The following is a 72,089-nucleotide window of genomic DNA, read 5'->3' as shown; positions in this document are numbered from 1 at the left end:
ACCCCTTCCGAGGGCGTCACCACAAGACCCGCAGAAAACAGCTCTGCGGGCTTTGGCTCGTCTTCAGCCGTAACCCTCTTATCGCCGCCATCTCCGGAGAGACCCTGAGAAGCAGCCAGGGCCTTGTCTAGGCCGACCTCATCCTCGGCCTTCGCCTCCTCCAGGGCTACCGCAGCATCGGGTCCCAATTTCGCCCAGTCGTTCTCAAGGAAGAACCTGTAGGCCGATTTAACGCAGTCTTTGATGCCTGCGACGACTCCAGCCTCGAAGATGGTAGCCTCCCGGTCTTTTCTCCCCGCTTTGACAGCGGCTGCCGCATCTTGGAGACCCCTCACCTGCAACTCCAGCTCCTTAACCTGCCTACGCAGGCCATCAACCTCCTCCTCTAGCCCCCTCCTCACCATATCCTCCTTTTCCTTCAGCTGCTGGGCCTTGGTCTCCGCCTCCTTGAATTTGAGATTAGCCCTTTGAAAGGCATCCCTCTCTTTAGCAATAGTGGTCAGATCGGCCTTGGCCTGCTTCAGCTCTGCCCTCATGGTTTCGTTGACCCGGGCAGTGTCAGCAACATGTTCCCCCATCTTCAAGTCGAGGAACAGGCTCTTAGCGTTGGCCACCACCTTGTCGCGGGTGGCCTCAGCGATGGAGAGTCTATCCCACTCCTGGATGGTGACCTCGGGGATCTGATCGGAGAGCATCCGCTGGAAGAACTGAGTCTTCTGAGAGGAGGAGGATGCAGGAGAGCTACGCGCCAGGGCCACCCTGGGCTTCTTGGAGCGGCCTTCAGCCGAAGACCCAGCCTCCCCAACTTTAGAGGGCTCCCTCTTACGGCTCCCAGAAGAGGCCTTCTTCTGGTCAAGAGAAAGAGCAGGGAGCTGGGAGAGTGGCTTGACGGGAAGGGGAGTCTGTGAACCGGAGGCCTCTCCGAAGAGGTCCTCATACTTTGTGGAGCGCTTAACGAATCTGGGGATATTGGCAGCCATATCTGCAGAAGAAGACAAGGGAAAACAATCAGAAACTATGCAATTAATAATGGAGAAACGGCAGGATGCAAGCATACCAGATGGCATAAAAGTTATAAAGCATGCAGGAGGTATAACAGGAAATCTACAAAGCAAATATCATATAAGGAAAACAAGCTCAAGGGTGCAAGCTAAGAGGAAACCTGGGCTTCCCGTCGCCTCCACATCTGCACCCCCCTCGTCAACGGGGGATGCATCTACCACCGTAGCGGAAATACCGAGCCTCTCCAGGTTCTCTGGAGTAAGCAGGCTGGAGCCATCACCTAGCTTGGTGGACAGCCCCAACACGTGCTCGGCCCTCTCAAGGGACTCCCCCGCCAAAGGAGTCTACACTGGCATGTCTACAACAAATACAAGCATAAGGAAGCTAAAAGGGAACCCTAAAGGGCCAAACTAGACAATGAACAAGGGGAAAATTGGCTTACTGGGGGAGAGATTGAAGTCCTTTCTATAGACTGGGCAGTCGTAGCAGTAAAGGAAGAGCTTCTGCCAGTCTGACATCGACTGACGGTTGCCCTTGATGCCCTTCTTGTGATGGGTGTTCCAGGCAGTGAGATAGAAGAATCCGGGGGTCCTCCCAGTGAGTTTCAGCTGGAAGAACCAGCCTAACTCCAAGGCAGACATCCTCACCCCATGGTGGATGTCGTAGAGGATGTAAAGGCAAACTGCCATACAGTAGGAGTTGGGGGTAAGCTGCATGGGGGAGACCTCATACAGCCTCGCAGGAGTCATGATGGAGTCCATGTGCTCGCAAGCCAGGACTACAGCTGGAGGCTCGGTCACCTCCACGGAAGCCTCAGCCTCCCGTTCAGCCTCCTCGGGGCTCCCCTCGAGGGCTTCAACAGCAGGGTCCAGCGGGAAGCCCAGGGTCATATTTGCCTGGCTGGACTCAGAGGTGGTCCAGTTGAGCTCCTTCATCACTAAGCTGCGCCTGGAACGGGTCCTGGAGCTGACCCCCAAGCTCGGCTGAGCAGGCTGAAGGTCCAGGCTAGGAGAGGATCCCGCGTCAACTACGACAACGAGAGCCTTGCTTGTGGCAGACTGAGAAGAGTGTGAGGACATACAACCTTCTTTCAGTAGTTATCCAGCGGTATCCCATTCCAAGTAGGTCACTTGAAGCCTTCATCTTGCATAATTATCCGAATATTCTTGAATTATCTCCATCAATCATAATTATCTCCATAATGCACGCGTTTATCCCTTAATTCGTAGATAAATAGCAGCTGATATACTCCCAATATACTTCCAATTCGTCCTCCTAGAAACAAGGAAGAAGAGTCCTGCTTGGAGTCTGCCCAGGCGGCGGAAGCCCTGCCAGCGGCATCCCCTAACTCCAGCCCTGTAGTTGCAAGCCAGGATGTACCTAGCGGTAACTCCTAAAAGCGGTAACCCCTAAAGCGCCTTCAGGTGCAACCCCATTCTGATGGCAGTCTTCATTGTGCCTCAAATGCAAGTCCATATACCTCTTCGTATGCCTTCAATGATTCACCTAGCTATGATGAAGCCCATTATCCTTAACCAAGTAATTCCAATAAGCCCAAATGAAGCCCAAATAATATGATGGGTTATAAAATAAGCCCAGGGAGATTTTATGGCACAACAGTTAGGATTTTAAAGACTTGGTTATAAGCCTCTTCATATAATAGTATCATGGCCGGGTTTTGGAATAAGTTAATGTTTCAAACAACTTTCAGATCAAACAATTTCGTGCATTATTCATTCTTAGATTTTTCATGGTTTTGAGGCAGCTGCAACCAAGAAAGAACACACCAGGGATGTGCATAAATTAAGAGTCTTACAATTATAATAAGTGAATTACTTGAACATCAGCACAACAAAGATAAAATTATCAATCCTTATAAGCAACTAAATTACTTTACTTAAGATAAATAAACAATGGATAACAAAGAAAGCTAGTTATTTAGAACATAGAGAACTCATAGTATTTGGTTTTGTCTGCAAAGTCAATCTATGTTGGGAGAGAGAGTTCTAAAAGGAGACGGTTAGCATAGCATTGAGACGATGATTAAAAAATGACCATACCAAAAAACATGAACAAAAAATACGATTACAAATTATACCCATGTTGGCTTATTGTAGTAAAGTATAGATATAATGACTGTTACAATAGAATAATTCAACTACTCTTTGAGAGATGTTGTTTATCATTGAGAGCTCCTAGTTACAAAGAATAATATTCTTAATATGAAAAGTGAGAGCTATAGTTGAAACCTGTGTTGTGTTTATACAACACACAGTTAGAACGTATTTTCTGATTAATATAATATAAATTAGCTTTCTAAAAGATATAATAAGGAAAGGATGGGTTAACGAAAGGACACAGCAAGATGTGAAGAGGTCGAAAGAAAGAAAAAAAAAGAGAGGAGAAAGGGTTTGCGGAAGACTGGGCTGCAAAGGTGGAGCCCTACGGGTGCGAAGAAGGAATGAAAAGGCTTCAGTTGGAGCCCTAAAGTATAAGGGGACTACATCCCTCACAGGAAGCGGCACAGGCCACGGATGACGGTTCATCTTCTTCGGGAAGCCCAACAAGGGACCCAGAGCGGGAAGCCTAATCCTAACCCTAACCCCAACCGCAACAGTCAACATCCATTAGTTACCATAGGCTACAAGCTAAGCAAGTACAGCAAGCAAATCACGCAGACAATGCATTCAAAGCAAATAAAGGGCACGAAAAGAGGGATTCTCCCCTGGAGGCAATTGGGAACCTAGGGTTTACAATCTAGGGCTACGATCATGGCCTCAAAGCAATACAACAACACTAACGGCGATAACCCAATTGGGAAACAATCAGGGCCTAATTGGAGTCAATTAAAACCAGTGGTGTGTGTACATTCAAAAAATTAATGTGTGCATTCGATTATACAAACATGCAGAGCAAATTGGCAGTTTAATCGAGCATAATGACATCAAGCAAGGCGAAGGTGGGTGTGTGCGCGCATGCCGAGGTGAACAATTGAAAAGCAGAAAAGAGACCAACAGGCATGGATCATATAAACATTTAGTTGCAGACATGGCGAAAATGCGATAAGAAAAAAAAACGAAGACGAAAGTAAGGGGGCATACCTTTGGTTGGAAGTCGGTGAGTGTCGGAGAAGAAAACACCGGAGAGGGAGAGCAAGTTGCGCCTGGAAGTGCTTCGGTTGGAAGAGAGAGTGTGAAGTGAAGTGTTTAAGAGATAAAAGAAAAGTGAAGTGAAGTGTTGATTGTCAACTTGTTCAATTCTCTATAATCGATGCACAATCTCATGCTTCCGTCCTTTTTCTTCACAAAAAGAACTGGAGCTCCCCACGGGGATACATTTGGCCTTATAACTCCTTTATCTAACAACTCTTGTAATTGCTTGGCTAATTCCTTCATTTCTTCCGGTGCCATTCGATACGGTTGCTTCGAAACTGGTTCCGTGCCGGGTGCTAAGTCGATAGAAAACTCAATTTGACGGTCAGGAGGCAATCCAGGAAGATCGTCAGGAAAAACGTCAAGAAACTCATTGACTATCGGAATACTTTCTATATTCGGCGTCTCTTTAGATCTATCAATTACATGAGCCAAATAACCTCGACAACCTTGTCTTAACAACTTCTTAGCTTGAATCATCGTAAGGAATGTCTTAACTTGTTTCTGCCCTTTAAACTCTACTTTCTTGCCTTGAGGAGACTTAAGGATTATCTTCTTCTTCTTACAGGCATTTGAGCACCATTTTCTGCTAACCAATCCATACCTAATATAACATCTAATTCTCCTAATCGAAAAGGTATAAGGGAAGCAGGGAAACTAAAGCTAGAAATCTCTACAGTACACTGGGGGAAAATACTTCTAACAGATACTTGTTCTTGATTAGCAACGATGATAGATAAGGGTTCAACTAACAGTTCAATTTCACAATTCAACTTGCCAACAAAAGATTCAGATATGAAAGATCTAGTAGCTCCGGAATCAAATAGCACTTTAGCGTGGATGTTGTTGACAGAAAGCGTACCTGCCACAACCTCAGAACTCTGAACAGCATCCTTGATATTCATGTTGAATGTCCTTGCTTGAGCCGGAAAAGAGGGATGGAAAACAAGAGTTGTAGACTCAAAACTTGAGTGGAAGGTAGCTGCAGAATCGGAACAGAAGATGTCATTCCTTGATTATAAGGGGTAGCTGCCAACTGCATCAACTTGCTGGTTCCAAAAGCTTTACAAGATCTTGACATGTGACCGGTCTTCCCACACTTGAAACATGTAACAGAAGGCTTCGGGCTTTGACACTTGTTCGAATAATGACCGTCCAAGTTGCATTTGAAACAGACGATATCAGCTTTATTACAATTTCCCGCGTGTTTCTTGTTGCAGAACTTGCATTCTGAAGTTTCTTGTTGACTATTTTGATTACTCGGTCCTTGAATCTTCTTTGGGTTCCTATTATCACTCTTCTTAAAACCTCGGGGACCTCCTTGATTCTGAAATCCAAATTTCTTGAAATTCTTCCCACTTTGGCTCCCTTGAGCCGAACCTTCACCTTTACTCACAAACTTCCTTTTCTTGCTGTCCTTCTCCTTCTGATTCTGATCACTTTCTCCTTCAATCACCATTGCCTTCTGGACCACTTCAGCATATGTGGCCAATTCAAAAGCAGCCACTCTGCTTCGTAGCCAAGGCTTCAATCTTTGTTGAAATCTTTTTGCTCTTTTCTCGTCCGTGTCAACATAATCTCCCACGAACCTTGCCAATTCTGTAAATTTCTTCTCATATTCTCCAACAGTCATTCCTTCTTGCTTCAACTCAAAGAACTTCAACTCCATCTGAGTTTGCATATACCTTGTAAAATACTTGTCCAGGAAAATCTTCTTGAATCTATCCGAAGCAATAAACTCACCTTCTTCCAAAGCACGGGCTGACTCCCACAAATAGTTTGCTTCACCTTTCAGAAAATAAGAGGCATACTCAACTTTCTTCTCATCGGTTACAACAGCTAGTATGAAAGCCTTCTCCATCTCCTTAAGCCAGGATTGAGCTTCAACAGGGTCTTGAGTTCCTCGGAACTCGGGTGGTTTCATAGCTTGAAAGGTTTTAAAGGTAGTAGGTGTTGGTGGAGGTGCTTATTGTTGTTGCTGGAGTTGTTGTTGAAGAAGTTGTTGTTGTTGAGCAAGGATAACAGATTGTTGGTGAAGAAGTTGCATAAGTTGAGCCAAGTTTGGTGGTGGTTCTTCGATATTCTCATTGTTGGTGTTGCGGGTTCTTCGAGGAGGCATGATTGTAAAGCATAATATAACCTAAATGTAATTACGATAACTTAACACAACAAATATATTTATTTTGATTATTTATAATCAAATTTATCAGAGCAACATCTAACCCGGAATGATTGATCAAGTATATTATCAAGCAAAGTATTCAATGAATTATTTCAGTTCGAGTCGTTCGTGAACTAGACCAGTGCACAGTACATCAGGACGTACGAAAGTATTCAGTGGATTCGATCAACGAATTAATTGATCAACTCAATCAAGCTGTTCCAGAAAGAATTGAAGTTAAATGTTAATGCATATATATATATATATATATGTGATATTAATTAATTATTCCTTTGTTCGTTGGTTCGCATGCCAAGTCATCTGCTCAGCAGTTGACTGAGATTTAAACATCCGTTTAAATCTAGGTATCATTGGGAAATACCACATAACTTTGGCCGGAATATTAACCTACATTTACCATCTTTCCCCACCTTCCAACGAGATAGTTTACATTTTGGGCATCTAGAGGCATCTGCATTTATACCCCTGTATAGCACACAATCATTCGGGAAAAAGATGAATTTTGATGTACTCGGGCCCTAAATCAGATAAGGATTTTTTTGCTTCATATGTATTGACTGGCAATACATGATCTTGAGGAAGAAATGACCCTATTGAAGATAACAGATCAGTGAAGGCACTATCACTAATACCAAACCTAGATTTCCAATTTTGTAATTTCAAAATTGTTTCCAATTTGGTTGATACGCTGCCCTCGAATACTGGTTTCTCAGCATCAGCCACAAACATTTTGAAATCCTCAGAATCATTATCATAATTCCTTGACTTATATATACCGCTTCGCAAACACCTAAGGTTTCACATGTAGCTTTGAACTCGGGGTCAGAACTGGGGCATTTACTAGATGGCCTGCTAGTCCTAGAAGAATTCTCTCCATGCCATATCCATTCAACATAACCCTGACTAAAACCATTTTCATAGATATGACCCCTAACTATTTTCACAGAGAATTTTTTGAAATTCACGCAACGTGCACATGGGCAAGGTATACTCTTTGGGTTTTCACAATGTTCCTCTGCATACATTAAAAACTTTTCGACCCCGATTTCATAATCCAATGTATCCCTGTCTTTCAAAATCCAGTTTTTATCTATATGTTGTTCCATGGACCAAGTACAACCTACTTAATTGTCGTTTCAAACATCAGCATATACATAAGTAACATAACAGCATAAACATAAGTAGCATAACAGATCATTAGTATATATAGTAACATAGATTATTACACATATATTACTTAATTATAAGATTCACATATATTACATAATTAAAAGATAATTAAACATCAGTTCATTAATAAAACATAGCAATTATCAAATCTCAAAAACAATAGCAGAGCACACTAAACTTTATAAAATCCCCAAATCTCAAAAACAATAACAGAGCACAATAAACTTTATAAACTTTGTATAAGCTTGCAAATAACAAAGAATATTATCACACTTGTAACACCAATGAGACTATATTATACAACAAATTCGAATTCAAATAAAAAATAAACAAAAAATGCATGTAATACGAATCGAAAAAAATTATAATAACCTACAATCCCAATTTGTACCACAATAAAAGTGAGAAAAGAGGATATATACCTTAGAGCAACTGAGAAACGAGGTTTTAGATGAAATCCCCAAATTTGATTCAAAACCCTAAACTCCAAAATGCAAACTGAGTTACGAACCAAGCTGCAAACCCTAATTTCTTCAGCAAGAGTCTTCAAGATGTGCTCCTCTAAGTTGGGTAACAACCAGGTCTTCAATTGAAGCTCAAAATTTGAATCTACAAGTTCGACAGCGAAGTGAAAGGCGAGAGATGATGAGAGAGCTAGGTGAAATGTGAGTTGGTGAGATGTTGAGAGAGCTGAGGTCGTGAGGTTGTGAGAGTGAGAGACGGCGAGCGAGTTGGTGATGCTGCTGGGCGAGAGAATCGTGAGAGCGGGGAGAGAGGGAGAGGTTGTCTGAAGATAGGAGGAATAAAAGAAATAATTGTATTTGGGTGTTTTTTTTTGTTAAGTACAAAAAGCAGTGTTTTGTTGTCTAATAAAAGAGGGGAACAAAACCCGTGTGTTTTTTTCATTTTTAAACTGCATATAAGATATCGGTTATTTTAATTACCGATGTCTAAATTACTCTTTTACATTGGTTTTTTCATATTTGATGTTAGAAAAGCTTTTAACATCGGTGGTTTTTACAACCGATGTTAAAGCCGTAATGTTATATCCACTTTCTCTAGTAGTGAGTTCACAATTTGAGTTAGTTTTTGGGCTGGTTCAATTTAACTAACTACAGTTAAATTGAATTCGTCCACAATGAACTCAATTCGTCCAGGACGAACTCGTTAACCATGGTTAGATGTTGGATGTCTATAAATAGGGCTTTGTGTTTTCATTTGAAAATAACTACACACTTTGTAAGTGCACACACTATACACATTCTCGAGAGCAAAGTTAGAATATCGATTTAATCGAGAGTGTGTATTAGAGTGGTTGTAGTCTCTGTAGCCGACATACGTGTTGGAATTTGTAGCACCCGAGGATTATTTTTAATATAAGAATATTCCCCAACTTGCTGGAGTTGTTTAATTACGATTGATTTAACTGGACTTAAACAGAATTATTCCGCAATTGAATTAATCGAACAAATTGGTATCAGAGCCACGCTCATCGATATACAGATTTGAGATCCGTTACCAATCTGAGAAGCTAGTTGTCCGTACAATCGTAATTTTATCTGTTAACAATGTCGACACACAACTTAGGAATCAAGGTACCTCATTTGACAAGGATGACTACAGAAACTGGAAAATGAAAATGTTGCTGTATATTAGAGTAACTAATCATCTGTACATTGGGATTCTGGAGAATGGTCCGTTTGTGCCAATGAAGATTATTCCTGAATCTGTGAAAATGGTGTTCGCATTCCACAAAAGTCTGTTCCCAAAGAAAAAAGCGAATACACTGAGACTGACAAGGAATATATTGCACATGACCATAATCTGCAACTCATCATTGTTGAATCAATGACCAAGACTATGACACATCTTATTCTGAGTCTGAAAACATCAAAGCAGATGTGGGATACTGTCGAAGCATTGATGGAGGGATCTGAAGAAGTCAGGGAAAACAGATACGATATGTTGATTGCCAGATATGAAGCATTTTAGGCAATACCTGGAGAGAACATTTCTCAAATCTGCGAAAGGTTCATGTTGCTGTTAAATAAACTCACCCTGCATGGAAAGACTTATCCACAAAAAGAGATTACCAGAAAGTTCTCATTTGTGATGCCACCTCATTTGGTTGTGAAGACTGAGACCATCCGGGAAAGAAGCGACTTCAGGACCATGACGTTGGAAAAACTGTTTGGAAAACTGAAGACGTTTGAGATGGAACTCGAACAAAGAAAGATTATAAATGGTGGTGGATCATCTGAAGCCAAGAGTATGGCCTTACAAAAGACCACTGCACTTATTGCTGATGAACCGTACTTTGGTTATCAGCAATTACTTGAATATGGCATTAATGATCACACTGTCGCACAGAGTGATTGCTCTTCTGTCAAAACTGATTATCCTTCTACCAAGTCTGAAATTGTAGAAGCTGAAATTGATGAAGTTTCCGTGGAACCAGAGGATGAGTTTTATACTCCAAGACCTAAAATTCTAAAGAACACCAAGACCCCTATCTTTAGAAAGGCACAAACAGAACCTCTGATAGAAGAAGATCTTGTCATTAAGGAAGAATTGAAAAATGAGGAAGTTGTTAAGCCTCAAGTAAAACAAGAATCACAAGACGTACCTTCTAATCCCCAAGTTAGAGAATCTTCTGATAAAACTGGATTAGGAAGTACTAGTTCCAACAAAAAGAAGAACAACAGGAATGGTAAGCTAGATGCTAAGAAAACTAACTCTAGGACTCCTAGTGCTAGAAAGGTTTGTAACAATTGCAATTCTACTAATCATCTTACTCATGCATAGTAGATAGTCCTATTACTAGCATGCCTAATACTGTTAACATGAATGCTATTCATTTTCCATGTGGTAAAGTAGGTTGCATGCAATGTGCTATGAATATGATGTCTGCATGTTTTACCATGTTAAATGCATCTTCTTCTGCATCACCTGCTATGATTATGAATATGCCTGCACCCTCTGCTGCCTCTATGGCAAAGACTGCTAGTTCTTCTAAGAAGAAGGAGACTCCAAACTCCAAGTCTAAAAGAACTTCTGCTAAGACTAAAAAGGAGAAGAGTCCAGTCACCCCTGAACAAGCACATGTTAAATCAGATTTTGTTGATACTCCTGTTTCTACTAAACCACCTGGATCCAAGAACGTCTGGGTACCAAAGAAAGTTTAATCCATTTGAAAATGCAGGGCACAGGAAAGAAAAGCAAAGTTGTGTGGGTTCTGGATAGTGGTTGTTCAAGACACATGACTGGAGAAAAGTCCCTGCTCACAGATGTGGTTATGAGAACCGGCCCGATTGTAGTCTTTGGAGATGACAGCAAAGGATTCACAACGGGTAATGGTAAGCTAAAAGTTGGAAATGTCATCATTGAAGATATTTATCCGGTAGAAGGACTACTCAAGCACAATTTACTGAGTATCAGTCAGTTCTGTGACAAAAGATACGATGTAATCTTTCAGAAGGAAGCACTACGCCATATATGGCCTACCGCAATGGTATGAACGCGAGTGTTGCAAAATTATGTTGCATTAGAGGCATTAATACATACCTACCGCAACGATAACCTTTTTGTTGATGTTGTTGTAGGCCATATATGTAGGAACAATCGGATCTTGGCCCTGCGTTTTATGATACTAATTAAAAGTTCGAACAGAATATTAACCATAATCGCTACGGCGCAAGCGATTCAAATCCACGTCTTCTACTGTATTCCCTGATTCTCCTTGGACGAAGTGTGGCCTTCGATCTCCCAAGGTGTGCCTCTCCTTAAAGCTCCGAAAACCCAAAACCCTAGCTGTCTCTTTGAGAAAAACGTCTGCCTCTCTCAAACTCTAGGATGAATTTGTTTTGGTGTGTCTTTCAGCTTTAGGAGAACGAGAATATATATAGGCTACAGTAGGGATCATGGACCATTAGGTCAGGCCTTCCAATGACATTTCGGGCCAGGCCCAATGTCATTAAATATTAATTCAATCCACTAAACAATTAATATTTGCACTACCTTTCCTAATTCCGTAAATTAATTATTTAATTCGGCTCCCATATTAATTGCTTATAAATTCCCCATGTTTAAGATATCGCATGTCCATTAATTAAATTAATTTCTGACAATTAATTTAATCAATATCTTTTATCCTTGATCATCCACTCAACCTTATAATTATGCAAGAACAAATCTGCTTGCAGGACTAAAGCATAATTATCTTTATGAGCTTTCAAGAGGACATCATCACCCGAATATATTTTTCGGACATGGTGGTTATGAGTATTTCGTCACTTTCATTGATGATTTTTCTAGATATGGGTACGTTTATTTGTTGCGCCGTAAGTCTGAGTGCTTTGATAAATTCGAGAAGTACAAAGCTAAAACAGAGAAGCGACATAATAAAAGTATCAAGTCACTACGATCAGATCGTGGTGGCGAATACTTGCTTGGGGAATTCAGGGAATATTTATCAGAGAATGGAATAGAATCCCAGTTGACTGCACCAGGCACACCCCAGCAGAACGGTGTAGCAGAGAGAAGGAACCGGACTCTTTTAGAGAGTGTTAGATCGATGATGAGTTATTCGGATTTACCCAAGTCGTTTTGGGGACATGCCTTAGAGACAGCAGCTTATCTTCTGAACTTAGTACCTTCTAAGCCGGTTCCTAAAACCCCTTTAGAATTGTGGACCAGGGACAAACCGAGTCTGAGACACATTCCGATATGGGGTTGTCCAGCACATGTGCTGAACAAGAACGCGACTAAGCTAGAATCTCGTACTGAAGTAAACCTGTTTGTAGGCTACCCCATGGGAACAAAAGGTTATTTATTTTATAGTCCTAAGGATCGGGATGTCACTGTTAGCACCAATGCAAGATTCTTAGATGAAGACTATATAATGAATCACAAACCCATGAGTAGTATCGTTTTAGAGGAACTATTGGGAGGGACGAATAATGAACCTGTAGTACAAGTATAACAACCACAGCAGACTGTGCAACCGGTCACTAATACCGCACCAGGTCCTCGTCGTAGTGGGAGGGTTGTTCGACTGCCCGAGAGATTCATGTTTTTGGGAGAGTCTTCGGACTTGGTCTCTGGTGAACATTATGATGATCCCCAGACATACGAAGAGGCAATACAAGACAAAGATGCAAGTCTTTGGCAAAAGGCAATGGATTCTGAGATGGAATCAATGTATTCTAATCAGGTCTGGGAGCTTGTGGAACCACCCAAAGGTGTAAAACCTATTGGATGTAAGTGGGTCTACAAGAAAAAGAGGGGATCAGACAAAAAGGTGAAAGCCTGGAAAGCAAGACTTGTTGCGAAAGGGTATACTCAGAAAGAAGGTATCGATTATGAGGAAACCTTTTCGCCGGTAGTCATGCTTAAGTCAATCCGTATTCTTTTATCTATAGCATCTCATCTCGATTGTGAGATTTGGCAAATGGATGTCAAGACAGCTTTCTTTAATGGAAATCTTGAGGAAACCATCTATATGCAGCAACCAGAGGGATTCATTAAAGAAGGCCAAGAGCATCTTGTATGTAAGCTGAAGAGGTCTATTTATGGACTTAAACAAGCTTCTAGGTTTTGGAACATTCGCTTTGATCAGGCAATCCAGTCGTATGGATTTGATCAATGTCCAAGCGAAGCATGCGTGTATAAGAGATGTGAGGGAAATGCAGTGGTTTTTCTAATGCTTTATGTTGATGACATTTTACTCATTGGAAACAATGTTAAGATGTTGTCTTCAATAAAGGCATGGTTGTTCAAACAATTTGAAATGAAGGACTTAGGTGAAGCAGCATACATCCTTGGGATCAAACTTATAAGGGATCGCAAGAAAAGGATGTTGGCTTTATCTCAGGAACCCTACATAGATGACGTATTAGCTCGTTTTAACATGCAGGACTCCAAGAAAGGTAATTTACCCTTCAGACATGGAGTTCCTCTATCAAAGAGTCAGTGTCCTTCGACACCTAAGGAGATAGAGAACATGAAGGCAGTTCCTTATGCTTTGGCATGTGGAAGCCTAATGTATGCAATGTTATGTACGAGGCCTGATATCTGCTTTGTCGTGGGCATGGTTAGCAGATACCAGTCAAACCCAGGACAAGAACATTGTAGTGCTGTAAAAGCAATACTCAAGTACCTGCGAAGGACTATGGAGTATATGTTAGTTTACAAGTCCTCTGATTTATTGCCTCTGGGATATACTGATTCAGATTTCTAGACAGATAAGGATAAGAGAAAGTCCACCTCGAGATGTGTTTTTACTTTGGGAGATGGAGCCGTAATATGGAGGAGTGTGAAGCAGAAATGTATCGCAGACTCAACCATGGAAGCCGAATATGTGGCAGCCAAAGAGGCTATATGGTTCCAAAACTCCCTGCTGGATTTGGGTGTGGTTCCTAATTTGCCTCAGCAAATCACGATTTATTGTGATAACACTGGTGCTGTGGCAAATACCAAGGAACCACGGGCCCATAAGGCAGCGAAACACATAGATCGTAAGTATCACCTCATACGACAGTTCGTTAAGCGAGGAGATATCATTGTGGCTGACATAGCATCGAAGGATAATCGGGCAGATCCTTTCACGAAGAGCTTACCAGCTAAGGCTTTTCAGGAGCACGTGGAAGCGATAGGAGTCAGATACTTGGCCACATAGTTATTATAGTTGGTAGTGGATTGCTTGTAATAGACACTGATATACTCAAAGAATATCTAGAGTATAAGTGGGAGATTGTTAGGGTTATACTGAAATATTCGTTTGAAGTATATAACAATTATTTGAGAATCTTCAATGCATGTTTTCACATTGTCTGTATTTTATATATTGTAGACAATCTAGTATCAAATGGGATATCAGAAGATTAGATTGTCAGACTCCTTATATAATGTAGTAAAGGTTCAAAGTCGAGGTGGTGTTAGACAAACCACTGGAACGGCTGAAGTATTATTTAGAAGTAGTTTATCTTGACTATTGAATAATACTTATATACTTTGTGTATATTGAACGGGATCAAAATAGTAGAATAATTATTTCTTTAATTCTGACAATAAAGAACTAAGATTCTATGATGTTATTAATGCTTAAGTTCTTAATTCGGATATAGTGATTGACACTTGTATATAATGCACATGCCTTGACTCATAAATTTAGTAATTTATTTTAAATTACGAATTTATGTATTGGGCAATGACATTATATACAGAGTGGGATATTGACTATAGAAGGAAACCGTGTCCGAAAAATATATTCGGGTGATGATGTCCTCTTGAAAGCTCATAAAGATAATTATGCTTTAGTCCTGCATGCAGATTTATTCTTGCATAATTATAAGGTTGAGTGGATGATCAAGGATAAAAGATATTAATTAAATTAATTGTCAGAAATTAATTCAATTAATGGACATGCGATATCTTAAACATGGGGAATTTATAAGCAATTAATATGGGAACCGAATTAAATAATTAATTTACGGAATTAGGAAAGGTAGTGCAAATATTAATTCTTTAGTGGATTGAATTAATATTTAATGACATTGGGCCTGGCCCGGAATGTCATTGGAAAGCCTGGCCTAATGGTCTATGATCCCTACTGTAGCCTATATATATTCTCGTTCTCCTAAAGCTGAAAGATACATAAAAAACGAATTCATCCTAGAGTTTGAGAGAGGCAGACGTTTTTCTCAAGGAGACAGCTAGGGTTTTGGGTTTTCGGAGCTTTAAGGAGAGGCACACCTTGGGAGATCGAAGGCCACACTTTGTCCAAGGAGAATCAAGGAATACAGTAGAAGATGTGGATTTGAATCGCTTGCGCCGTAGCGATTAAGGTTAATATTTTGTTCGAACTTTTAATTAATATCATAAAACGCAGGGCCAAGGTCCGATTGTTTGTAAGTCTAAATGTAAAGACAACCCTATCTGTTACATAGGGATGATAACTCAACAATAGAACAGGACAAGTAAATAACACTACGCCTGCACCGGAATCGGAAGATACGAATACAAAGGTTGACGAAGCCATCTACAGTCTTGAAGGAATAAGTTCCCTGGAAAAAGTTCATTAATATGTTCATGCCTCAGTGAAGAATAAATATTGAAGTATTCAAGATTGTGGAAGCAATGAAGATGTTGTCCAAGTACTCGAAAGATTTCAGTGCAACCCCTGAAGCAAGATATGTCTATATCTTGGTTGGTTAATTATAATCAACAAACTGAAGCATAAACTAACCCGGAACCGACTGATCAATGTTTGCTGACAAAGACGGTACAATGTTTAACTTCAGTGTTAGTCGCTTGTGAACCAGACCAGTGCACTAAGCGTCAGCACGTACGGAGCTTTGCGAAGTATTTATCGATCGAAGAATTGATCCAGTCATATCAAGTCATTTGTTCCACAGCCAAGCCAAGCCAAATGCCAGCTATGCCAAAGCTTACTGCTCAAATGCCATATGTCAAAGCTTCCACAGAAGGCCATATCAGGAAGTGACATATTATATATGTGTGCACTTATATTTTTGTATATGTACAAATATAATTATATATGTATATATGTATATTTAATTAAATATAATATATATAATATATATGTATATATGTTTTTAAACATATGTATATGTATATTTATATGTATATATATTTAAATAAATATATATGTATATAGTATGTGTATTTATATTTTACATAAACATTTATATATTTAAGTGTATATATATATATATTATATTATGTGCATAAATATATGCATATTTAAATCTATAGGTAATTATATATATCTCTATATATATATTTATATTTATATTTACACATAATTATATGTATATATATATATTACTATATGTTTATATAAATATTATTTATATATATTTATATGTATATCTTTATTTATACATACATTTATATAATATTATGAATATAATATAATATATATAATATATGATTTGTGCCAACTCAAGATTTGAGCTAATTTGGCTAAGTAGGGAGATGAGCAAACTCAAGTCAATCTCAGTCAAAGGAGTGATAACAAGGGAAGCATTACAATGGTGGAGCAAGTTCATATTTGCCTTAGAATTTCTCTAAGTCACCAAGTACTTCTTGTACACTCTGTGGCGCAACATTTGACCCGGGCGCAAGGTTTGACCCGGGCGCAACATTTGACCCGGGCGCAACATTTGACCAAGGCGCAAGGTTTGACCCGGGCGCAACATTTGACCCAGGCGCAAGGTTTGACCATGGCGCAACATTTGATCGGTCAAATGTTGCTCCTCTAACCAACAACTCTTGGCACAAACTCCTTGTAACTTAGAATATTTTCTAAGTCACAAACTCTACAAGGGAAGCACTATATTGGAACAACATTTGACCTGGTCAAATGTTGCTCCTCTAATCAACAGTTGTGGCGCAACTTTGTTTTGGAGATAGATTTATTTTGGATATCTGAATCCGTCCAGGACGAACTCAATCTGTCTAGGACGAACTCGTTAACCATGGTTAGTTTATGAAAGCCTATAAAAATGTGATTGTGGTTCTCACAATTTATAACATCCTTCGGGATGGATGGCCAAGTGCTATGCACAAACTCTCTCAAATATACACACACCCTAGCCTAGTTTTGTACCATAAATATTTGTAGTGGATAGGGCTTGTAATATTTAGAGGAGTGGTCATTGTAGCCAACCTTCGGGTTTGGATTTATAGCACCCTTCGAGGTATTTATCAATATACAGATATACCTTGGAAAATATTGTGTGTTGGTTTAATATTTTCATATCCTCAGAAACCGACCTAATAAATATCCGGAACACGAAACGCATTACAGGACTGCAATTTATTTATCCGCAAAATTCGAAAGAATTTTAAATTGTAGTGAGTATCGTATTCAACCCCCCTTCTACGATACTTTGGACCTAACAATTGGTATCAGAGCGTGGCTGATTGATATACAAATCAGGATCCTAATCGTACGGAAAATCAAGAACCTAGCTTTTGATATTTGATTAGGGGAAATGTTCTTCCGGTTTGTGTTGCTGAATTTGTCCGTAGGCCTAAGCAAGGTTTATCTGTTGGATACTAAACTTTGGACCGGGACTTATAAATTTATACTTTAAATTTTAATAAGTTTATTTTATAAATTTGAATTAATTTATTTTAAACTTATTAATTGAGTTTATTATGAATTAATTAAATTTATCTTATAAACTTAATTAAATTTACTTTATAAACTTTACTAAATTCAATTATTAAATTTGTTTAAATTTATTTTAGACTTGTAAAGTTTACTCTTAGACTTTACCAAGCTTATCATAAATTGTTATATATTTATTATTTAAATTTGTATAGTTTATGATTTAAATTTAAGTTAAAATCCAGAATATAAATTTAAGAGGATTTAAGTGATTATGGACATAAGTTCAAGTTCAAGGGTTCAATTTAGTTTGTTCTGGAAGCTATGATTTAATTGGAGACGAGACACTTGAATATTTTCAAAAATTAAATTTATACAATAAATTTTAATATATTTACTAAATGAATTTGAAATAAATTTATTCTAAACTTTTCAGTTTATTATGAATTTATTTGAATTTATTTTTTAATATAATTAAATTTATTTTATAGATTTGACTAAGCTTATTTTATACTTTATTTTCTTTCATCTTTTAAAACTTATTTTAAATTTATTTTCTCTATAATTTAAACTTAGTTTAAATAATCAAGTGTCCCGTAACCTTTTTAATTATTCTACTCCAAGACAAATCAGATTGACATTTAGTTGAGACAGATCAGGCTGACAGATTACAAGACAAACACCGGGCTTTCAAATACCAGATTCTCAGAACCGGTAATGGAAGTACATTGATGACCCAATCCAATTGATTACTCAAAGGATTATTAGAAGCAGTTTTCTATGTTCGACAAAGCTGATTGTGATTCGAAGAAGATTCTATTGAAGGCTGATTGGACACTACTGACAGTGAATTTTGAAGAAGGTACTTCAGGCCTTGATCTAAGTAATTACTCCTACTTGATTATCAGATCACCAGATCAGGATGGGAATTTGCTACATCTGCAGTGAAGCATCTTTCCAGGGCTCGGAATGTCAACTTTGAATGGCACCACGGGTAGTAGGAAAAGAGAAGTTTTTACGGACGAATCTTCAAGGGATTTCAATCTAACTCAGTGATTCGGGGATATACAATTACACAGTGAATTGTAGCAATGCTAAATCCATCCAGAATCAACTGAATCAAAGACAGAGAACTGTGGAGGTTTAAGGATATAATTATCGAGTTACTACTGCACCAAATCAGTTTCGTGCATTTATGTCAAAACCTTAGGATTGAACAGAAGAGTTTGTAACTGCTGAATTTGAGGAAGCTCAAGTCGACGAAAGTTAACACTTTTAAAGAATGGGAGGACAGAACTTCAAGGATTAGCATAACACTGTCTGACAGGTTTAGTCATGTCAGATTCAGATGGAATCCATTGGTTTCAAGTGGAGACTCTTCGGGGTTTAGTTCGACAGGTTGTTTGAAAACTGAGTTGGTAAGTACACACAATATTGATTGGTATCTTTAGGAAAGAAGGGTTGCTATATATATTGAAGCCTCGACAAACAAGGACGATAGGGTTTGTCTGGAATTCAAGTGGATGTTTTGAAAGAAGCATCATAATAAGTTCTAATGCTACATAAGGAAAGGTGTGAGATGGATCAGTTGCTGAGGAGAAGGATGATTATGGTTATCTGGCTATCCTAGCATTCTCTGAAGATGACTCAACTCGCACATCTCAGGTACAAATTCTTTCTAACTATGCAATACATATTTCTTTATATTCAAAGCATGTTATAAATTTCTGAGTAGAATTGTTCAACACACAAGCACAAGCATGATAGCATCACAATAGATAATGTTGAACTAGTATGCTAGAGCACATTCTGGTAACTAGGATTGATGATAATCTTGTTCATGTGTCTTTAGCAGATTCTTAACATGTGTATGAATATTTAGGATTTGATTATTTGCAATGGTGAGATTAGAAGCTTTCCTTTGGAACACGACTCTTAGTTTTAAGGGTTATGATCCTAGCATGTATAACTTTGTTAAAACACTTACTTTCAGATTCCCTAGTACAATTAGATTTTCTTATTTATCTGAATTATTTGTTAAGGAATTTATTTGTTCTATGATGGAATGTCTACCTTATGTCAGTAGAACTTTTAGAACTTCATGTTAGATCTAAAACTGACACTACAAGGAATTTGACATTTACCTACCAATTATATTTGTAGGTAAAACTATAATATTAGTAGATATAAATCTTTAGCTACCAATATCTTATTGGTAGTGATTGGTAGGTAAAGGTTGGTAGAGAAAGAGTATTTAGCTACACATATTTGTATTAGTAGGTAATAATATCTGCGGAGCCCATTTATTTTTAACTCATAATGAGTCATTGACATGTCACTTGCTTAGTCATTGACATGTCACTTGCTTATGTGGCTATTAGTTGTCTATGTGTCATCTACATGGCATGCTGACGTGGCACCTCTCTCATTGCCACATGGTGCATCTAAATTGTGCCATGTGGCACCTCCATGTATTGCCATTTGTCAGCTCTAAATAGTGCCACGGGTCACTTCTTTGTGGTGTTTTTTAATCATGTCAACACTTGGCATCTTTTTGATATGATATTTAACATTTTTTATTAAAAGATATATATTTATGTATATATATTTTTTGCTGATAAAAGATAAAAAAACAAATAAAAACTAAAAATAATTTTATAATTCAATTCTTTCAAAATTAACCGTAAAAATACAATGAACTTGAACGGAAATAGTACATTAAAAGTAATTCTAAAGAGAAATTAAAATACATAATTTTTTTTTAAATCAACATGAATCTCCTAATATAGCCCCATCCAAGCATAGCATCTCCAAGCATAGCTTCTGAACTGATTTTTGCGACTTTGTAATCTATATATGTGACAGCCATTGCAATACTCTGCACTTGATGCCATGAAGTATAACCGTAAGAAATGCACTCTTCCTGTTATACCATTAATACAACTTTAGTGGTGTTATCATTTAAATAAATTAACACATTGATTAACAATAAATGAGACTAAAGAAAGAAAATAAAAGCAACAAATACACCATTCTTATTTGGTGTCCTATAGTGCTTCCATGAATAATTGTAATTCCTTGTGAAAAACTACAGCTAATAGATACAAAACAATCTATTACCTTTAAATTATGGGCTTCGAAAATTGCATATTCCTTACTTCTGGTTACTTTCCTTTCCAATTGTTACATGATTCGCTGCAAGAAAAAGGTATTAACAATAATTATACACTACTAACTATAAGATAAAACAAAAATATATATGTAAATCTTGTTTTGGCATCTCCAGAGACTACCATTGCTTTAGTTTCATGATCCTTCATACACTATAAGATTTAAGTATGACACAAATTGTATACCTCACGACGAGCCAAATTCATCTTTACTTCTCGATGTGCAAGGATGATTTCCATCGGGTTCAATAATCAACCCTTCATGACGAACTTCTCACCACCAAGTCTATTACTTTGAAGATTCTGCCAAAATTTAAAAAAGTCTAGTACATTAAGACTTTGTGATTGCAAAATGAAAGGCTAAATATGTATGGTTTCTAATTGAGTACTGTTATCAAACAGTTGGGGTACATACTTGATTTGATCAAAACAATCTACAATTCAAGCATGGAATCTAGATCAAAAAATACAAGATTGCCAAAACATATAACAAGCAAATACATATAAAAAATCTATAGAGAACCCAGAATAAAATAAGTGTTCGTCTATCTCAGACATAAAGACAAAAGTGAGAAGAAGAGTAAAATAAATAGATCACAGAGAAAATGGAGAAGGTACAAGTACAACTCTTGCAACTAGGGCTGAGCATTCGGTCGGTTCGGTCCAAAACCGGACCGAACCGAATGGACCGAGAACCGAACTTTGAATTTTTTTCGGACCGGACCGGACCGAAGTTTTATAGTGGACCGAAGCGGACCGAACCAAAATAATCCGGTTCGGTCCGGTCCGGACCAAAAGGACCGATATTATTTTAAAAATAGAAAATTATATTATAAATAAAATTAAAATTCATGATTTATTATAAAAAAATTCATATTAATTAATCACCCCCAATTCATTAAAGGTAGATATAATTAAATTTACAAATTAGATATTATAATTATAACATATAAGATATATATAATATAAATATAAATATAAATTATATATATTTTGGACTGTTCGGTCTATTCGGTCCGGACCGAAATATTTTTTTACGGACCGAACCGGACCGAACTTTATTTCGGTCTATTCGGTCCGGGCCGAATGGACCGAATTTTCAGAAAATTAGGACCGAACCGAACCGAATTTACACGGTTCGGTTCGGTTTTTCGGTTCCGGTTCGGTTTTGCTCACCCCTACTTGCAACTACATCTACTGCTTTACCGCTCAACCAAAATATTTACAATTTTAGCCGGGAAAATTAAACTTCTTGTAAACAGAGCATTTAACATGGATAAAATTTTGGAACTTTGACTTCTCCTGTATATTCGAAAAGACATAAGAAAATAATCATAAATCATTCGATATTTTAGGAAAATATTTAATTTTTTCAAAACTTTAACCCAATACAAAATGTCCAAAATATAACAGTATAAAATTTAATTAGAATACAAAAGAATATAATAAAAAATATCTAATATTAAATTAAATTATTAAAGTCTTAAAAAATTTTCAATAATTAATTCATAAATAATGATAATAATAATAATAATAATAATAATAATAATAATAATAATAATAATAATAATAATAATAATATAAATCATACAATAATAATAATAGCAATAATAATTTTATACTTTATTTTATTCAAAATGTATATTTAGAGTTTATTTTTATTTTTATATATTCTCTTTAGGATTCTATATAGTGGTTATTCAGTTTTTTAAAATCAATTAACTCGGTTAAGTTCTCATTTTTACTTCCTCGTATTCCGAATATTCTTTGAAACCGATTTTGTAAATTGGTCATAACTCTGTTTTACTCCGAGTTTTGGGGCTTGACTTTTTTCCCCGAAAACATGGGTGATGATTTGGGAATTTATATGTAGCTAACTATTAAAAATTATTTTTATAATATTCTCAAAAATCGTGAAGGGAAATTAAGAACGAAATCAAACTTTTCAATTTTACATTAATATTATTAAATATTTAATTTGCATTTAGGATAATATCATTTAATTAATATATTTATTTCAAAACTATTCAATCAAATGCATAAACTATACTATTCCCTATGTTCTTTTTTAGTTGTCACTTTGACTTCTTACACTTAATTTAAGGTGATTGAAAACATACCTACACTTATTATTTTTAAAAGTTTCATTTTATAAATAAAAATATAAACTATAAAGTTTAATTCAAAAAAAAGAAGATTTTAAAAACAATAAGTGGAAGTAAATTTTTTAAATCACTTTAAATTACGTGCAAAAAACAAAGTCTAGGATAAATTTTTAATCTTTTACTTTTTTTATCATAAATCTGGGATAATTTATAGTACTAAAATTTGATTAGGCCATCATTCCCAAATTACCCTTTTATCGATTTTTTTCCAAAAAATATAAACAATAAATTTTTTTAATTATAATGTGTTCCACTTAAAAAAAAAAATACGTGAACTCTAGCATATATCACTCTAATACAAACACCAACCACAATATATTATTTTTAACTCTATCACTATCTACTTCGAAACAAAGGCGTTATTTGTTAACGAGGGAATGACCCAAAGTGAAACGGACCATCTTTATCATGATTATTTTTATTCTTAAAAATTGATTTTATAAAAAATATAAATGACAATTTTAAAAGATAATTTATAATATTTTATTATTCAAATAAATAAAATAAAAATTAATTTTCACTTATAAATAACATCAATTAAATAATAAGCACTTTTTTTTGAATTGCGACAAGAGCTCCAAAATCTGGACGAGAAACAAAAATCTCGACATGTGCTCCTTAAATGCTTAGATTTAAGGCTAGTATAAATTTGTATCTTGTCCCGATTGTGTCTCTTTCAAGCTATTAATTAAATCCGCTCTAAATTTGGCAAAAAAATAAATAACAATACAAGTCAAATAACAAATCAAATTAATTTAATCCGCTTTGGCAAAAAAAATAAATAACAATACAAGTCAAATAACAAATCAAATTACACTGAAACGTACTTATTAATAATATTAGTCTATAAAGTTTACAAATAAATCAGAATTAAGTTAATTTTAAAATATATTATTCGAATATAATTACCTAAAAGTGCATAGAACTACAAATAATGTCCGCTCTCTAATCTTTGGCACACATACTGTATAGTATACAAGAAGAAGATCGAGATTGCTCTGACAAATGGAAAAGAATTCGGGATTGAAATTTTAAAATCAAGTGGAAAATAATTCGGGATTGAAATTTTAAAATGAAGTAGTTAGAAGGAATTAGTTTCAAAAAAAAAGTAGTCAGAAATAATAATCAAATAAATTAATGCCCGGGAAAATAAAGTCCTGTAAGATAGCTATGCCGTGGACAGTTCACAGTTACAACATCCATAAATGGCGGGCACCATAAGTGACGTGCACCAGCACTAGGGGTGAGCGTGGTTCGGTTCGGGGCGGTTTTAAGGTAAAACCGGAACCGGAACCGCGAATCTTCGGTTTTTAAAATTAAAAACCGAAACCGCAACCGAACCGTCGGATCGGTTTCGGTTTCAAAAACCTCGGTTCGGTTTTAGTCGGTTCGGTTTCGGTTATAAAACCGCAAGAAATGAGAAAAAGAAAAAAAATTACGTATTGAATCTTTAAAAATTATTTACAACATTAAAAGTTATCTCTTTGTATATTTATGGTATTAGATCAATGAAAGAGTCCAAGGCTGCGAGTCTATGATTTTGATAGTATGTTTCGTACTGCTCTTTTGGATAAAATCTAAGGTATGTAAAAAAAAATCGAACCTAATTCAAGTATTCTCCAACCTATACCAAACTATAGTCTAAATTCTATATATTACTTAGTTACGGTTCATGATATATTAATATAAATATATGTATATATTATCTTAATGCACACGTGTATATATGTACATATATAAATATATAAATATATTTATAATTATATATGTATTATAATTTATAAATAATATTTATTTATTTATTTTAAATAATCGGTTCGGTTCGGTTTATTTCGGTTCGGTTTTAATCTAAAACCGGAACCGCAACCATTAGAATCGGTTCGGTTTTTTAATTTGCGGTTTCGGTTCGGTGCGGTTTTATACGGTTCGGTTTTCATCGGTTTTTAACGGTTTCGGTTCGGTTTCGGTTTCAATTCGGTTTTTTGCTCACCCCTAACCAGCACCACCAAGTCATGCTCCTCACAAGTCAAACCACACCCATTTACCTGTTTGAACCAATTACGTCACAATATTAGGTACGGTTACAGAAACCGAAATTCCACAATTATGCTTTTAAGTTATCATGTCAACAATAATTTTTTAATTAATATTTATAAATATTGTAAAACCAAAATTTTATAAGGTAAAATATAGTGGGTTGTCTAATATAATTTAATAAAAACTTAATAATTAATTTAAAAATTTTAATAATATGATTAAAAAATTAAATTATAAAAAATGAATTTAGAGATATATAGTCACCCGTACTTTGCACGAGTTTAACATGAAAAATATTATAATACCTTATTGAAGTTTAAGTTCCGGTATCTTATTATTTTCATCTATAATAACTCAAATAATTTTTTAATTAATATTTATAAATATTGTAAAACTTAAATTTTCTAAGGTAAAATATAGTTGGTTGTTTAATATAATTTAATAAATCTTAATAATTAATTTGAAAATTTAAATAATATGATTAAAAATTAAATTATAAGAAACGAATTTAGAGAGATATATATAGTCACCCGTGCTTTGCACGAGTTTAACATGAAAAATATTATCATACCTTATTGAAGACGAAGTTCCGGTATCTTATTATTTTCATCTATAATAATTCAAAGATAAATTAATGATAATTTAAAAGTCATTTTAAGGAATATGTTGTAATATATCTTAAAACAATCATATATATTCAAATATTTAAGAATCGAAATTAGTTATCATACAATACAATGATTCAAAAAGATAAACACTGAAATATAAGTAATAATGCCAGAATTATTAGGAAGAGTTATTACTCTAGTTATATTTTTATATAAAATAGCAAATGGAAAAATGAATTGGAATGAGTAATTTTTTAGTACAACGTGGACACTAAATTGGTGGGACTAATCCCCATATTCAAAGTTAGCTACCAATAATATACAATTATAGATATTAGTAACTAAACGTGACTTTTACCCACGTATACACAATGGTAGGAAAAAAATTAGTAGGTAAATGCATAATTTCTTGTAGTGTGACTTAGGAAATAGAGATAGTATAATGCCATATAACAACAGACTGGGATTAGTATGAATTGATAATGTGATTATTTATTTGTCCATGATCCTTATGCTCTTAGAAGATTATTGAATATATGTAATTCTACTTTATACCTGTTGCACTTGTGTTAATTGGTTTAAGTAGAGAGTACTGAATCTTCTGAATTGCATAACTGCCTGTCTTGCTCTTGTCTTATCTTTGATTGTTTGCCATGTGTATTCAACATCATGTCTGCTTATTTTCATGTCATGAATGCATGTCTTTGTACTTGCATTGATTTTAGAAAAGCATGTTTGAGAATCACATTAGGGCAATGTCTAAATAAGAATTAGCATGTTAAGGTTGCTTCTGTTGTTACCATTGTTAAAGAAAAATCTCTAATCCATCCGGACCCAGTTATGATTGGGGACCATAGAACTCTTTCCATTTGTGATTGCAGGTTACATATGTTCCATATGATTTTTGGTGCACTCTGTTTGCTGAGTAGCTGAAATCATATGATTCACAAAAAGTACCCTGTTAGCATATGTGATCGTGTGAGCAGTTCCGTCAATAATCTTTGGAAGATGACAACGAAGATTCTCTTACGGGACATGCTTGTTTTGATGGAATGTCATCATGGAAGCACATATTTCTTGGAAGAGTCAAAGCACACAATTTCTTAGTATCAGACTGTTCTCTGACAAAGGACATCATGTCATTTCACGGAATAGTGCTTTATCTCAAATCAAGAAGAATGTGGAATTTCCTCGTAGCTAATATGTGACGACCCGGAATTTCAGAAATTATTTTATTATTTTTATTCCTGATTTTTCGAGGGAAATGAGGAATGAAATTTCAATATTTTATTCCAGTTTGATAATTTTCAAAAATATTTGTTTAAACTATTTTTTTAGTCATTGGGTTAGCGAAATTTTATTGTCTATTTTAAATTAAATTTCATGTTATCTATGAATTACGTGTTACGTGGCTAAATGCTAGTTATGTGTTGGCTATTTTGTGAATTAATAATTGTTGTATTGAATTGAATACCATGTTAAATATATGACTTACTTGTTCTATGATTTAACTTTAGTATCTGGATGTGATTTATGCTTGTGTGTATATCTGTTACAAACTGTTGTGTTGTTTTATAAATATTTATGATTTTCTTTAAAATGGATTATAGGAAAATGAATTTCTTAAAATACAAAAATGACTTGTAAAATTCTTTTAATTACTTGAAAATGGTAATGAATATTTTTAGGAGTTTTGAAAATATTAAAAATATTATTTTTATAGAAGTTTCATGTTTAAATATTTCTTGAACACAATTAACTTCTAAATTACGTATAAATTTCAGTAATGCTTCATAAATCGGGTGAAGGCCCTATCTACCTAAATATAAAGAAGGAATGCCCAAAATACTGACTGACTGAATTTGTGCCCTATATATCCAATTGAAGACGCATTTTGTATATGCGCATACAGTAATCACGCATTTCTCACATGCGAGTGTTACAATTTAATTGCATCTACACAAGTATCATAACAGTTTTACATATATTTTCCCACCAGATTCTGTACACGCATTTGGTGGATGCGTGAGCACATCTTATACGCCTACACCATATGCGTATGTGACTACTCCCTTTCTTCTATATTCACATGCGTTTGAAGCTGTATACTGATCAAATAACAGAGCTGCCCTGCAAAGCCACCTCCACCAGCTCCCTATCTCAACCCCCGCACATACCTTCACAACGCCGCCGACAACAACTACACAAACACCATTGCCACCCTATTCATCACCATACACTCCCACGAATATATAGAAGCCATTTCGAATCATAACCCAATCGATACAAACATTCAATTTGATTGATGAAATATAAAACCCTAACCCCTTTTTCTTTTATAACCCAATCCCTATATGTGTTCAATTGGGCGTTTGTTTTTGTTGATACATCAGGTTAAAGATGAGACATATAAGGAAGGAGATGGATGAGTTTTCATTAAATAAAAAAGACGAACAGCTGGAATCTACTAAGCTTTGTATTTGTATACGCATTCAGAAAATGCGTATGGCAGTGGGTAAAAAAGACGGTGTTACTGAGTCTCGGTATTTTGGACACACAGTCCTAAATTTTTAGTTATTTAGGGCATTTTCTCTCATAAATCCCGAAACTTTTATTTTATTAGTTTTATAATATTCCGGGATTTATAAAAATATTTTGGTGATGTTTCCAAGATATTATAATAGCGAGATATTCCGATAATTTAGTTAAAAGCAGGTCCGAGTCTTCAGATTATTATGGGCACGTGGAAGTAAAAGACTTAACCACGTACCCCTTTTTTTAGCACCGCCACCGTTTATTCCACCACCGCCTTTGTATATACACAATACTTCTTCCTTTTTATCTCAAACATCAGTCTCCTTCTAATCTCTCCCCCTTTCGAAATCTTTTCTCTGTCGACAGCCTCCCTTCTATTCTGTTAAACTTCCCCGCTGACCGATATGCTCCAGACAAGTCGCCGCCGCTGGTTCCGATTCCGGCCAAACCTGTTGTGGTCACCCGCGAATTTCTTCTTGTCCATGCCTCCTGCTTCTTCCCGGTCGGAAGTTATCGATTCTTTTCTCTCCAGGTTTCTCTATTATTGAGTCTCCAAAACCTGCATCAGCTGTGGCATGTTTGTCCGACGACACAAGCTTTATTCCACCCCTCGAGTTCAACACAGTTCGGTATAAAGCTCTGTTAAAATTCTTATAATCGATTTACATGTATTTTGTGGGTATAATCTGATTATGTGAATTTCACTTGTATTGTTATGTGTTAATCGGGGCTCACACTTAATTGGGTGATTAAGGACAAACTAAAGTTAGTAATTGTGTATATATGTGTATATGGATTGTGCTATGTGCATAATAGAGGACTAAATTGCTGGGGATTAGTATTGATTAATTAAATAATTAAGGCAAATTGCTTGCTTATACACCTGTTATGCATATGTGTTATAGGTAATTGGCCATGGGTTGTTTGTGTGCTTAATTGATATTTGAATTGGTTGTTGAAGGTCGATTATAATTAGTACGCCAACTAGTTGTATAATCGGATGACTTAGGTACTTGAATTACGGGAATATATAACTGGGTATTCAAGCTTTCAGGTTTGATATTTTGTACAAATGTTTTCAGAATGGTGTTTTAAGAGTTTAAGTGTAAGTTCAGGTCTAGAATATTTGGATTGAGCTAACTTGAGTATTTGAAGCATAACTTTCGAACTATGCTTAATTTCGCAGCAACACTGTCCTGTTTTGTAGCTCTGTTCTGGACTGTTAAATTCGAGTGATATGCTCAATTTCTTTGTGATTATATGCTCTTCAGAGTCTAGTTTATGTGCGCGAAAGAATCGAATCGATTCGATTAGCGAGCTAGGAGATATGACCGTTTTAGTATGGTACGCGCTGAAAATTCTGGGCAGGTTTATGTGTCCTGTTCCATGCCCTGTTTTGCTACCTTAAACTCGAGCTTTGCTTCTGAAATTTTTACCAGAGTTGGATGTTAGTATCTGGAATATTTCATTAAAATTTTATACAATCAGACCAAGTTTTCTATTTATTAAAAATTCTAGCGTCGGGCTGGTTTTGCAAAACAGTTTCTGGTGCCTGATTGACAGGCCTGTTTTACTGCTTTAAGCTTGGATTTTCTTTCCGAAAATTTTACAGTAGGTTGGAATAATGTGTAAGAGTGTCTCATAAAAATCTCGTATTGAAACGATAAATTTTCAATTTATTAAAAATCATAGAGTGAGGGTTATTTGAATTATTTGCTCTAGTTTTCTTTCTTTGTTAGTGCATAATACGAGGTTATACTTGATTAATTGCATACGGTTGATTATTAAATAGATTGGCTCAGTTGACCTTGTATATTTAATTAAACGTGTTTTGCATATAACAAATTAGCAATCTTGCTAAAAGATTTTATAATATGTTCCCTAAAAGTTAAGGCAGATTTTTTTATGTGTTTACTGCAAGTCAAGCCATCTTTTTATAATAGTAATTCATGTGATAGCAATAGTATTGGATGGTGGTTGGTATTGCAAACAGGTGGATTGTCCGATAAACAGAGGAAATGCTGCCGAATTTTTGTTAGAAATTAAGGGTGTTTAGTTATTAATAAATATTTGATATTTGATGGCTAATAGCATTATATTCTATGTGGACCGGAATATGTATTGATTGTTTATTGACTATGTGGTTATGTGCCGACTGATCCAATGTGTATATATTGTTATGTGGATATCTGTCTATACTCATGTTTACTATATATACGGATATGCGAAGGGTAGATGTTCGCGGTACTTATACTACTTGGAATTAGCTAGTTCTTCTAATCCAACGACTGAGATATTATCCTACTATCGTGTAGAATAGATCAAGACGTGTATATCGAGAATGTTCAAAATTAATCCGATGGTGTTGCAAGTTGAAGCAAGAATAATCTGAGAAGACATATATAGAAAGAGTATTGTCAGAAGCTGCTTAGAAAGATATGATTGTGCGGTATAGTGCTATTAGAATCGTGGCTAGACATTGGAGTTAAGGCAAGTATTTCTATACTTCTCTTGTGGTTAAAAGTAAGCGATTCTTATCTTCCTCTTGACCCCGAACTCTCTTTTATAAATGGTTCATTTTTATCTTAACATCATTCTTGTGAAGCATATCTGGTAAGTTGAATACCTTCAGTTGAATTGATAATACCTTTGACCTGCTACCGAAACTTCGATTTTCATAAAAGATTTACAAACTACTGAAGGTAGTAACTATTTCGATTTGCTACAAAATGAATTTTGTTTAACAAGACAAGACACTTGCATTCTTGAATTTCCCAAATCATATTGTTAAAGCTGTAGCTTTTAAATTTAATATATTGGGTAGTTTTGCGTAAGAGGCTCAGACATCGGCCCAGCGTGAAAGGTGGCTCCTTCAGCCCGGATTACCGGAATTCGTAATATTTGTCGACCTTGCTGAATAAGCTTGGTTTATGGACTATAGCATGACTGATCATCTGTTATAGCCAGGTGTCTTATTTAAACCCAATTATATATTGATTAGTTTCAAAGGTAATTATCTTATGGTCAAAAGATAATGGAATTTACTTTTATCTCTACAGCTTTAAATTCATATATTGATGCAGAATTGCTTTATCATTGTATACCATTTTACTCTTTTATACTGAACTGTTGATTTACAACATCATGTTTAAACCAGAGTTTACTTTTACTTCAAACATTCTGATTCACTTAAGTATATATATATTTTGTGGCTTTCACCTATCATATTCTTGCTGAGCATTATTGCTCATTCTTGCTATTCCTTTTAACCTTTTTCAGCTAGGGATAAAGATGATTCACTAAAGACTGTGCGTAAGAGTAATGATAGGCATGATTGCAAGTGGTTGAGTTCAGGCAGACGGTCAGGTAGAGTATCGAGGACGATGTCATTAAACTAGTTGCAGTTGGAGTTGTGCAATTCAATTCAGTTGAAAATGAGATTTGTTTATTTGGTTATCAGCTACTCTTCTTATCTGATAGTGTAGATTAATTTGTAACTAAATTTTATAGTTTTAGTTTCTGATTTCAATGCAGTAACCTGTATGCGATCCTGTTTTCAGGGGGTGAAATTGATTTTGAATTTAAATCATTTTAAAAAAAAAATATCCAGGTTTTGAAATACTTGTTTTTACTTTCTTTCAAAGACACAGGTTTTAAATTGTTTTTCTTTTAGTGGCTCAAAAATACAGGTTTTAAATTATTTTTATTTACACGTGGCACCAAATCCAGACCCCCGGATTTGAAGGATGTCACAGTTGGTATCAGAGCTACAGGTTATAAGTTATTGAAATCAGAATGTAGGTTATAATACTAGGTCTAGTGAGAAGGATCGCGTAGTGTAACCTCACGTAGAGGTATCGTATGACTATTTGGGGATAGTCTTTCTGAGCAGAAAAAAAAAATGAAGCTAGATGATTAAGTTTAAGTGTTTAGAGTTATTGACATTAGAATTCGTAATTCCAGTTCTTCCAGCCCTAGTATATTGACCAATTTAGTGTTATATCATATAAAGAGGGTCAGAATTAGACTATCAGAAGAACCTTAATATTGGAACCAGTTGAGGTTAGACTAGTAGACATTCTCACACAGTCTAATGTATCATTATAGTACCTGCTAAGTGTTGAGTGCTATTTGGGATTCACCTTTTGATTTTTGTCAGAGATATATAGAATTGGTGAAAGGACATGTCCACGTTTAAAGCTCTGTATATATTTAAGGAGTGAGTGTTAGAGCTACGTAAATTTCGTGTTAGATTACTCGATCTAGTACTTATGAGTGAGTTAAGACGTCAACACTCTATGTTGATAATTTTATAAAGTTGGATAAGACTTCTGACTGAAATTGATATCAATAATGGGATCTTCAGAGACTATTACGAGTCAACGATAATATATACAAGTGATCACTAGAACGTCGAGAAGAATCATTAGAATCAAACGAGTTATCAAAGGAATCGATCAACAAGACATCTGTGAGAATCCTGGCAATACCTTCCTCACTGTTGATTATATTGATTTCTTTCCTCATCATTGATTTGTTCTGACATCACTTTCATAAAGACATTCGGTGAAGAATATATCTTTCCCTCTCACTTGAGTTCTCAAATGATAATTGTGTTTACCGTAACACCTTTGGCATCTATTCAATTTTTGATAATTTTGGACCCTTTCATATTCTCTACTCTAACTGAGGTGAACAACCCTACTTACAGGGGACACAAGGACTATCTGTCTGTGTGATAGAAGTTGGATGGGACGCCATCACTTGTGTGTGTTGTATACACAAGAAGGTTAACTACCTTTAGTAGTGTCTTAATCCAGACACGCAACACTGAGTTCTTTAGATCATATTGGTCTCTCAGTTATTCCCCCATTCAAATGAGCTTTATTCAACAAACTCATAATTCTATGACCACAATCATGTGACATTTGCTTCGATATATGAAATCTGTCATACTTTTAAATCTTCAAAATTCTTGTTATCTCAAATAGTTTGAAGGTATGCCAATCAAGTTTCCAATATGAATTAAGACTTTGTAGTAAGGTGTACCATGGATAAAAGCAGATGACAACGCGGGTATCCGGCAGCGATCAAGAAAAATATTATATCATAAACAACGAGTATTACGGATTATAGAGATCGTGCGCTCCAGTTTGCTTTCCGTTGATTCCGAGGACGGAATCTTTTTAAGGGGGGTAGATTGTGACGACCCGGAATTTCAGAAATTATTTTATTATTTTTATTCCTGATTTTTCGAGGGAAATGAGGAATGAAATTTCAATATTTTATTCCAGTTTGATAATTTTCAAAAATATTTGTTTAAACTATTTTTTTAGTCATTGGGTTAGCGAAATTTTATTGTCTATTTTAAATTAAATTTCATGTTATCTATGAATTACGTGTTACGTGGCTAAATGCTAGTTATGTGTTGGCTATTTTGTGAATTAATAATTGTTGTATTGAATTGAATACCATGTTAAATATATGACTTACTTGTTCTATGATTTAACTTTAGTATCTGGATGTGATTTATGCTTGTGTGTATATCTGTTACAAACTGTTGTGTTGTTTTATAAATATTTATGATTTTCTTTAAAATGGATTATAGGAAAATGAATTTCTTAAAATACAAAAATGACTTGTAAAATTCTTTTAATTACTTGAAAATGGTAATGAATATTTTTAGGAGTTTTGAAAATATTAAAAATATTATTTTTATAGAAGTTTCATGTTTAAATATTTCTTGAACACAATTAACTTCTAAATTACGTATAAATTTCAGTAATGCTTCATAAATCCCGAAACTTTTATTTTATTAGTTTTATAATATTCCGGGATTTATAAAAATATTTTGGTGATGTTTCCAAGATATTATAATAGCGAGATATTCCGATAATTTAGTTAAAAGCAGGTCCGAGTCTTCAGATTATTATGGGCACGTGGAAGTAAAAGACTTAACCACGTACCCCTTTTTTTAGCACCGCCACCGTTTATTCCACCACCGCCTTTGTATATACACAATACTTCTTCCTTTTTATCTCAAACATCAGTCTCCTTCTAATCTCTCCCCCTTTCGAAATCTTTTCTCTGTCGACAGCCTCCCTTCTATTCTGTTAAACTTCCCCGCTGACCGATATGCTCCAGACAAGTCGCCGCCGCTGGTTCCGATTCCGGCCAAACCTGTTGTGGTCACCCGCGAATTTCTTCTTGTCCATGCCTCCTGCTTCTTCCCGGTCGGAAGTTATCGATTCTTTTCTCTCCAGGTTTCTCTATTATTGAGTCTCCAAAACCTGCATCAGCTGTGGCATGTTTGTCCGACGACACAAGCTTTATTCCACCCCTCGAGTTCAACACAGTTCGGTATAAAGCTCTGTTAAAATTCTTATAATCGATTTACATGTATTTTGTGGGTATAATCTGATTATGTGAATTTCACTTGTATTGTTATGTGTTAATCGGGGCTCACACTTAATTGGGTGATTAAGGACAAACTAAAGTTAGTAATTGTGTATATATGTGTATATGGATTGTGCTATGTGCATAATAGAGGACTAAATTGCTGGGGATTAGTATTGATTAATTAAATAATTAAGGCAAATTGCTTGCTTATACACCTGTTATGCATATGTGTTATAGGTAATTGGCCATGGGTTGTTTGTGTGCTTAATTGATATTTGAATTGGTTGTTGAAGGTCGATTATAATTAGTACGCCAACTAGTTGTATAATCGGATGACTTAGGTACTTGAATTACGGGAATATATAACTGGGTATTCAAGCTTTCAGGTTTGATATTTTGTACAAATGTTTTCAGAATGGTGTTTTAAGAGTTTAAGTGTAAGTTCAGGTCTAGAATATTTGGATTGAGCTAACTTGAGTATTTGAAGCATAACTTTCGAACTATGCTTAATTTCGCAGCAACACTGTCCTGTTTTGTAGCTCTGTTCTGGACTGTTAAATTCGAGTGATATGCTCAATTTCTTTGTGATTATATGCTCTTCAGAGTCTAGTTTATGTGCGCGAAAGAATCGAATCGATTCGATTAGCGAGCTAGGAGATATGACCGTTTTAGTATGGTACGCGCTGAAAATTCTGGGCAGGTTTATGTGTCCTGTTCCATGCCCTGTTTTGCTACCTTAAACTCGAGCTTTGCTTCTGAAATTTTTACCAGAGTTGGATGTTAGTATCTGGAATATTTCATTAAAATTTTATACAATCAGACCAAGTTTTCTATTTATTAAAAATTCTAGCGTCGGGCTGGTTTTGCAAAACAGTTTCTGGTGCCTGATTGACAGGCCTGTTTTACTGCTTTAAGCTTGGATTTTCTTTCCGAAAATTTTACAGTAGGTTGGAATAATGTGTAAGAGTGTCTCATAAAAATCTCGTATTGAAACGATAAATTTTCAATTTATTAAAAATCATAGAGTGAGGGTTATTTGAATTATTTGCTCTAGTTTTCTTTCTTTGTTAGTGCATAATACGAGGTTATACTTGATTAATTGCATACGGTTGATTATTAAATAGATTGGCTCAGTTGACCTTGTATATTTAATTAAACGTGTTTTGCATATAACAAATTAGCAATCTTGCTAAAAGATTTTATAATATGTTCCCTAAAAGTTAAGGCAGATTTTTTTATGTGTTTACTGCAAGTCAAGCCATCTTTTTATAATAGTAATTCATGTGATAGCAATAGTATTGGATGGTGGTTGGTATTGCAAACAGGTGGATTGTCCGATAAACAGAGGAAATGCTGCCGAATTTTTGTTAGAAATTAAGGGTGTTTAGTTATTAATAAATATTTGATATTTGATGGCTAATAGCATTATATTCTATGTGGACCGGAATATGTATTGATTGTTTATTGACTATGTGGTTATGTGCCGACTGATCCAATGTGTATATATTGTTATGTGGATATCTGTCTATACTCATGTTTACTATATATACGGATATGCGAAGGGTAGATGTTCGCGGTACTTATACTACTTGGAATTAGCTAGTTCTTCTAATCCAACGACTGAGATATTATCCTACTATCGTGTAGAATAGATCAAGACGTGTATATCGAGAATGTTCAAAATTAATCCGATGGTGTTGCAAGTTGAAGCAAGAATAATCTGAGAAGACATATATAGAAAGAGTATTGTCAGAAGCTGCTTAGAAAGATATGATTGTGCGGTATAGTGCTATTAGAATCGTGGCTAGACATTGGAGTTAAGGCAAGTATTTCTATACTTCTCTTGTGGTTAAAAGTAAGCGATTCTTATCTTCCTCTTGACCCCGAACTCTCTTTTATAAATGGTTCATTTTTATCTTAACATCATTCTTGTGAAGCATATCTGGTAAGTTGAATACCTTCAGTTGAATTGATAATACCTTTGACCTGCTACCGAAACTTCGATTTTCATAAAAGATTTACAAACTACTGAAGGTAGTAACTATTTCGATTTGCTACAAAATGAATTTTGTTTAACAAGACAAGACACTTGCATTCTTGAATTTCCCAAATCATATTGTTAAAGCTGTAGCTTTTAAATTTAATATATTGGGTAGTTTTGCGTAAGAGGCTCAGACATCGGCCCAGCGTGAAAGGTGGCTCCTTCAGCCCGGATTACCGGAATTCGTAATATTTGTCGACCTTGCTGAATAAGCTTGGTTTATGGACTATAGCATGACTGATCATCTGTTATAGCCAGGTGTCTTATTTAAACCCAATTATATATTGATTAGTTTCAAAGGTAATTATCTTATGGTCAAAAGATAATGGAATTTACTTTTATCTCTACAGCTTTAAATTCATATATTGATGCAGAATTGCTTTATCATTGTATACCATTTTACTCTTTTATACTGAACTGTTGATTTACAACATCATGTTTAAACCAGAGTTTACTTTTACTTCAAACATTCTGATTCACTTAAGTATATATATATTTTGTGGCTTTCACCTATCATATTCTTGCTGAGCATTATTGCTCATTCTTGCTATTCCTTTTAACCTTTTTCAGCTAGGGATAAAGATGATTCACTAAAGACTGTGCGTAAGAGTAATGATAGGCATGATTGCAAGTGGTTGAGTTCAGGCAGACGGTCAGGTAGAGTATCGAGGACGATGTCATTAAACTAGTTGCAGTTGGAGTTGTGCAATTCAATTCAGTTGAAAATGAGATTTGTTTATTTGGTTATCAGCTACTCTTCTTATCTGATAGTGTAGATTAATTTGTAACTAAATTTTATAGTTTTAGTTTCTGATTTCAATGCAGTAACCTGTATGCGATCCTGTTTTCAGGGGGTGAAATTGATTTTGAATTTAAATCATTTTAAAAAAAAAATATCCAGGTTTTGAAATACTTGTTTTTACTTTCTTTCAAAGACACAGGTTTTAAATTGTTTTTCTTTTAGTGGCTCAAAAATACAGGTTTTAAATTATTTTTATTTACACGTGGCACCAAATCCAGACCCCCGGATTTGAAGGATGTCACATAATATGGAACTTCAACTAAATATGGAGTGAGCTGTTTCGATAGTAAAACTACATCAGATAAGTGTTAGCTAAGGCATCTAAAGCTCTCGCACTTGTATGTCAAAACAAGGAGCTCTTTCTATTCGTAAGAAGAGAATTGGTGAGAGGACTACCTCATCTGGAATTCAATATGGATGAAGATTATGAGGTATGTCAATAGGGAAGTCGAAGGAGCATCGCACAGAAGCAAAGATATGATTAACATTACTGAGCCGCTTCAGATGATACGTATGGATTTCTACGGATCAGTTAATGTCATGTCTGCAAACAAAGCAAGATATCTTTTTGCGATGATCGTTGACTACTCTAGATTCTTTCGTGTTGTTCGTATGTGTTCAAAGGACAAGACGTCACAAATGTAGGTTGATCAAGATGAACCCTGATCATTGAAAAATCCAGAAAGACACCATTCTTGTCAGTGGCCAATCAGAAGCAAACACTAACTCTTGGTATGTGTTTGGAGGAAAATGCCTCTTTTCAAGTCTTGCATTTGAAGCTCAAAGAATATTTTCCTCGGCTACTCAATGGAGTCTACAGTCTACAGGGTGATTGTGATTAATCAACAAAAGGTGATTGTAAGTCTGGAGAGAACATTGAACGACACTTTGCTCCAAGCTGTTAAAGGTGATATTAGTGGTATAATAATAATTCAGATCCAAGCAGAATCTCTTTGCAAGGATAAGGATTATTAATGAAATCCCAGCAACAGCTTAGGGGGAGCATTTGGTGGATCCACTAGTCAAACTCAACACCACATTGAAGATGAACAGGACATATCAAGAACGTATCTGCTTAGACAAAGGGTTTGGAGTCAATATAATTCCCGGGTTTTAGTTCTTAAATGTTCCTAATGGTGAAGTGAAGACTGGGAGAGCTATTGTGAAAGGATGTTATTTCTTTGAGTTTCAATCTGAAGTGAAACTTGAGGAAGATTCAGAAGCTCTTAAAGGGATCCAGATTGAGTGATTGCACAGCAAGATGATCTCAATCAATTTGAAAAGCAGATTGTGCGGATTCTGATACCCTGACCTAAAGACAATTCGGTACCTAGTACTTGTCGGGTATTCAGATACCAACTGGATAATTTTGGCTCTGTTACGAGGGACAAGCCAATTTGGTTGCTTAGAGTAACTTCAAAGAGAAGGTTATGAAGATGATGGAAACAGAATCTTCAAGTTCAGGACTCCACATCTTAGGGGACTCAACGACCTTCATGATTGAACTAAAGCACCATTGACGAGACTCGGGTTCAGGATATTACAGTGAGCTAGAAGATGAAGCTTCATGCAACATTTCAAGGACTTTGCAGTTGCAGATCCAATGGAATTTGTATTCTCATTCTTCACCAGCTCTCTATGAGTTGTTATCCAACACCTGATGATCGTCACAGACATGGTACGACTTCTGACTAGCATATTATTTTAATATCTGTTTGCTAGAATCATATTTGGTATCCAAATTGTTACCTCTCATGATACAAGGCACACACAATACAACTATCTGTGCTGTGATACCATGATTATATTATATGTGGACTAACATCACTTGTGCAAGATAAATGCTAAGTGAATGCAGATTAGTGATATGATGAGTTTGTTGGAAAGTTGCAATTCCTTATGGCCTACTAGTTAGCCTAAAGAATGATGGCAATTAAAGGAAGTCAAGGATCTTTTGAATATGCGCATTTTGGAAGATTCTAGACCTGCCAAGACTTATACCAACAACCACTGGACTTGATCAGTACAAGAAAGATACATCAACTGAAATGTCAAATCTCAGAGGTATTCAACTTATCACTTTACTTAACTGCAAGTAGATCACATACTATATTTTATATAAGGTATTACTTCATTCATGAGCATGTCTATCGTATTTCTTGAATGAATTCATGAGTATTAAATTGTCTATACATAGGACTTGTGAATTTATTTAAAATCCAATACCTCGTGCTTTTTGCTATTCTATGTGATTGCCATGTTTATTGCTTTGCATGCTTAGATGGTGATTATATGTTTTAGCATGAGTGTTTGTTATCTCAATTATTTAAATTGTGTTGCATGACAATTAAGTGACTTATTTGTTCATGATTTAAATGATTAGGGATGACATGAAGCATGACTTAATTATGTTATTTTTTCTTGATCTATACCTCTTCAACAATTGGTATCTAGTAGAGAAATTCATCATAATCTAGTTGCGATATATCTGTATCTGTGAACATACTTAGGATTATCTTCTAGGTTGAATTCACTTATATTTGTATATGATCTGTAGCATGACTTATTTGTTTCTAGGCTTGTGACTTGTATCAGTAATTGGTATGTGGTTAGAATCTAGTTAGAATTTAGTCATGATATACCAGTATTTGTGGAGTTACTTAGATTCTCTCTAGGCTGAATCCATTTATATTAGTGTATATACTTGAAGCATAACTATTTGTGTTGGATATTTGATGATTTATTAATTGATATTTTATTTCATGTCTAACTACATATAGTTGTGATACTTTTAGTGTTAGTGATATTTTTGCATGCTTATATGTAGATCACCAATATTAAGTGTTAATATTTTCTACGAAGAGTTGTGTGAGTTCACTTGTGTTTAATGATTATCTGTATAAGACTCGTGAACTTTTCTTCAACTTTCCCTCGGGCTTGCGAATATTTTTGTATGATTGTCATGATTTTAGTTGTTATATGCTGATCTGATAATTATATGATATTGCGTAAGTAATTTTTATTTTATCTTAGTTAAATTGTGATCCATGACAATTATATGCTTATTTGTTTCATGATTGACTTTGATAGAATAAAAGAAGCATGATTAGTTCATTTTTGAAATAGTTAATTGGTATCTTTCTTTGATGCTTTACTGATGTTTTATTTGTGAATTGATTGTGATGTATTGGCACTGGTGAAATATTGTTGCATATTTCTTAAAACCACTGGTGCTAATATATTTTAGGTGTTTAATATTCAGAGGACAAGGGAGACAACATAATCTTTATTCTGTCTCATATTTATGTTCTGGAGTGGTAAGTTTCTTCAAAGAAATTTTCTTATCAATTGATTTCAACAATTGGTATCCACTACTCTATTTCATAAATATTTCTTAGAATATTTTGCATCTATACATGTAGCGTCATAGGACGAGACATTGATTATCTTGTATTTGTGTACTTGGTGATCTTTGTCACTTGCAGCGTCTGTTTTGACGATGTGCTAGTATGAGGCCTTTTCACTAATTAGTATGGCGAGTGCTTTATACACTGTAGCGCATAAATTTTCTTGTTTCCTTTTTAAATTGTAGTGAGAAACAGGAGTCTGTGTCTTTTTCAAAGACATGTTCATTTAAAACTTTTATGCATAGATTCAGACTCTCGTACTCAAACCAGTTTTTAATGGAATACTTTGATTCTTTCATCGGTTATGATTGTCATTCTTTATGAAAATCATTTTTACAATCACAACTCATTCATTTTTCCTCAAAAGATTAAATGCAATTGCTTTCATTCAAAATCATAGATTTTCTAAAGTGCATTTATATCTCATTCTGTTCTTCGGAACTTAATCAGCCTCTTGGCTTTCCTAGATAGTCATAAGGTTGAAAACCAACAATCTTTATCCCAGACTATAAAACCAAATTCAGAACACATCCCAACTTTTCCCTGGAGTGATAAGGAACTTATTAGACTAAAAGTCAATGAGGGAGAAACTGTACTCGTTGCAGCAAATAAGGATGTGAGGGATAGTGTACCCACAGCTCTACCTCTCAAGAAGAAAAGGTGTTTTCAAACTTGAGGTAACTGTTGTTCATCTGTATTCTCCCAAAAGAATATAGAGCTGAAAAGGCAATAAAACAGTTTCTGGAATCATTCTCTCAACAGGATGAGTCCATTGAAATTTGCTCGTCAGCCAGAGCATCTTGTATTGAGTCAAGCACATCATCAGTATTCACTCTGATGAAGAGCCTACACAAAAAATCTTATGGACACAATACAACAGAGTGCACAGTGAGGTCAAAGGTTTTGTTCCAGAAGCAACTTCTTCATTTACCATTTTACGGTAGATAAGATGGTTGATGCCTTTACAGGTGTAAGGAGGAAACGAGGATCTCAATTGCCAAAATCTTCAGGATTCTCGTCTCCCTCCCCAGATAAGAACAGATCTGGATCCAATCGGAATGGATTTCCTATTTATAGGAGATCGGCAACTCTCTGACTATGAGTTAATTTATTGATGAGTCGGTTGAGGATCGGGGATTTACGAAACCCCATTGCACCGCCAGTGACCTCTCTTGAAGGGGCTATGGTGATTTTCTCCTGCAGGTACAGAAGATCATACTTTGAGTGCTGAGAGAAACACTGTGAGCCAAACACTGAGAGTTAAACACTTGGTGAGATTCTGAGAAGAACCAGTGAGATATCAGAATGAGAAATATGTGAGCATAAGTGAGTGCAAACACATAGGATTTTAAGAAGAGTGAAACACTTGTGAGGTACATATAATAATAATTGGTATTGAAAGCTCACAAGTTGTTGAAAGAATTGACGGAAGCAACTACGGTTCATTCCATTTCACGGTGTGAACTTATGGTTGATGATTCTCTTGAATCAAGTGTCTTCACAGACATTGAGGAGGACTTAGGCCTTTGCCATAATTAAGCCTTTGTCTAACCTCCCAGAGCAAACAACTCTGGATCCTTATTTGGATAAGCCACTTAGTGGTTGGCAACTTGTGGACCATGATTCAGATTTATCTGATGAGTCTGCAGGGACTGGGAATTACGAACTCCCATTGCACCACCGGTGACCCCCTTTAAGGGTGGCTAAGGTGATTTTCTTGCAGGTACTCAGCATTTTAGAAGCTTAGTATTTGTGTGGAGGGATACACTTACAGAACTTGTGAGTGACACCCTTACCCAAAAACCGAGAGAAAATTGAGTGTTGAGTGATACACCTGCAGAACATTTTAGTGAGACACCTACTAATTACCAAATTTATACCTAAAGACAAAGTGGATGTTGTTACTGGAATGTCAGTTCTTATTCATTACTTTTCCATTTGGAACCTATTCTTTCAGTATAGGGACCAACCCAATTAAAGTAAACCCTTCTTCTGAACTCTTTCTTCGACCCCAGCTTTAGCGTTGTTTAGTTCTCTATGGGGAGTATTGTACACGTTCCTTGACCTATTTGATACCACATATCCTTGGAGGATTCCACAACTAAGGGGGAGAATATATTTAGGGGGAGAATATATGAAAGGGGGAAGAAAAAGTAAGTTAGCTTTCTTTAGCTGTCTTCAACTAAGGGGGATTATACTACTCTTTAGCTGTGTAATACTGAGGGGGAAATTCTTCTTTCAACTAAGGAGGAGGATTGATCTTTCATCTAAGGGGAGATAGCTACTTATCACCAATGGGTACTTGATCAAGGTAATGGGAGGAGAAGTAATAACAACTCATGTACACCTCACCACTGTGTTGTATTCTTATTTAGGTGGTACGTGGTATGATTCCTAGGAAGTGAAGACTTGTTCTTTACTTATGAGGAATCATGGTGATACATTTATTCTTCAGTAAGTGGTAGACATGAACTCATTCATTACCACTGAAGAATTCAATGTAGCTGCTGATTGTTCTTTGCATAATGGAATGTTTTGAATTCTCTTCAAGACAAACTATGAGGATTATCTGGCAGGAAAGCAAGAACCAGAGAAATAAAGGTGATATGCACATTTGTTATTTCTATTCATGAAATCTGGAAATGTATTATATGATCCAGAAACTTTGTAGCATTATTTACTAGTCCAGGACTTTACTTTTTCTAGTGTTAGTTGAGTTATCCTCTAGAGGATTTGCTTGTTATGATTAACAAACAAATAGGGGGAGATTGTAAGTCTAAATGTAAAGACAACCCTATCTGTTACATAGGGATGATAACTCAACAATAGAACAGGACAAGTAAATAACACTACGCCTGCACCGGAATCGGGAGATACGAAGACAAAGGTGGAAGAAGTCATCTACAGTCTTGAAGGAATAAGTTCACTGGAAGAAGTTCATTAATATGTTCATGCCTCAGTGAAGAATAAAGATTGAAGTATTCAAGATTGTGGAAGCAATGAAGATGTTGTCCAAGTACTCGAAAGATTTCAGTGCAACCCCTGAAGCAAGATATGTCTATATCTTGGTTGGTTAATTATAATCAACAAACTGAAGCATAAACTAACCCGGAACCGACTGATCAATGTTTGCGGACAAAGACGGTACAATGTTTAACTTCAATGTTAGTCGCTTGTGAACCAGACCAGTGCACTAACCGTCAGCACGTACGGAGCTTTGCAAAGTATTTATCGATCGAAGAATTGATCCAGTCATATCAAGTCATTTGTTCCACAGCCAAGCCAAGCCAAATGCCAGCTATGCCAAAGCTTACTGCTCAAATGCCATATGTCAAAGCTTCCACAGAAAGCCATATCAGGAAGTGACATTTTATATATGTGTGCACTTATATATTTGTATATGTACAAATATAATTATATATGTATATATGTATATTTAATTAAATATAATATATATAATATATATGTATATATGTTTTTAAACATATGTATATGTATATTTATATGTATATATATTTAAATAAATATATATGTATATAGTATATGTATTTATATTTTACATAAACATTTATATATTTAAGTGTATATATATATATTATATTATGTGCATAAATATATGTATATTTATATCTATAGGTAATTATATATATATCTATATATATATATTTATATTTATATTTACATATAATTATATGTATATTATATATATTTAAATATATGAGAATATATTTAAATATATGTATATATATATTACTATGTTTATATAAATATTATTTATATATATTTATATGTATATCTTTATTTATACATACATTTATATAATATTATGAATATAATATAATATATATATTATATATGATTTGTGCTAACTCAAGATTTGAGCTAATTTGGCTAAGTAGGGAGATGAGCAAACTCAAGTCAATCTCAGTCAAAGGAGTGATAACAAGGGAAGCATTACAATGGTGGAGCAAGTTCATATTTGCCTTAGAATTTCTCCAAGTCACCAAGTACCTCTTGTACACTCTGTGGCGCAACACTTGACCAAGGCGCAAGGTTTGACCCGGGCGCAACATTTGACCCGGGCGCAACATTTGACCAAGGCGCAAGGTTTGACCCGGGCGCAACATTTGACCCAGGCGCAAGGTTTGACCTTGGCACAACATTTGACCGGTCAAATGTTGCTCCTCTAACCAACAACTCTTGGCACAAACTCCTTGTAACTTAGAATATTTTCTAAGTCACAAACTCTACAAGGGAAGCACTATATTGGAACAACATTTGACCAGGTCAAATGTTGTTCCTCTAATCAACAGTTGTGGCGCAACTTTGTTTTGGAGTTAGATTTATTTTGGATATCTGAATCCGTCCAGGACGAACTCAATCCGTCCAGGACGAACTCGTTAACCATGGTTAGTTTATGAAAGCCTATAAATATGTGATTGTGGTTCTCACAATATATAACATCCTTCGGGATGGATGGCCAAGTGCTATGCACAAACTCTCTCAAATATACACACACCCTAGCCTAGTTTTGTACCATAAATATTTGTAGTGGATGGGGCTTGTAATATTTAGAGGAATGGTCATTGTAGCCAACCTTCGGGTTTGGATTTATAGCACCATTCGAGGTATTTATCAATATACAGATATACCTTGGAAAATATTGTGTGTTGGTTTAATATTTTCATATCCTCAGAAACCGACCTAATAAATATCCGGAACACGAAACGCATTACAGGACTGCAATTTATTTATCCGCAAGATTCGAAAGAATTTTAAATTGTAGTGAGTATCGTATTCAACCCCCCCTTCTACGATACTTTGGACCTAACATTGTTCCTACAGCAACATCCTGAAATTCTTCAGACATCTAATTTCAATAAATCCCTTGACGTTCTTCGTACGGATTCCTTCAACAGTACTTGCTATTTACCTTACTTTCTTATTAGAGTTGAGTTGGTACCTCTTTAATTACAAATAGGCTAAACATATGTCTTTCAATCTCCCCCTATTTGTTTGTTAAAATAACATGCAAATTATCGAGAGGATAACTCAACAAACTGATAAGACAAATGATTAAACATAAATTGTAAATAGCAAAAAGTTTCTGGTATTTAATTAAACATTCACCAGAATTCAAAAGATTACATTAGATTACAAAACGATGTTCTTACTAAACATATATTACAATTCCCTAATGAATCTAAAGATCAACTTCTCCTTCTTCAATATCAGAAGTGTGAAGTATAGGAGTTGACGGTTCTTCCCTGGTTAGCACTTCAGATGTAGTGGATTCACCATGCTTCTTTTGTTCTCTTTCCAGAGCCAGTTGATGCAGTACTTCCAATTCCACAGGGTCTTCACGGAAGTCTGATGGCTGAGATTTAGTAACATTTTTCATCCTCCAGAAGTATTGAGAAATATTCCTTCGGGTGCAGTATTCTAAGATCACATCATCAGCATCAGACTTGGCTTTAGAAGCGAAGCCCTTGGTATGAAGTAAAGTGGATGCTAGAGCCAGACGCTTGGCAGGATACTTTGCCAAGGCTTCTTCATTTAGATATACAGTGCAGAAGATCTCCTTGTGAACGAACTTCACACAGTATGGATTCTTGACAACCTGAGGACTGTTGAAGATAGCACATTCCAACAGTTTGTCGCGAAGGAGTTCATTCAGATTGGAGCAACGCTTAATCTTGTTGCGAAGTACCCAGAGCTCAGATACAGAGAATGATTTGAAAAATTCAACAGATAGTCTAAATGAACTATTCCTCTGTGTATAGACAATTAGCTCCCATTCTTCTAGCAATCCCTTGACTGCAACAGTTAAGTATTCTGATTCTAAAGCAAGGGCATGCATAAGGACATCCTCGTCAGGGTTTACCTCTCGGAGATCGTAGATCAGAGATAAGAACTTTCTATCATCGAAATATTCCCTTTGAGGTCCATTAAAGATCCTCCTTGCAATGTCCCAGCTTTTTCATTCCTTTCTCTTAAAATCAAGATTCTTCTACTTGCACGCAACATCATAGATTTTCTGTTTCTCGATCTTGATTTGCTCTTCTGTGATCAACTTGTCCTTTAGAAGTTTCTGATAATCACGAAGCTTACGCTTCCTAGCTTCATTTTCAGCTTTGAACTTCTGGACATTCTCCTCATGTTCCAGATCAACAGGTTCTTCATCCTGAAACAAATAACTCTCATCAAATTTACCTTCTTCTTCTTCTTCTGCTTGACGGTAAGTAGCATCAAAGACGTCATCATCATCCATATCATTTGGATAGTCATCATAACTATCAGAGTTGAAGACATTGTCGGACTGATGTAACGGTTCTTTGACTTTAGACTTTTGATATTCCTTGCCAGGGGCAGATCCAGAAGTGGTATTTCCCTTGTTCCTTTTATTGGAGCTATTGCCTTTGTCATCCCTGTTTCCTTTGTCTCCTTTATTCTCCCCTTAGTTGAGAGATCCTCTCTGGAGGTTTGATCATTTGACTTTGAATTCCTGAGGAGTTGATCCAGTTTGCTGTCCATATCATTGAATTTGGCCATATAGAATTGATGGCTTGATCTCATCTCGACAGCTAACTCATGTACTTCTTCTCTAAGCTCATCCCTGGAAGAACTGGATGGCCTATCATCTGCTTTCTCTGCTAGGGTCACCAACTGTGCACCCTTCAGTTTTTTATTCTCAGTTATGTTGGGTTCCGAGGCACAAAACGCAGCGGATATACGTAAATAAAACAAAAATTTCAAAACTCAAGAACAGGATCCATGTATAATTATGGGCAGATTATGGAGATACCGAATCATACCTTTCAAAAGCTTGACTTTCACGAACTCAACGGAGATCCTAGCTATCACGGTTTGTGTCTACCTCTCGGAAAACACCTCTATGGTATCCACACGAGCACCGACAGATGGACGTACTAGCCTCCTTCTCGACGATCGGAACTGCCTTGCCTCTCTTTGCTGCTAGGGTTTTTCTCACAAAAACGTAATAACCTCCTTCACCATCATTATGTATTTATAATGACTGAATGAAAGGCCCGTAACAGCAAAGCCCAACCCTAGTAGGTATAGGATTAAATAATAAAACGAATTTCTATTATTTAATTAATAACTAAGTCATACTTAATTATTATGGGCAAAAGCATTCCCTTTAATTCGAATTTATATTAACTTAATTAAGTCTCACTTAATTATAATAAAATTCAAATAATCATCAGTTAATTTAAATTAATAATTTAAATTAACTATTCCATTAAATGCTCTATTTGTGTGACCCTATAGGCTATCATTTAAACGGCAATAATTTTATTCTCTGATAAAATTATAAACAATGAGCGGTATCTAGTAATACATCATTGTTACCCAATTAAACAATAATTAAATCGTGATTAGATAAAACCTTTCGTGACTAATGTTTTTCGTGTAATATAATCCCTTTAACCTTTCATATCATAGATTAAACTCGAGGCATGTATTTAGTCATCCTCTTCAACATTTAATCCGGGTTTACTTGATCAATGAGTAGACTATCAAGACAAATCATTATTTGAGCATGGCCATGCTTTTATAGTCCTACTCAATCACGAGGCCAATAATATCTCTCCTCTTTAGAGGAGGGTTAAATTCTTTATCTATCATTCATATTTCTCATACGACTCATGATATACCGGATGTCCACTTTTATCATCACCCGGTCAAAGGTTACCTTTAATGTAGTAAAAGTATATTAATCCTCGCATAGAAATATTATGATTTCAAGTCAAAGGATCTTTACACCATTATCACTGTGAGTCTTTCTTATGACTTTATTAAACATGAAGAATCTCATTGTGGGTTGTCCAGTACCATGTACTCTTACATGTACCTATGTATTGACTTTAGTATCCCCATACTTATAACCAATGAGATGTGGTTATCTTGTCAAACAACATACTAGTCTATCTATGTATTATTATCGTCCAATATAATAATACTCGACTAGGGACCTTTAAGAATATGATATATTATATAATCTCAAGTTCAAGTCATGTACTTAAACTATATAATGTGTATCATGATTCTAAGGACATTTATTATGCTAACAAAATATCGCAATAATTTAGATCATAATAAATACATTTATTGAATGAACAACTAACATAAATGTTTAAAAGAATAATGTATTGCCTCTAGGGCACCTACACTAACAATCTCCCACTTGCACTAGAGCCAATCATCCATATATCTAATACCCATGGAACTAATGTGACCATGGTGCTTCTGTTGCGACAAGCCTTTGGTCAGTGGGTCTGCAATGTTATCATTTGTGTGCACTTTACATATGTGTATATCACCCCTTTCATTAATATCTCGAATAAGGTGAAATCTCCTGAGTATATGTTTGGCCCGGGAGTGAGATCTAGGTTCTTTAGCCTGTGCAATGGCTCCATTATTATCGCAGTATAGATCAATGGGATCTGCGATCGATGGTACCACTCCCAAATCAGAAATGAACTTTCGAATCCAAACTGCCTCCTAGCTGCTTCACAAGCTGCAATGTACTCAGCCTCCATTGTAGAATCAGCTACTGTTTCTTGCTTTGAACTCTTCCAGCTTACAGCACCTCCGTTTAGACAAAACACAAAACCAGACTATGATACAGTATCATCTTTGTCTGTTTGGAAACTTGCATCGGTGTAACCTTTTACAACGAGTTTCTCCTCTCCTCCATACACCAAGAATGAATCTTTAGTTCTTTTCAGGTACTTAAGAATATTCTTGACTGCTGTCCAGTGACCTTCACCTGGATTAGACTGGTATCTGCTCGTCATGCTCAAAGCATACGAGACATCTGGGAGAGTACATACCATTGCATACATGATACATCCTATTGCTGAATCATATGGAACTTTATTCATGCGGTCCTTCTCATCCAATGATTTCGGACATATCCCCTTTTTGCATTTTGCATTCCAAAACGATGCAAAACCTTATCAATGTATGTGCTCAGACTTAGACCGATCATTTCTGCTAGATCTTTCACTATAGATCCTCATTCCTAGAATGTAGGAAGCATCTCCTAAGTCTTTCATAGAGAAATTGCTTCCTAACCAAGTCTTAACAGCCTTTAGAGAAGGTATGTCATTCCCCATTAGTAGTATGTCATCAACATACAGTACTATGAATGCCACATGGCTCCCACTAACCTTCTTGTAAACACATGGTTCATCTTCGTTTTGAACAAAGCCATATTCTGTGACTATTTCATCAAAACGGATATTCCATCTCCTAGAGGATTGCTTCAATTCATATATGGATCGACGCAATTTACATACCTTGCCAACATTCCTTGGATCGACAAAACCCTCAGGTTGTGTCATGTACACATCCTCTTCAAGGCTTCCATTAAGGAAGGCTGTCTTGACATCCATTTGCCAGATTTCATAATCATGAAATGCTGCAATGGCAAGCAAAATCCTTATAGACTTGACCATAGCCACTGGTGAGAAAGTTTCATCATAGTCAATACCATGAATTTGTTTGAAACCTTTTGCAACCAGCCTAGCTTTGTAGGTCTGAACATTTCCATCCATGTCTCTTTTCTTCTTAAAAACCCATCTGCACCCTATGGGTTTTACCCCTTCAGGTGGATCAACCAAAGTCCGTACTTGGTTTTCGTACATAGAATCTATCTCAGATTTCATGGCTTCAAGCCATCTCTTAGAGTCTGGACTGTTCATAGCATCTTGGTATGCGAGAGGCTCATCTTCATCTATGAGCATCAAATCACCACACTGAGTCAAGATAAATCCATATCTCTCTGGCTCATGGCGAATTCTACCACATCTACGAACAACCTGTGTTTGTTGAGCATTATCATTACTCTGCTCTTGTTCCACTTCAGGTTCAATGCTATTTTGTGGTTCTCGATCTTTATCAAGATCTATAGTTCTCCCACTATTTCTTTTGGAAACAAAATCTCTTTCCATGAAGACAGCATCTCGAGCAATAAACACTTTCTGCTCAGAAGGACTATAAAAATAATACGCCTTTGTTTAATTAGGGTATCCCACAAAAAAGCACTCTTCGGATTTAGGTCCAAGCTTGTTAGATGCTTGACGTTTCACAAACGCCTTACATCCCCAAACTTTCATAAAGTTCATGCCTGACCGTTTCTCCTTCCATATCTCATATGGAGTCTTTTGAACCTTCTTAGAAGGAACACGGTTTAGTGTGAAAGCCGCTGTTTCTAGAGCGTAACCCCAGAAACTTATTGGAAGATCTGCATGACTCATCATCGACCGCACCATGTCCAACAAGGTGCGATTTCTCCTCTCTGAAACTCCATTCCATTGAGGTGTTCCTGGCTGAGTGAGTTGTGATACAATACCACACTCTTTCAAATACTCTATAAATTCGGTGCTTAAGTATTCACCCCCACGATCGGATCGTAAGATCTTAATATTTGCACCCCCGCCAATTTGCTTTTCTACTTCAACCTTGTATTCCTTAAATTTTTCAAAAGAATCGGATTTGTTCTTCATAAGATATACATATCCATATCTTTTGAAATCATCAGTAAATGTTATGAAGTAGTAGTAGCCTCCTCTAGCCATCACACGCATTGGGCCACATACATCACTATGTATTAGTGGCCCTTTGACCCTTACCAGTGAAAGGGGCTTTAGTCATCTTACCAAGCAAACAAGATTCGCATTCTTGGAATGATTCAAAATCAAACTTATCCAAGTATCCATCTTTATGTAATTTGGATATGCGTTTCTCATTTATGTGGCCTAGACGACAATGCCAGAGGTATGTTTGATTTGAGTCATTCATTTTAAGTCGTTTGTTTTCTATGTTACAGACAGGATTATCTAAATCAAGAACATATAAACCATTAAATAAACGCGCAACACCATAGGTTAAATCATTTAAAGCGAAAGAGCAACTGCTGTTCTTTATTGTAAATGAAAAACCTTCCTTGTCCAAACAAGAAACAAAAATAATGTTTCTGCATATCGCAGGCACGTAATAACAGTCATCTAGTTCTAAAACAAGCCCAGAGGGCATAGATAAATAATAAGTCCCTACAGCTAAAGCAACAACTTTTGCTCTATTGCCTACTCTTAGGTCTACTTCTCCCTTAGCCAAAGTCCTACTTCTCTGCAGGCGCTGCACATTTATACAAATGTGAGAAGCACATCCAGTATCAAATACCCAAGATGTAGAAATAGACAAATTGACTTCTATAACATAAATACTTGATCCAGAAATCTGAACTGCCTTCATTTTCTTTAGATCCTCCAAATAAGTTGGACAGTTTCTCTTCCAGTGACCAGCTTTCTTGCAGTAGTGACATTCACTCTTGGCAACACCACCTTTAGGCTTTAAAGTCTGTTTGGGACCAGACTTTGGCTTGGGTGTAGAATCAGATCCAATCTTCTTCTTACCCTTCCACTTGCCCTTCCCTTTTGCCTTACCTTTATTGCCCACCATCAGTATGGGAGCAGGTTCAGCTATCTTCATGTTGGTCTCATATGTTCTCAACATATGCAACAATTCAGTAGGTGTTATGTCAAATTCATTCATATTATAGTTCACAACAAACAGAGTGAATTTGTTGTTCAAAGATTTCATGATTAGATCAATACCAGTTTCCGGACTAATCGGGAAACCCAAAGTTTCAAGGTACTCAAGGTAACCAATCATCTTCAGAACATGTGGGCCAACTGGTTCACTTGCCCCTTGTTTGCAATTAAAGAGTGACTTACTCGTGTTGAACCTTTCTTGACGAGTTTGGCTTGCAAACATGCTTTGCAATTGCTCATTGATAGTATATGCATCCATATGCACATGCTGTCTTTGAAGCTCAGCACTCATAGTTGCCAACATAAGACATGCAACATCATTTGCATCATTCTCATCCCTTGTGTGTGCTGCTCGTTCATCAGCAGTACCACCCTCAAGGATGGGGCCTGGAGGAGGAATATCAATGACATGAAGCTTGCGCTCCTGCCTGAGGACAATCCTCAAATTCCTCTGCTAGTCTAGGAAGTTGTTTCCTCCTGTCAATTTTTCCTTCTCAAGGACTAATCGTACGAATAGTGTGTTTGTGTTGTTCGCCATTATTTAGTATCTACAATGATTGAAGTGCAAAATAAACATTAGATTGTCTGAGTTAAATATCTATGTGCATATGATATATTCATAATATATCTCCCACTATTTTTATCAAATTAATAGCCCTAACTATTAATTCGGAAAGTATATCCCATAAATCTTTCTAGTGAGCCAAGATCCATATTTCGTCATGTCCTAAGTCAACCACTGGTAGTCCTTAAAACATGATTATTTAGGTAGACAACGGTTGTCAATTATATCATATATAATTCTTGGATAGTTTGATGAACAACAATTGATCTCATCTATCTAATTGATTTTTAACCAAACTCTGTGCTTCTAAGTTCATAATAGTTGAATATAACCGTTTATATTCACCTTATTATTATAACTTAGTTAAGTTAGACCCAATGATACAACGTCCGAATATAACCGTTTATATTCGTCGCATTTCATCAGGATAGATAGGAGTCCTCTGCCACTGACACCCCTTCCCCGTATCGATCTAGGATTCAATGAGTGTTCATTCATTGGAAAGCATCTGATTAAAACTTAATATTTTGCTTAGGAATTTTAATTAAGAACGATCATGATCCCATCATAAAGAGATTTTCAATTTTCCTTGAATTAAATATTTCAAATCAATACTCTTTGATTGGTTGAAAACCCGACTTGAGGTGTTGGCACAACGGCTATACTTAAAAACCCCAAATCCGACGGAATCTTCCTCTCATTGAATACCGAAAATCCATAATTAATTCCGTGTTTCATAAACACAAGAATCTCATGATCGTTGTAAAAATCTTAAATCGTTACAGATTTTATCTTGTTTAGCAGGCATGGCATGGGTGTCGTATCTAATACATTCATCCTTAATCTAATTCAGCATGCATAATTATCACTACTCTACACATACATTCATCACATGGCATATATATGTGAAGTGCAATAAAGTAGTGTTTGGTTATGGGCCCCATCCTATGTGATCTTTATCAAGCTCATGATAAAGATCAAGGTCATCTAATGTGGTGATGGAAGTCATTAAAACTACTTATTACATAAGTCTTCTTCCTTGATTAGACTTCTTGTATGTCTCAACTTCTTCTTTGTTGAGACTCCTTGTATGTCTCAACTTCTTCTTTGTTGGGACTCCTTGTATGTCTCAACTTTCTTCTTTGTTGGGACACCTTGTATGTCTCAACTTCTTCTTTGTTGGGACACCTCCATGGAATCTTCAATTACATCACATGATTGAAAAAACAAAACTAATCTAATGAACTTACAAGATAACTCGAGTTACATTCGAGATTTATGATTACAAAGATTGACGACTTGCAAGTCGTATTTAAAACCAAAACCATTACACTAAGGTCGAAGGACCATAACCAAACACCATGCTCAATTAACACTTAATAACATGTTAAATCATATAATCAGATAATAACATATCATATACATCATGATCCAATCACAAAAATCAAATAACGCCAAAATCAGAAAAATCAGAATCAAATCTGATAACACTAAATCGCTGATTACAGGCTCTAAACGGCGTCAAACGCCTTACAGACGCGTCGGTGATGGCAGTAGCCATCAGTGTTGTTCAGACGCTCGTTTCCAGTTAGAAACGGGTTTTCGTTTGCGAAAAACGGACACTAGAAACAGATTTCACCAAATCTGCAGCATCTAATTCAGAATTCATATCGAATACGATTCTCATATCAAGAACAAACATAAATCATGTATATATCAGTATATATACAGATCATCATAAGATCATCAACAGATTGATCATATCATTCATATATCATAACTGTTATCATGGCAGATTCATCACACATGCATCCTTGTAAAATACAGTAAACACATAACCAAATCAGCCCCTTATACAAGTAGCTCTGATGCCATTGTTGGGTTCTGAGGCACAAAACAGCGGATATACGTAAATAAAACGAAAATTTCGAAACCCAAGAACAGGATCCATGTATAATTATGGGCAGATTATGGAGATAACGAATCATACCTTTCAAAAGATTGACTTTCACGAACTCAACGGAGATCCTAGCTATCAAGGTTTGTGTCTACCTCTCGGAAAACACCTCTATGGTATCCACACGAGCACCGACAGATGGACGTACTAGCCTCCATCTCGACGATCGGAACAGCCTCGCCTCTCTTTCCTGCTAGGGTTTTTCTCACAAAAACGTAATAACCTAATTCACCATCATTATGTATTTATAATGACTGAATTAAAGGCCCGTAACAGCAAAGCCCAACCCTAGTAGGTATAGGATTAAATAATAAAACGAATTTCTATTATTTAATTAATAACTAAGTCATACTTAATTATTATGGGCAAAAGCATTCCCTTTAATTCGAATTTATATTATCTTAATTAAGTCTCACTTAATTATAATAAAATTCAAATAATCATCAGTTAATTTAAATCAATAATTTAAATTAACTATTCCATTAAGTGCTCTATTTGTGTTACCCTATAGGCTATCATTTAATCGACAATAATTTTATTCTCTAATAAAATTATAAACAATGAGCGGTATCTAGTAATACATCATTGTTACCCAATTAAACAATAATTAAATCGTGATTAGACAAAACCTTTCGTGACTAATGTTTTTCGTGTAATATAATCTTTTTAACCTTTCATATTATAGATTAAACTCGAGGAATGTATTTAGTCATCCTCTTCAACATTTAATCCGGGTTTACTTGATCAATGAGTAGACTATCAAGACAAATCATTATTTGAGCATGGCTATGCTTTTATAGTCCGACTCAATCAAGAGGCCAATAATATCTCTCCTCTTTAGAGGAGGGTTAAATTCTTTATCTATCATTCATATTTCTCATACGACTCATGATATACCCGATGTCCACTTTTATCATCACCCGGTCAAAGGTAACTTTTAATGTAGTCAAAGTATATTAATCCTCGCGTAGAAATATAATGATTTCAAGTCAAAAGATCTTTACACCATTATCACTGTGAGTCTTTCTTATGACTTTATTAAACATGAGGAATCTCACTGTGGGTCTGTCCAGTACCATGTACTCTTACATGTACCTATGTATTGACTTTAGTATCCCCATACTTATAACCAATGAGATGTGGTTATCTTGTCAAACAACATACTAGTCTATCTATGTATTATTATCGTCCGATATAATAATACTCGACTAGGGACCTTTAAGAATATGATATATTATATAATCTCAAGTTCAAGTCATGTACTTAAACTATATAATGTGTATCATGATTCTAAGGACATTTATTATGCTAACAAAATATCGCAATAATTTGGATCATAATAAATACATTTATTGAATGAACAGCTGACATAAATGTTTAAAAGAATAATGTATTGCCTATAGGGCACCTACACTAACAAGTTATCATTCTTGCAAGCTCAGCTCTTATCTTTGCCATTTGTTCCTCGAACAGAGCATGGTCAATGTGTGCACTCACCTCACGTACATTCAAAGCTGTTTCACTAGCCTCACGTGCATGTGTATCGCTCGGTGTTTGCCTTACATCACTCTGTTTATTCACTCTTCCTGCTGTACCTGTATAAACTACCAATGTCCCTTGATATGGGAGCAAAGGTAGTGGAGGAACAAATCATCCTCCGGACGCCTATGAGGGCAGATTAACTTGCACATTGCCAAGTTCCGCCTGATTAGAAAAGAAAGAGTGATCAGAAAAGTTTTCATACATTAAACATTGATTTTGAAAATCTGTGCGCTCAAACATAGTAACCTGTGAATCTGTTTGGTCTTGCACTAGCGTGAGTGCTAGCGCAGTGCTTGACTCGGTACAGGGCACCGTGGTAGGACGGTCAATTTCAATAGCATGATTCTGTAGAGAGAATGAGTCCAGAGACTGTTTTAATGCCTGTTCTAAATCTAAACCTTGTTGGGAAGGTAAAGATGAGGCTGCAGTTGTCTCCACGGCTTCCACCCTTTGCTTCTTTGAGGGAGACAGAGATGCGGGTTGACCCAGTAAACTACTCGTACTCCGTTTGCTGACAACTTTACGAACCGGTTCCATAGAAGTGTTTGGAGAAGCGAGAGTTGGTCGCAGAAAATCATCAGCTTGGTTATGAACCTGTGTGTTGTCAGTTTCATTGCTGGCATGCTGGTAAACAAAATCAAGGTCACAAACATAATCCGACATATCAACATTAAAATTAGATGAGAAGTCAGAAAGTACCTGAGCTACCTGTAGATCCTGGTGAAAGGACTGCAGCTCCTGGTTGAAAGGATAGTCAGAATGAAGAGGTTGTGAGGTTGATTGTGTTGGTGGTATGTTTTGGGAGTGTGTTTGGTGTGGTAGTGGTTCAGATGAAGATGGTTGATTCTCGAAGAAATCATATTCTAGTGTTTCATCTTAAATGAAAATTTAGGTTGTTACTGGTGAAGAGGGGAGTGATATGATTATTGGTTTGATGATTGGTGCGGTGATTGTTCTTCCTGAGATTGTTGAGGTGATTGTTGTTGTTGAGGTTGTTGAATCTGCAGGGGTTGAGGTTGTTGCGGTTGTTGTTGTTGCTGTTGTTTCTGTTGATGTTGGTGTTGTTGCTGAGGTTGAGGAGGAGGAGCCACTGGAAGCTGATAAGGCTGCAGAGGAGTGTTGAACATTTGCAGCATATGAGGATTGGTGATAAGAGGAACAGTTGCAAACTTGTTTTTATTGTCCAGCTGAGTCATCAACTTAGTGCAGGCACGAGGAACTGGTGCCATAGGAGAGTTGATGTAGTGGTTCTTCTCAGCATCAGTCATTTTATCATTCAGAAACAACATGATAAACCTTGGATAAAAGCACGCAACCTTCGCATTATGCTGGACTGATCTGCTCCTTAGTGGTCCCAACTTTGTAAGAATAGCTTGAAGTATAAGTTTACCAAAGTTGACCGGGCGATTATGAGCAATACAGAACCCAATCTTCTGAAGCAAAGATGATATTACATTGAAGTCCTTGCGAGTGGTAGGAGCAAACACTTTAGCCAAAGTGTCGAAGAAAAGGTCTCACTCCTGCTTCAGATTGCCTTTCAACATCCTAGGCAAGTTGATTTCTCCCTGATACAAGATTGTCTGAAAGAATTGGGAGAGTTCATCTTCAGTTGGGAGTTCAGCAAAATTCTCCCTCGGAAACCCAAGTATTCTATTCACATCATCAGTGTTGATATGAATGGTACGTCCACCATGTATATCTCCAGACATCCGATGATTATCCAACAAAGTAGTATTCAGGGCTGTCGAGTAGAAGTCCAGAATTAGTTGTATCTGAAGTCCTACGTGAGCTGTAATAGTATTGCTGACGAGCGACTGGCTATTCAGAAACCGTACCCAGGGTCTAAAACGAGCCAAACTTGCCTCGGGATCAAAGAATCCATTCAAATTCGTCTCCTCAATTATGAAACGACCACCCATTTTTAGAATTAAAAATTGAATTATGTGAGAATTTTTCAAATAAAATATTAATTTTCAAATTTCTCACAAATTTCAATTAATAATTAAATATCAATTAATTAATTAATAATTCAAATTAAAGGGTTAAATTTGAATCAAATAAAATTTAATTAATTTTAAAATGACTTAAGCAACTCCCAAACAATGCCTTAATCTCCACTTAATTCAAAAATCCCCAAATTGCTTCAAAAACCCTAAAAAATTCGAACTCAAGAACTAGGGTTTGAAATCAATCGTACGAAATCCACCACAAGTCGATCGATACAGATAATCCACAGTCCAGGAATCACGAAACCGGCACTAAATCGTTCAAACTCGGTCAGAATCAGTGAAACTAGGTGACTCAGTCGAACTCGGTTCGATGTTCTCGAAAATTTGACAGCACTTCGACTTGTTTTGGAGTAAAATTCGTAACCAGCAAGCTTTTTAGGCTTGAAATAAGTAACCAGCAAGTTATTTGAAGAAAAAACTTGAAAAACTCGGTGCAAGATCAATGGCAGTTGTTGTGTGTATGTGAAAAATGGAAGTGCTGAAGTGATATGAAGGTATGACTTTCTTTTGATAAGTCATACGACTTTTGAATGGTCGGTATGACTTATTAAAGGAAAGACATACCGAGACAGTGAGTATGGCATTCCTTAGGATTCGGTATGACATTAAAATAAAATGTCATACCGAGTCTTGAGAGGTAGTTGGTGAAGACTACGGTATGACTTTCTTTTGGAAAGTCATGCCGTGGTGTGAGGTGTGTTTCAGAAGCTACAGCTGGTATGACTTTCTTTGGAAAAAAAGTCATACCGAGCTATTAAAACAGAATTTTTAATAAAATAAAATAGAATATTATGATTTTTGATTAATTAAAAACAATAAAACCTTTTGCACATTTAATCAAAAATCTAATACATATAATATATAATATATTACACATATATTTTGTAAAATTCAACTTTAATTAAATATAAATACTTATAAATTTAACAATGAATTAACTTAAAATCAAATAAAATAAATACACATAATTATCTAAATGCACAGAGAATATTACAGGGGAGTATGCATCACTTAGAAAATTATAGAAAACTCTATGAACATGCATAATTACACAGAAAATTATCAGATAATTTACAAACAATTATATAAAATCTAATAAAATAGATATAATTACATAGAAAATTCACAAAAAATATATAATAATATATAAAATACAAATAAAATATATACAAAGAGAATCATGGCATATTTAACATCCCTAGTTCACAAACCAACTTAGAGAAAGTGGATTCATCAAGTGGTTTAGTGAAGATGTCTGCAATCTGATAAGCTGTGGGTACGAAATGTAAAACCACAGTACCATTCATGACATGTTCTCGAATAAAATGATACCTGATGTCTATGTGCTTGGTTCTGGAGTGTTGCACTGGATTGTTGGAAATGGCTATGACACTGGTATTGTCACAAAATATTGGAATTTTGTCTACAGAGATACCATAATCATTCAATTGGTTTCTTATCCACAGTATCTAAGCACAGCAGCTTCTAGCGGCTATATACTCATCTTCAGCAGTGGAAGTAGACACTAAGTGCTGCTTCTTGCTGTACCAGGAAACCAACCGACGTCCTAGAAATTGACAGCTTCCACACGTACTCTTTCTATCAATCGTGCAACCTGCATAATCAGAATCTGTATAGCCGGTTAAGTCAAGACCATTATACTTAGGGTACCAAATACCTAAACCAGGTGTACCCTTAAGATATCTAAAGATTCTTTTGACGGCTATAAGATGTGATTCTTTAGGATCAGCTTGGAACCTAGCACACAAACATGAGTGCAAACATGATATCTGGTCTACTAGCAGTGAGATAGAGTAATGAGCCAATCATACCTCGATAGCTTGAGATATCAACGTTCTTACCAGATTTATCCTGGTCAAGCTTAGTGGCAGTGGCCATGGGTGTCTTTGCCGGTGAACAGTCTTCTAGATTGTACTTCCTTAGAAGGTCTCTGACATACTTTGACTGGCAAATGAAGATTCCATCTTCTTTTTGGCTTACTTGAAGACCAAGAAAGTAGGATAGCTCACCCATCATACTCATTTCATAATCACTCTGCATTAACTTAGAAAATCTCTTGCACAAGTTATCGTTAGTAGAACCAAATATAATATCATCAACATATATTTGAACAAATATCATATTATTATCTTGCAATTTGTAAAAGAGAGTTTTGTCTACGACACCTCTAGTGAAATTGTTTTCCATAGACAGCTTTGAATAGGAAGTATACAAAATTGGCAAACTCTGGATTTTCAAAGCCAGGGGATGTTTTAGATATACTTCTTCTTCCAGCTTTCCATTCATAAATCCACATTTCACATCCATCTGATAAACTTTGAAGTTGGAGTGTGCAGCAAATGCAAGGAATATTCTGCTTCAAGACGAGCAACTGGAGCATAGGTTTCATCATAATCAATTCCTTCTTCTTGGAAATAACCTTTTGCGACCAGTCTGGCTTTGTTTCTTACAACAATGCCATCACCATCTAACTTGTTACGGAAGACCCATCTAGTTCTAATTATAGACTTACCCTTAGGCCTTGGAACTAGGGCCCAGACTTCTTGTCTCTCAAATTGATTGAGCTCTTCTTGTATGGAAAGAAACCAATCAGGATCAGCAAGTGCTTCATCTACTTTCTTTGGTTCTAATTGTGATAGTAAACCAGAGAATAGACATTCATTTGTCGTAGCACTTCTAGTCCTTACACCAACATCAGGATCACCAATAATAAGATCAAAGGGATGATCTATGCTCCAAATCCTTTCCCTTGGAAGTTGTGTCCTTGATGATTCAGCTGTATTGTCAGTAAGCTGAAGTGTATGACTAGTTGATCCACCAGCTCCCCCTGAGTTGTTGTCAGGTTGACTTGATGATCCACCACTAGCATCAGTGGAATCTCCAGCATTATTGTTATTTCCTCCACCATTGCCTGGATCATCACCATCATTGTTGTCATCTCCTGTTGCAATCTCAGGTGGCATATCATCATCTGAATCAGAATCTGGATAGTTGTCAAACTTCAGAGATTCAGATGGATTAGCAGATTGTAGACTTGGGAGTTTAGTGTCGTCAAATGTTACATTGACACTAACTTTCACTGACAGAATATCAATTACAAAAACTCTATAAGCAATATTAGTATAACCAACAAAAATTGCTTCAGGTGCCTTTGGTTCAAACTTGTTCAAGTTCTCTTCTCCATCTTTGAGAACATAACACTTAGCTCCAAAGACATGAAGGTGTTTGACATATGGTTTCTTGTCGTTATACAGATAAAATGGAGTTTTTATATGATCCTTATTGATCAAAGTTTGATTCTGGGTATAGCAGGCAGTAGTCACAACTTCAGCCCAAAAGTACAGAGAAAGCTTTGCTTCAGCAATCATAGTCCTTGCAGCTTCAATCAGTGTACGATTCTTTCTTTCGACGACTCCATTCTGCTGAGGAGTCCTTGGTGCTGAATACTGCCTTCTAATTCCCTTTTCAGAGTAAAAGTTGATTAGGGTTTGACTCCATCAATTGATGCAACATTCACGTGGCCAAACAAATCCATATGCAGTAAATGAAGTGGATTTGTAATGGTATTGATGGTTTTGCCTTTGTGAGATGCTCTCTTCGCTTTTCCTTTATGACAAGCTTCACAGAGATCATCAGTTGAGAATTCTAAGGAAGGCAAACCTCTCACTAGATCTCTCTTGACTAGAGAGTTCATGGTTTTGAAGTTGAGATGTGAGAGCTTCTTATGCCATAACCAACTATCTTCAGCAGACGCTTTGGCGTAGAAATAGTGAACTTCGTTTCCTGGTCCTGAAGACAAATCAGCAACGAATATATTGCCTTTCCTTATGCCACATAGTGAAGGACGTTTATCCTTGATGAGTATGATGATACATATCTCCTTTTCAAAGTGAACATAATATCTCTTGTCACAAAACTGACTGACACTCAGGAGATTATGTTGAAGTCCTTCAACTATAGCACCATCCTCTATGATGATCCTTCCAACTTTGTACTTGCCATATCCAACAGTACGACCTTTGCTATTGTCAGCAAAAGTGACTGTAGGACCAGTTGCTTCTCTTATTTCTTCTAGCAGGGATCTTGTACCAGTCATGTGCATTGACGCTCCACTGTCAAGCACCCAAGCAACTCGAACAACTCCACTGACACCCTGCAAAAGACAACTTGATTAAACCTTCTTTGGGACCCACACTTGATTGGGTCCAGCAAACTTAAAGAATTGATTTCTATCAAGTAATACAGCAGAGCCTCTTGGACTGATACTTGGTTCACTGTTGACTGAACTTACTTCCTTAACAATAGTCTTATAAACCTTGGTTTTAGACTTTGGAACATAAGTCTCCTTCCTAACACGAGGAGGACTAGCAATCTTTGATCTAGCATGCTTATTGTTTGTGTGTTGTCTAGGTGATGTGTTTTCATTTTTAGCATGCAAATTTCTAAAATAAGCAGACATCATATTGAAAGCACAAGTCATATAGTTAAAACAGGAACAACAGGAATATCAGTCACAGTAGTAGGAACATCAACAGATTCTACTCTAACTTTATTAACAGATTTAAAGTTCTCAGTAGAATGACATCTATTGTTCTTGTTCTTACTATTGCCTTTCACTTTGATTGGTTTCAGTGATGTCAGGATCTCATCTCTCTTCACATTACTCTCTTTCATTTTAAGGTCTTCCTGTTTAAGTTCATATTTAATGACAACAGGAGTTTCTAACAGAGGTTCAGCTTCTGAGGATTTAAACAAAGGTTGAGGGGAATCTTTCAAAACAAAAGGAATTCCTCTCTCCTCAGCACTCTTCTTAAAAGGAGTAATGTTACTAGCCTTACCTACAGATTTGTTATAGTCAAAACCTATTCCAAAAGTTCTCTTGATCTCTTGTTTATCATTAAGCTCTTTGACTATAGTGGAGGCATCCTTAAAGGCTTTACATTTCACTTTCTCTTCGTCTAGCTGAAGTCTTAAAGCAATCTCACCTTTCTCTGAGACTCTGACTTTAGCACATTGTAATCCTAAATCCATAGTCAGTTTTTCAATTTTAGGTTTTAATACTTTCATCTCGTTCATATTATAAGCATGAACATCTAAGACTAAGGTATTAATCTCAAGATTGGCAGCTTTCAACTTTTTAATAGAATCATCTCTATCTAGTCCTAATTGCATAAAAAGTTTAGGGCATGTAGGATCCACCTGAAAGCTTCCAGCAGGAGGAGATGAAGATGATCCAGCATTAGCCATTAGAGCAACATTCCCAATGTGCTCTTCTTCTTCACTATCTGTATCATCCTAGCTTTTCCCTTCTGCCAGATAAGACTTGCTCTTGAAGCTTTGACCTCCAGAAGTACCCTGATGCTTTCTTAGTAAGGCATCATACTTCTGCTTCAGCTTGTCGTACGAATCCTTTCTCTTTCCTTGAACCTTGGGCTGCTTGCACTCAGTTGCAAAGTGTCCTGTGTTAGGTCCTATAAACTCACTATATAATATGATATAGTGATCACAATCTGTAAAACAGTAAGACAATATGAGTAATTGGAATTAATAAATTCTTATATTCACAAAGCTTTGAAGGTTACAAAAACTCTCTCAGTGATTTATATTGTATCACTAAGAGCTGCTAGGGTTCTTAACAATATACTCGATAACTCAACTCCTATAGAGTAACCCTAATCTGTGTTTATATAGACACAGTTACAAAATCAATCTCTGATTTGATATCCTATAAATCAGCTAATAAATCTATCAATCAAAGATTGCTCCAGTTTTCTGTTTAGTTTCCATAGTCAGCAAATCACTCCTCAGCTTCTATCCTTCCTTGAAGTATATCCGCTTCTGAGCTCTTTCCACGTGTAAACTCTGTCGAGTCTTGACTATGTAAACTCTGATCAGACTTTATTAAACTCTGTCAGACTTTGCTAAACTCTGTCAGACTTTGCTAAACTCTGATCAGCTTCCAGTTTAAACTCTGATGATTCCTGTTCTAAAACAAACCTTAAGAACATCAGTAATCATCAATTATATCTAACAATCTCCCCCAACTTGTGCATGAATAAATTATGTGCAAGTTAACAGATAATTGATGATGTCAAAACATTTAAGTCAAATGCAACAGAGTTTAACTATATAACAGAAAACTTTTAAAACTTACAGATACTTTATTCCTTAGCTGCATAGACACCATTTGCTGTCTTTAGATACTCTCTGAGGAGTTCTTTTTCAGCATCATCAAGCACTGTAATCATTTGTCTCTTGATCTCTCTCAACTCTGGATCTGAAACTCCAGTTTGATAAATTGCAGCTCTGAGATCATAGATCTTGTTCTTCTTCAAGTCTCTATCCAGCCTTATATTGTAAGCTTTATCAGACTCTTCATTAAATGCAAGAGTTCTGATTCCACCTATCGTTTCAATCTTTGCTGAATTTTTCTTCATCTCCACCAGCTGTCCTTTATGATTGAGATATTTAGGAATGAAAGGTCCAGCATTTTTATTTCCTGTAATCCCCATCTTTCTTCTGATTTGATCTTTCAGCAGGTTGGAGATGTGTTGTCCTGACTTGTTCTTTACTTGAAATATGTATGATACATATCTCAATTCTTCCCAGTGTTTAGCATATAGATCTGCTTCAAGCACTCTAAACACTGTTCCATCAGACATGAAGTAGATAAGGATATTATCTCCTCTGTCATTCTTTACCAACTGGACTGAATCAAGTTTGTCCATTTTGTCTTGCAATACCCCAGTCTTGGGAGCACAGAGAGATGAGGGGTCATCTGGTCTTGATCCTATACTCTGATCAAATTTTTCATATTTGGATCCCAGCCCTCCTTTATCTCTTCCTGCCTTTTGATGAGAAAATGGTTTAATTGAGCCTTTTTCAAAACTTATTTCAGTCATCAGAGTAGGTTTTGCAAATCCAGCCAGTGGTGTAGTTGTTGGTTTGAACACAGCTTGAGCTTTGTCAGAGACTGTGTCTTTCTTTGCTTCTTTATTGACTTGAGCTGTGTCAGAGGTCAATCTTTCTTTTTGAGGTTCTGCAACATGAGCTCTGTCAGAGATTGCAGCTTCTGTTTTCTTTTCCTTCACAACTTGATCCTTGTCAGAGGTTGTAGATTTCTTCTTTTCCCAGCCTCTCTCCAGATGTTCATCTACTTTGCTTTTACCCTTGGAGGTGTATTCATCTTCAGAGTATACCTTCTTGATTGGCAAACTCTGATCAGCAACAGTAGCTTCTTTGATCAGTATTCCCTTTTCTTTTGGCTTGGTAGTTGACTTTGCAGGCTTTTGGATTTTTCCTGACTTTACTGCTTCAGCATGTTCTTTCTTTAGTTCTTCTTCTTCTGCAGCAATCAACTCCAAATCCAAATTTGCTTCTGGATTTTCTTGTTCAAAAATCAATCTAGCAAGCTCTTCATCAGTCATGGGTTTGTCTGATCCAGTCACTGGACTTTGCTTAGATCCAGATGTGATGTTGTGAGTTGGACCAGACTTTGTGCTTTGCTTAGATTGTTTCTGACTGTCAGAGTTTGAAACTCTTCCACCAGTCCCTGCTTGAAATCTTTTGTGCTTTGTAAAATCATCAGCATCATCATCATCATCCTTTTTCTTCCTTTTCAGAGATTGAGTAGTAGACTTGCATTTGACTTGAGCTACTCTCTCCCCCTTTTTGACATCATCCTCATCAGGAATCAGAATGGATGTGATAAGAGAAAGTGAAGTTTGGATAGCTTCAAGCTGTTTGGACATCTTTTCTTGATTGGATTCAATCAAGGTCATCCTTTGGTTAAGAGATTCATTTGTAGTGACCAGCTTCTGTACACTTTCTTTCATAGGATTGATGGTCCTTTTCTTTTCCAGGTCATTTGTCTCCTTGACCTTTGCCACCTCAGTTCTTAGACTATCTATAGATTTAGATGTCTGGTCATGAGCAGGATGAAATGTCTTCAGATATAGAATTGTGCCCTTGAGGCTTGACATAACATCAGAGTTTGTAATTTTCTTCTCTGCCATAGCTAAGAACTCTTCAGCTTTAGGTGTTTCCAAGGAGTGCTGGTGACTCAACCAGAGTTTATCCCAGACTTCATTTGGTGGATCAACCTGAAGATCCCTTGGGAGTGGCTCAGAGGCTGTATTCAGAGTTTGTAGCCTTGCATTGAACTGGCTAGTAGACTCCCATTTCTGTTGTGTCAAAGGGATTTCAGCATTGTCATCCTTGTCAGTATCTGAACTGGTATCATCCTCAGTATCAGAGTTTGCTTTTTCATCTGCAGGAACAGGATCTGCAACTTTCTCCACATTATCCTGAGCAGATTTTCCTTTATCTTCAGACTGTGACTTGATGGGCTCTTCACCAGTCTGAGCCAGAGATTGTAAAGCTTCCACAGCTACTTTGTCACTTTCCTCAACTGCATCAGACTTGTAGTTCTCTGGAGCTGTATCATGAACAATGGCATCCTTAGGAATTTTCATTGGAGATTGAGGAATTTGACCATGATCAGATAGTGGAGTTTGACAATCAGACTGAGTTGCTCCAGCTGCAGCAGTAACTGGTTCATCACACCTGATCTCTTCATCTACTGCAGATGCTGTAGGAGATGCTTTAGGAGATGTTGTAGGAGATAATGGTGTGGCATCAGTGATAGGAACAGCTTGAAGAGGTTCCACCATCAGAGCTTGAGAAGGATCAACAGGAATTGGACTTGATGGTGTTTGCTCTTCTTGGATAGTGAAATCAGTAATTTCAGATTCTGGAATCTTGGCTCTCTTTGGCTTGTGTGCCCTTCTTTTGAATCTAGCTGGTTTTTGTTGAGGACTAGACTGAGCAGGTTCATTGGTTGGTGTAGGTGTAGGTTCAGAGTTTACATCTTGTGCAGGTTCAAGATCATCAAAGTCATATGCTGCAACAAGCCGTCTTCTTTTCTTTTGCTTTGGAGGAGAAGCAGAGTTTGGAGCGTCAGAGTTTACTGGTATATCAGACTTTGTCTGTAGAACTTGTGTATCAACAGAGGTTCTGGCTTTTGTTGTAGAGGGTTGGTCATCAGGCTTTATTGATTTGGATGTTTGTGTAGTTGATGATCTGGGTTTTCTGGTGACTGTGGGAGAGGTAGGATGTTGTGGTTGAGGTTGTTGAGGCTGTGGTTGTGGTTCCTGAGGAAGATTCAGCCTTGCCCTGAATGGAGCTGGGATTTGCAGAGGCCTGAGAACTGGTCTCTTCTCATCTTTAGATATGAGATCCTTAAAAGCCCTTTTATGAAGTTTAAAAGGCTTGATCTCATCTGCAGCATCAAAATCCACTTCTCCAACAGTGGCATTAAACAACAATTGACAAAATCTTGAGAAATAAATGACTTTTCTGTTCTCAAGCATTCTTTCACCAATATTTCTAAGAACTAATCTACCAAAATCAAATGCAGTAGAATAGATCAGAGAGTACCCGATCTGTAGCATGTCCATAGGAATAGCATCCCAGTTGGTAGATTTCTTCTGGAAAGCTCTGGTAATGCAATCAAAGAAAAAGCTCCATTCCTTATTGAGCCATGGACGCTTCAACTGACCCAGTTTATCCAGAGAATCGTAGTACCCCAAATCAAGCATCATCGTTCTGAGATTTGCATCTCCATTCGTAATGTATGCAGGATGTTCCGGCAAGTTGAGTGCCTGACGAACAGTTGCTGGAGTAACTGCATACTCCTCCCCGTCATAGGAAAACACAATTGATGGTGATCCATCTGCACCACCATTGTCATATGTACCCGACCTCCAAAAGCTGATGATTTGGCTTCCTGAAAGTCTTGCAGGAGCGGTGAGAGCTGTACCGATGACACTCTGTGCCAAGAATCGCTGAAAGGGATGATAATCCCTTGGAGCTTCAGCAGTGTCAAGAATGGCTGCATAGTTATTTGGAACAAATTCAACACCTGCCAAGATAAAAGATGTAGTGGCCATTAGATCAGAGATTATGAGAAGAAGATGTTTGAGGAAGTGTGTAGATGAAGATTTGAATTTGCAGAGAACAGAGTGTAAGAGTGTTGGTTAGAAAGTGAAAGTAGAGAGTAAGTGTAAAATTGAATAATAAAATCTGATCTGAAAAACTCTTCAGATTTTGTTGAACTGAGTACGCATGGGCTTTTTGTTCAATTAGACACCTGTCAAAATGTAACTGGTAGATGAATGTTAGTGGGATAGAGAAACGAGAGTAATCATCATGAGTGCAGTAAAACATGCGCAGTAATAAATGCTGATTACACGTTCTCCTATTAAAATGTTGTGCATGTAAACCCACTAATAATACATCCGTTTGAAACATATTCTCTTCACATTGTCTGAATATCTGAAATAAAAATCAAGATCAAATCTCTCGAATTTTAAACTCTGAGATTTAAGTCAAAGAAAATAAATTTCTGCAAACCTCAGAATAAAGACATAATTTTCAGAATATTCATCAATAAATCAGAGTTTGTTCTAAAATCCATAGCTCAATAATGTGCCTGTGAAATGTGTGTGTGGTCATGTTAAATCAGAGAATATAAAATTTCACAATTTCGTAATTATAAGGTAGACAAAAATAATTTATGCAAACTCTCAAAATTTAGACTGAGACATACTCTGATGATTCAGATAAAATAATATAACCCCCTTTTTTTTTTTTTTTTTTTTTTTTTTTTTTTTTTCAAGGACGCTTCTCAGTGTAAGTGAGGCACGACCTTTAAATATACTATTGCATTAGTATTTCTCCAGTAATCAGAGATTGTGACTGGTCACCATAGATTATAAAATCTTAGCAATTACTTAATACCAGCAAATGTTTGGTTCTTCCCAGTCACTGTCATATTAACATCTAAGATCTCAAAGGAGTACCATGCTTATTTTTCAGGGGGGTTTTGTCTCAGGTAACAAAAACATCAGAGTTTATAATCACTGTCTAGTATATGAGAGAAAATTTAAATTAATCAGTCTCACTTATAATTAAGATATGTGAAGTAGTAAAGTCTCAATGATATCAACATGCATAGTGAACTATTGTAGCACAAAATTGAGATCAGGATTGAGGAACTTAGCTGAGATTCATGATTACTCATTCAGAACATGCTTCATGGTATCTTCATAGGTGTTTTGTCTCAGAGAAGATAAAAATGAGATCATTTATCAAGATTCAGAGAATGTTATCAGAGAATGTTATCAGAGTAAAGCAATCAGAGTATATCATCAGAGAATATCATCAGAGTTTATCAATCAGAGTATATCATGGCAGATGTGTGAGTAATACATATGGTAAATTTGACAATTTAAATTTTAAAGATCTAACCAATATGATTACTCAGTTCCTGATATCATTCCTAGCTCATTCACCAGCCTAGTAAAAGTTGCTTCACTTAATGGCTTGGTGAAGATGTCTGCTAGCTGCTGTTCAGTAGGAACAAAGTGAAGTTCAATGGTTCCTTCCTCCACATGCTCCCTTATAAAATGATATCTTATACTGATGTGCTTTGTCAGAGAATGTTGAACTGGATTTCCTGTCATAGCAATAGCACTTTGGTTATCACAATAAATAGGAATTTTAGAGAAGGATAACCCATAGTCCAACAGCTGATTCTTCATCCAAAGAATTTGAGCACAACAGCTGCCTGCAGCAATATACTCTGATTCTGCTGTTGATGTTGAGATGGACTTCTGCTTCTTACTGTACCAAGAAACTAGTCTTCCACCCAGAAATTGACAACTCCCACTTGTGCTTTTCCTGTCAATTTTGCAACCTGCAAAATCTGCATCAGAGTATCCAATTAGACTAAAATCTGATTCTCTAGGATACCATAATCCCAATGATGTTGTTCCCTTGAGATATCTGAATATCCTTTTTACTGCAGTCAGATGAGGCTCTCTTGGATCTGCCTGAAATCTTGCACATAGACATGTGGCATACATAATGTCTGGTCTACTTGCAGTCAAATAAAGCAATGATCCAATCATTCCTCTATAGTTTGTTATATCCACTGATGCACCAGTATCTTTGTCTAGTTTTGTTGCTGTTGCCATAGGAGTAGTTGCAGCAGAACTGTCTTGCATACCAAATTTCTTTAAAAGATTTCTGGTATATTTGGCTTGATTTATAAAAATCCCATCTTCAGTCTGTTCAACTTGTAAACCCAGAAAATAACTGAGTTCCCCCATCATGCTCATTTGGTACCTAGACTGCATAAGCTTGGCAAATCTTTGACAGAGTTTAGCATTAGTGGAGCCAAAAATTATGTCATCAACATAGATTTGAACTAAAAGCAGATCATTACCATGATTCAAATAAAACAGAGTTTTATCTATGGTACCTCTAGTAAATCCACTTTCAAGAAGAAATTGAGCTAGAGTTTCATACCATGCCCTTGGAGCCTGCTTTAGTCCATAAAGTGCTTTGTCTAATCTGTAGACATAGTCTGGATGTTTTGGATCCACAAAACCTGGAGGTTGTTCAACATATACCTCTTCATCCAGTTTCCCATTTAGAAAAGCACTTTTGACATCCATCTGAAATACTTTGAATTTCTTGTGTGCAGCATAGGCCAGAAAGATTCTAATTGCCTCCAATCTTGCAACTGGAGCAAATGTCTCATCATAATCAATACCTTCCTGTTGTGAATACCCTTTTGCCACAAGCCTTGCTTTATTCCTTGTAATGACACCCTCACTGTCAGTTTTGTTTCTGAACACCCATTTTGCACCAACTATTGATCTGTCTTTAGGTCTTGGTACTAGGGTCCAGACTTTATTTCTCTCAAATTCATTTAACTCTTCTTGCATTGCTTGAATCCAATCAGGATCTTGAAGAGCTTCCTCCACCTTTTTGGGTTCTGTTTGTGACAGAAAGCAATGATGTAAACACTCATTGGCTGTAGCTGTCCTTGTTTGTACACCTGCTTCTGGATTTCCAATAATCAAATCAGGTGTATGAGATTTTGTCCACTTCCTTGCATGTGGAAGTTGACCATTTTCATCATTGGATCCTCCCCCTTGATCCATGCTCTCCTGATTCTGCTGATTATTCTCTGTAGCTCCCCCTACAATTGTGCTATCAGAGTTTGAATCAGTATTCTCTGATGAGGTTGAGTTAGCATTCTCTGATGAGTCTTGAGTAGAGTCTGAAGCATTCTGATGCTCCCCCTCAGCAAGGGCTTCATCATCATGAACTTGTGAATTTTCACCAGAGTTTGCTGTGTTTTGTTCACAGTCAGAGTTTGACTGTTCATCAGAGTTTGTTGAATCAGAGAATATTTCTTCATTTTCAAAATGCAGTTCTTCATGATCATCCATATCTGTTAGACCCATTATTCTTTTGTCATCAAATGACACATGTATGGATTCCATGATCACCTTGGTTCTTAGATTATAGACTCTGAAGGCCTTTGTTTTGATAGGATAACCTACAAAAATGCCTTCATCAGCTTTTAAATCAAACTTGGTAAGCTGTTCTGGATGAGTCTTCAATACAAAGCATTTGCACCCAAATATGTGAAAGTACTTCAGATTTGGCTTCTTTTTCTTCACCATCTCATATGGGGTTTTGCCATGCTTATTAATCAAGGTTGCATTTTGAGTGAAACAAGCTGTTTGA

General features: G+C 36.2%; 1 protein-coding gene and 2 long non-coding RNA genes across 8 annotated transcripts; 1 reads left to right on the top strand and 2 right to left on the bottom strand.

Annotated features, from left to right (window-relative positions):
- Nucleotides 1–5,055: 5,055 nt before the first annotated feature.
- LOC135151487 (uncharacterized) lies at nucleotides 5,056–6,078 on the bottom strand. The gene is made up of 2 exons (XM_064089950.1): nucleotides 5,898–6,078; nucleotides 5,056–5,627 (listed from the first exon to the last, which is right to left on the bottom strand). The coding sequence occupies exons 1-2, from the start codon at nucleotides 6,076–6,078 to the stop codon at nucleotides 5,056–5,058; spliced, it is 753 nt and encodes a 250-aa protein (XP_063946020.1).
- Nucleotides 6,079–20,281: 14,203 nt separating this feature from the next.
- LOC108213664 (uncharacterized) lies at nucleotides 20,282–21,466 on the bottom strand. Of its 2 annotated transcripts, XR_001805337.2 has the most exons (4): nucleotides 21,230–21,466; nucleotides 21,001–21,117; nucleotides 20,765–20,839; nucleotides 20,282–20,567 (listed from the first exon to the last, which is right to left on the bottom strand). It is a non-coding gene; the product is annotated as an uncharacterized LOC108213664 (long non-coding RNA). The 2 variants fall into 2 exon arrangements; XR_001805336.2 differs by having other exon boundaries at nucleotides 21,001–21,459.
- A 6,772-nt stretch (nucleotides 21,467–28,238) lies between these two features.
- LOC108211541 (uncharacterized) lies at nucleotides 28,239–38,126 on the top strand. 5 transcript variants are annotated; one of them, XR_010290655.1, is made up of 4 exons: nucleotides 28,239–28,788; nucleotides 30,475–30,649; nucleotides 31,439–34,519; nucleotides 36,206–38,126. It is a non-coding gene; the product is annotated as an uncharacterized LOC108211541 (long non-coding RNA). The 5 variants fall into 5 exon arrangements; XR_010290654.1 differs by having other exon boundaries at nucleotides 28,246–28,788; nucleotides 30,475–34,519; nucleotides 36,206–36,380; nucleotides 37,170–38,125; XR_010290653.1 differs by having other exon boundaries at nucleotides 28,246–28,788; nucleotides 30,480–34,519; nucleotides 36,206–38,110.
- Nucleotides 38,127–72,089: the final 33,963 nt, after the last annotated feature.

The sequence above is a fragment of the Daucus carota genome, chromosome 3 (genome assembly GCF_001625215.2).
Source record: "Daucus carota subsp. sativus chromosome 3, DH1 v3.0, whole genome shotgun sequence".
In the NCBI taxonomy this organism is placed as follows: Eukaryota; Viridiplantae; Streptophyta; class Magnoliopsida; order Apiales; family Apiaceae; genus Daucus; species Daucus carota.
This window is presented reverse-complemented; position numbering and strand designations above follow the sequence as displayed.

Bases quoted from the DNA above. Each gene is read 5' to 3' on its own strand.
- LOC135151487 (XM_064089950.1), bottom strand. From the start codon at position 6,078: ATGAAACCACCCGAGTTCCGAGGAACTCAAGACCCTGTTGAAGCTCAA. The intron at 5,628-5,897 runs GTGAGTTTATTG...CATATGCTGAAG, and splicing joins AGCCCGTGCTTTGGAAGAAG to TGGTCCAGAAGGCAATGGTG.